The 72,089-nt window shown below is 36.0% G+C and overlaps 1 non-coding gene across 1 annotated transcript; it reads right to left on the bottom strand.

Annotated features, from left to right (window-relative positions):
* Positions 1-28,120: 28,120 nt before the first annotated feature.
* LOC149265257 (U6 spliceosomal RNA) lies at positions 28,121-28,222 on the bottom strand. The gene has a single exon (XR_016261243.1). It is a non-coding gene; the product is annotated as a U6 spliceosomal RNA (small nuclear RNA).
* Positions 28,223-72,089: the final 43,867 nt, after the last annotated feature.

The following is a 72,089-nucleotide window of genomic DNA, read 5'->3' on the forward strand; positions in this document are numbered from 1 at the left end:
AGGATGTAGCTAAGGCCAGAGTCGTTACTGAGGAGAAAGTAATTGCTCAAGCACAATACCTTGGCTTGGTTTATACTTAGTCAGGTATGTTACATGAGAAAATCCCTGATCTTCCTAAGCAAAATCAAATCGCTGCAGCTCCTTCAGGGTCTCATGCCGCTGATGGTATGATTGGTACAGTTAACACTAAAAGTAAGAAGAAGTATTCCAAGAATTATTCTCCTATCATAACCTTTCCAGACTCCTCGACAGGAGATTCTTCCGTAGAGATTTCCGCTGATATTCACGTTGTAGAGTCATCTACAGCCAAATCAAAACCCGGTGGTAAGAAGAAAAGAAAGAAGAAGAATAAAACGAACAAAAATTCAAAGGAGAAACCTGAAAAATCAGAATCCAATGATGAAAAATGTAAACCTCGTTATCCTTGTCTCATTTGTGACGAAGAACATTTTACAAGAGACTGCCCTCATCGTGCAGAGGTTGCGAAGATTGTCAAAGGTTCCCAAACGCCTACTGTTTTGAAGGATCCTTTTCCAAGTCAAGACAGTAAGATGATAGGCTCTTCCTCGAGTGCCAATGAAGAACCCATATTGATGATGTCCCATGTTAGGATTGCGACTCGATCGCATGATTATGGTAGTAAAAATCCTGTTGATGGTAAAGAAGCAGAATCTTCTCATTCTAACCCATCAACCTCAGCTCCTGGTTCTGATCCACTATAGATCGAGAAACCTAATCCAGACTTGGTAATCAAACCGCCCGCCAAGGGTATACTTCGAAAGTTAGCTTTCAATCCACATGCGAGAGTGGCTCAAAAATATAACATTGTTGAGGATTTAACTGTTTCACCCTCAGCAATGTCAGCTTTGGAAGTGCTGCAATCATGTCCAGAACATTGTAAATTACTTTTGTAGGCTATAGGAACTGTTGACGTTCAAGACTCGAACCTAATAATTTTCAATCTAGAAAATAGTACACCATGCTTACCTCATCAAATGGCCTTCCAAATTCTAGTGATAGTCAAAAACAGGTCTATTCATAGGACTGTGATTGATGAGGGAGCCTCAACATGTATTATGTCGATACAGTGTTGGAGATCACTTGGTTCTCCTTCACTAAATCAATCCCCGACGATTCTAAAGGCCTTTGATGGCCGTAGGTTTCATCCTTTTGGCATTCTATAGGATTTACCTATAGGGGTTGAAGGAAAAACCGTTAATCTAGATGTGGAGGTGGTTGATTCCCCTCTAGATTACAACCTTCTCTTGGGTTGTAGTTGGTCTTACACTATGACAGCTGTCGTTTCATCGGTCTTTCGGGTTATAAAGTTTCCTCATAATGGAAAGATCGTAACAATAGACCAGCTGGTTTACTTTTCATCTGACCCAGCCTCTTCTGAAAGCATTCAGCATGTCGGTAAAATGACTATCCCGTATAAGGATGTTGGAGTAAGACTAGTTAAAGATGCCGGTTTACTGGGAACTTTTCCTTTTCCTCCGATCAACGCATCATCTTCATTTGCAACCATTCATATGGTTTCGTCAGACACAATTGTTTATGATGATCCTTGGATCGTTCCTTCTGAATCTGAGATAGACTCATTTGGTGATGTTATGCCTTTGAGTCCATATGAAATTGCGTATGAGGTCGTGCAATTGTTTACCGACCCATCTTCAACCAAAATTGACTTAATGAATGTGGTCCCTGAGGAATCACTTTTCACATCAAGCTCGGATTCAATCACGTTTTCTGAACTTGTTCACTCTGATGAGAAAATTCGTGAAATCCTATGTGTAGATGATTTACCATGTGAAGATATCCACCACAGATCTTCATTCTTACCCGAGAATGAACGTTTTGAAAATGATTTTTCATCAATTTTTACGCCTGAATATGTCAAGGAACCTCAAAATCCAATGAAAAATCCTGATTCAGAGCTAAATTTGGGAAACATCTCTCGAACTATTCCTATTGACATTTCGGTTAAGACCCAATCCTTTCGGCCAGAATTTTCAAGGTCAGAACGTCGGAAAATATGATTCTAGTCCCAACAATTCAGGATTATTGGAGATACTCTTTATCGCCGTGGGGCGGACACTATTTTTTGACGTTGTTTAACTCACGAGGAAGCTGAAAGGGTTCTAAATGATTGTCACTCTGGAGCGTGTGGCGGTCATATGTCTGGGTATGCCATAGCCCAAAAGATATTGCGCGCTGGCTACTTCTGGCCGTCTTTGTTTAAAGATTGTATTAACACGGTCTGAAAATGCCACAACTGCCAAATTTTTTATCGAAAGATGCGCGCTCCACCTGTTCCTCTCCACCCCATAATTGTCAGTGGTCCTTTTGCCAAATGGGGTATCGATTTTATTACGTGTAACCCTCACTCGGCCGGGGGGCATGCGTATATCATTCTTGCGGTAGATTATTTTACCAAGTGGGCCGAGGCGATGCCTACATTTGAGGCAGATGGAAAAACAGCTACAATTTTCGTGTTCAATCATATAATTGCTAAGTTTGGTGTTCCACAAGCGATTATCACTGATCATGGGCGTCATTTTCGAAACGTTATGATGACCGAACTTACAGGCCAGCTTGGCTTGCGTCACGATAGTTCAACTCCTTATTATCCACAAGCTAATGGTCTGCTTGAATCCATCAACAAAGTTTTAGTCATCATGATCCAAGGAATCATTGGGATTCATCAGTCAAATTGGCATAACATGCTATTTTCAGCACTTTGGGCGTATCGAACCTCAGTAAAAACATCAACAGGGTTCACTCCTTTCCAACTATTTTATGGTCTGGAAGTTGTGTTACCCATTGAATGTGAAATCCCATCATTGCAAATGGCCATCGATTTACTTCCAGCCACTTCCAAAGAGGAAAAATGTTTGTTATACTTGGCTCAATTAAATGAGAATCAACGTGATGCTGCATTCGAAATCGAAACTCACGCAAAACGTATGAAAGCTCAGTATGATCGAAATGTGACCCCTCGAAATTTTTCGAAAGGAGATCTAGTCTTAGTGTATGATCAAGCTAATGATAAATTAGGCGCTGGAAAATTCGTTCCTATGTGGCATGGTCCCTATGTTGTCAGGCGAAAGCTAGCAAAAGGGGCCTATGAATTGGTAGACTTTGACGGGGACTCTTTAGGTAAACCCAGAAATGGTCTTTACCTGAAGAGATATTATGCTTAAAGGATGGGTATGGAGATTTTTAGTTAGGATAGTTTTTCTTTCTAGCTGGTGTGTTTTAGTTTAAAAAGTGTGCTTAGCTTAGAGAGTGTTTTTCGTCATTATTCCTGCTTATCTTGGTTTTACTCTTGATATTGCAGATGTCGATGCCTCTCCAAACATACATTGGTTTCGCTGATGGTGCTTGTCGTAATACACGAAACATTTCTTCTGCAGCTTGGGTTATCTATTCGCCCTCTGATGAGTTGGTATCTATGCATGGGGTAAGCCTCGGTCAAACAACAAACAACATTGTCGAGTATAGTGCAGTGATTGAGTTATTATTTGAATCTATTTCATTTGGGATTCAGAGTTTGATAGTGAGGTTAGATTCTGAACTCGTTGTATTACAGCTTAATAGAGTATATTCCATTAGAAATCCAGTGTTATTGAGATTATTTTTGAGAGTGCGTCTCTTGGAACGTGAATTTGATTATATTGAATATCAGCATACTCCAATATCTTTAAATACATTAGCAGATGCAATTGATTCTCGAATGTTAAGTAGACATTTGCAATAAATCATACATGTAAATTTAAAACCATTCCATAACATGATTTACAAGATAAGCTGGTAATTGTGATATATATAGGAGTGTGTCAAAAATACATCGTCCTCGATCATAGGTTGAAAAACACCTTATGATCGGCAAAAATGATAAGTACAAAAAGAAAAATGTCATATGTGCCTACAATAGGCGATCATCCTATCACTGGTGATGATCTCGATAAGAAACCACTGCACGGGCCACCTTGCAAAGGAACCTCCTAAAAGGTCCTAGGACCCCAATCACATAGCGCTGAAGTCGACGAGGAATGTCATCTATGTTGGTCTCCGGAATGTCTCCCGTCAAGCGCTCTAGATGACTCTCCAACTCGGCCAAGGTCTCTACTGATTCGTCCTGTGGGGCTGGTGCCACTGCAGCTGGTTGTTTCCTCTCGTAAGGCTGGAGAGCGGCTGGTCGTTGTGGACCCACATCTGCATTTGAAACTTTTACTATCAGTTTTGGGACGATATAAAAATAATAATAATAAAAAATTAAAATAGGAAAATGTTGAGAATGATTTTACCTGAGTCATCCCATTGCTCTCCTAGTGGAAGAGCCATGTCTGGGTCACCACGAAAATCTACCCCAGCGTAAAGGAAGTCCTGAATAGAAAAAACCTGGTTTTCCAACCATTGGAAATACTCAGGTTTGAATCGAACAACCTCTGTCCCCTCGTCCGGATGACGGGCCATAACTACAACCCATCGCATCAGTTTGGGCTCTTGAGGAAGCCCAGCTCCAACAGTAAGGTGCTGCGGATCAACATTGGAACCCTCTCCAGACCAAAGCTCACAACCAAAGCCCCATAACCAAAGGTCTTCAGTTGTCCGTTCTTGGCTCTGGTCAGTTGGCCTTTTACATTGGCCGACACAGCATCGCACCAGTTGAAGATGGTGCCTCGAAAGCAGTCAACTGCCATCTGCATCTGGGATTTGGTGGCAATATGTAATGCGACACTCCCGCAAAGTCTGGTGACTAAAACGCGATCACCATGAGTTCAGGACCGGATATGGTTTTAATGTCTATCCCTTTGTCTCTAGCCTGGCTGTTGTAGAACTCTAGCCGGAGGCTATCGACAGACTGGCCACCTGGCCTAGTCTCGAATAGAGTCAAGTCTTCGCCTCTCTTAGGCAAACCAATCAAGAAGTATATGTTTGATGGCTCGATTTCGAGCTGGTGGCCACCAATGAAGAAGCACTGGTCCTGTATGTTCCATCTGTCAACCAGCCACTATAAGAAATCCACCTGGGCCCTCATGCCAGGTATGGCCTAGAATTTGTACAAGCCGCATGCCTTCAATGCATCAATCAAAGGTTGGTGATTCAACGTGGAAAGATCCACGTCCTCATGCTCCCGTTCACGCCAATCTAGCATGATGTACACTCTACATCCAATAAAAATACAAATTAGAATGTTAGAAATTAAATTGTTTGGGTCAAATTTGAGAATTTTTGGGTTAAAAACCCTTGCTGTGGGGACCGCACCCTCTATGTTAGAGACAGTGCGTGGATCCGCACCTTGCCTACATGGAAGGTGCGGACCCCTAACTTTTTCCCCACTGAGAAAAAGTCGGGGTCCGCGGGTTGCCAGTGTTACGCCTGCAGGCCCCCGCGCGCGGGTTTTTAGCCTAGAAACCCTCCAAAAAATGAAATAAAAACCTAAAACAAAAAATGGAACGGTTAAAAATGAAGAGTTTGGATTACCTGGAGAAGACGGTGTTCGATTCCAACGGTTGGATTTTCCGTAATCTTCACGGGAAATTTCTGAACAAAAGCACTATTTTCTCACCCAAATCTCAAACGGTAAAAATGAATTGACGAAAGCCCTTTTTATAAGTTTTTTGAGTAAATAAATTGCAAATTTGTTTATGTTTCACTTTAGAAAGGTAATTTTTGCAGCATTTTTATCCATTTCAAACAGGTATGAGTAATGTTTGCATTTTTGTTCAGGATAACGGATTATTCAGGTGAAATCTATCATTTTCAACGAAAAAACGTTTAGAGTCACCTTTAAGCTCTTTTCTGACTCCTAAAACGTGAAAAGATTGCCGAGTTTTTCTTTTCAAACTCGTTAAAATGGAACTAAGAAGACGGTCCACTTACAGCTCTTTTCTGACCGTAAAAACATGAAAAGATTTCCGAATTTTTGTTGTTTCAAATTCGATATTGGTTATAAAACGACGTGTCGTTGATCGCTTTTTACTTTTTCGGATCAGGGGCACTAATTACGAAAAGTACTCCTTGGTCGTAAAGATCAAGCGGTTCTCTCAAGTATTATTTTATACTTTTTCAGGTTTGGGAGACACAAATTTACGAAAAAGGTCAACCCTAGAGTCTTCTTAAGTTTTTTCAGACTCTCTAAAATTGAAAAGCGCCGAGTTTCTCCTATACTGGGCTCGTTAAAATTTCACAGTAAAGGACCTGTTCAATTACAAACATGAACGAACCACTCCTTCTTAGGGTTCGAATTTAAAGTAAGTTGGACTCATCCGAAGGATGAGCTTATAATCAAGCTAATGTTATCCTCCTCAAGCTTGTAAAAAATAAAGAGGTACTTGCCAGAAATGGTGGGAGAAAAAGGGAGAAAAATGAGCCTGTTTTTCATACTTTGTAACCACTCTTGAACACGACACTTTTATTCACCTGGGTTGAGAAATCCTTTGCCTAACAATTGATCAAACCAAATTGAAAGTCTTCAGCTGGTTTCTGGGTATTAACTTTGGGTCAATTTTCACCAAACCATCTGTTGTGTCGTTATGTGTTCAAGAGGTCTCTGCCAATAAGCCATTAATCTACGAAATATTTGTCATCCATCTTGACCATCCTTGAGTCAGTCCTTGCAACTAAATTTCTTCAACTTGATCTATGATTTCGTGTTGTGGGCTTGCCTACGACGGATCGCTTTCTATCGACTTCAGCTCATTATCTAGAAAGATGATCTAGAAATCGTCAGTACCTTGGGATCTGCATGCCTCAATGGCAGGTTTCTCGCCTTTGACGATAGGTTGCATCATTGACCTTCGATCAAAGGATTCTGTGACATGTTCGACATCAACACATTTATTCACATCTTATGGATTGTACTGAGTACTTTGAGAGCCATTGACATCACTGGTGGTTTCTCTCACACTTGTTAACAGTTTACATCATTGACTGTTAATCAAGTGGTTTCTACCATGTTCGACTTCAACACATTCATTTGCATGGATAGAATCGTACTGTTTCAGGAAGTAGAAATGAAGACCCTGGATCTAGTTTCCGCAATCCAGGCTGTGAGGAATTTTGTATTCATTATATGATGGACTATTCATAAACAGATGGTTGCATCCATACTGTGTCCACATGAGTCTATACTTGTGATGTATTACAAGATCATTCCTGTATCAGAGCAGTAGTTAGTTTTCTAAGTCAGTTTTGATCTGAGTATGGGAATGCCTACCTCAGCGATGATATGATCTCATATATATATCTTGCATTGAATGTTTTTACAGGTTCCGACCGGGCTCTCCACAAGATGATCCTCGAAATGATAAAGTACTTCACTCTTCCAAAATGATAAATGAAATCCTCATCTACTACAGAATTTGCACTTTAGGGGGCAATCTGTTACACAAAAATATCATCACCATGATTATTTGTAGTTAGTATGGGTCTATCATCACTTGTACTGTCCTCCTAAGCAAGTCTCAGACCTCAGCTCTTCAAGTCAAGCTTTGAAAATGAGAGAAAGATATTAAAAATCAACAAAGCTCTGGTTCCGCACTTTCTCTCACTGTTGCCTGTGGTCCCGCACCTCCTGTTTACAAAAACTGCGGACTTTCCCACTCTGTCCCTAAAGGAGTGGGTGCGGACCCCTGTGAAAGTAAAAAAGGCGCAAGTTTATTCTAAAAAACTCACTTTGGGTTAATTCTAGATGATTCTATAAGGAATTTTGACATGGATTGGTCGCTCTTAGGTGGTTCATGCATCCCAAAAGAGAAGGAGCTAATCCATTGATGAGAGGAGCTATCCCTTTGAAGGAGGGCTTTATCCCTTTGAAGGAGGACCTAGTAACTTCCCTCCATTGCACTATAAATTAAGGCATTGGCTGGTTGCTAGGAAAGTTAGAAGCTGAACATTTTTGAGGGTAAATGCTGGTGGAATTGAGACTTCCTAGTTAAGCTTAAGAGGACAGATCACATACCTTTTTGGCTTCATTGGGAAGAGAAAGAAACCTGTCAAAGTAGAGGAGACTTCTTGTTGGACCCTGGGAGGAGCTTGTACAGCATCAAGGCACAGGTTGTAAATTTCTTCTTTGATTTGAATTAATAAAATCAGATTCATTTTTCTCAACAAATTGTCTTATGTCATTTTTTTCATGAATTCCTTGATCTTCATGTTAAATATTTTTTATGATATTGGCTTTTCAGGTGCTATTTAATTTGTTTGCTTGTTTTTGTTTGCAGATTCGCAACAAGGGAGCTCATTTGGATCAAAGGAGCGAGGCTTCCACAAACGTGCATTGGACCCAAGGTAGGCATAAACACTTGTTTGCCTTTGTTTATAGATGCATATTTAGAGAAAGATAGTTTTTGATTGGCTTGCTTGTCATTAGATCTCTTTAGATTCTAGGAAGGTCTATCTTGTCCGCAAGATCGACTCATTCCGTGTGACACACACAATGATGTATTGTTTCTGTTTTGAAGGAGGGTTGATAGGACCCACAAAGTCCATGCCCCACTTCTCAAATGGCTCAAAAGTCACTTGAGTTTGCATGGGCATCTCATCCTTTGGAGTAGGTTTCCCCATCCTTTGGCACCGATCACATTGGCTGATATATCACATCTTGATGAAGAGTGGGCCAATAGTAACCTTCTTGTATAATTTTGAAGGCAGTCCTTTTTGCTGCAAAATGGCCTCCACAAGGCCCGTCATGACAGGTCAGGAGAATGTAAAAAAATTCCTCCTCCCTGACACATTTTCTCAAAATTTGATCTGGGCCAAGTTTGAAGAGATTACCCCCAATCTAGGCAAAAGGGGCACTTTTCCTCACGATCTTTCTCTTCTCCTTTGAGGACAAGTTAGGTGGAAACTGTGTTGAAACCAAGTAGTTTGCTATATCAGCAAACCATGGAGAGAGTACTAAGATAGCAAATAGGTGTTCATCTGGAATTTGATCATGCACCATTCCTTTCTCACCTGCAAGCAAATCTACTCTAGACAAAAAAATCAGCAACACCATTTTCTTTACCAGGCTTATCAACAATGGTTAAATCAAACTGCTGTAATAAAAGAAACCATCTATTAATGTGAGCATTTACATTTGGTTTATTCATTAAATACCTAATTGTATCATGATCAGTGTGTACAAAGGTTTGATAGACTGTGATGTAATGTTTGAATTTATTTAAGGAATGTACTACAATTAGGAGTTCCTTGTCAGTTACCGTGTAGTTCAACTCTGCCTTTGACAAATTTTTACTTACAAAGTATATGGCATAAGGTAACTTTTCATCAATTTGTCCCAAGGCTGCTCCTATTGCATTGTTCGAGGCATCGGTGTGAATGTGGAAAGGTAGGGCCTAGTTTGGGCCTCTCAAAATTGGGGCAGTTACAAGTTTTCTTTTCAAGGTATCTAGGGCTTCTTGACAGTTTTCAGTTCATATGAACTCGACATCTTTTCCTAAAAGACCAAACAATGGAGAGGCTAACTTACTGAAATCTTTAATGAATCTTCTGTAATATCCTACTAAACCTAGGAAGCTTCGGACATTTCTCACCTTTTGAGGAGGTGGGACCCTTTGGATGATGGCAATTTTGTTGGGGTCCACCAGTAATCCTTGTTGAGATATTGCATGACCTAGCACAGTCCCTTCAGTCATCAAGAATTCACATTTTTTTGGACTAAGGGACAGGTTCATTTCAATATATTTGTCCAAAACTTTTCCCAGGTTAGATAAAGCTTCCTGAAAGTTAGAACCATAAGGAGTAAAATCATCCATATATATTTCCACTGCAACATGAACCAGTTCAGAAAATATACTCAATACTGCTCTCTAGAAAGTGGCGAGAGCATTGCACAACCCAAAAGGAAGGACCTGATAGGCAAAGGTGCCCCAAGGACAAGTGAAAGTGGTCTTATCTTGGTCTTCCACGCTGATTTGGATCTGATTGTACCCGCTGAACCCATCTAGGAAGGAGAAAAACTTTTTTCCCGCCAGACCATCTAACACTTGATCTATGAAAGGCAAAGGAAAATGGTCCTTTTTAGTGGCCTTGTTCAGTTCCCGATAATCAACACAGATTCTCCACTTACCATTTTTCTTTGGCACTAGCACCAAAGGAGAGACTCGTTCACTGTCACAGATTGGGTAGATGAATCCTGCATCCAGTAACTTTTGCAATTCTTCCCTAACAATGTCTTTAAGGGCTGGATTCATCCTCCTTTGAGGCTTCCTGACTGGTTTTCAATCTTCCTTATTATAAATGTGATGAGTACAAACTGAAGGGTGCACTCCTTTCATCTCCTTATAGCTCCAGGCGAAGGCATCTAAATGTTTTCTCAATAAGCTACACAGTTCCTTCTCCTGGGAGGTGGATAGGGATGAGTTGATTTTCAAGGTTCTTTTTGGGTCGAACTCTATATTCTTAACATGGAGAGAGGTTGGGTCGGCCCCACAGAGATCAGTTAAGGGATTGTCTTGGGTTTCTTTTACTAGATCTTCTAATGGAAAAATATTGGGGGTGGATTCTGAATTAAATTTTCAATGATATCATCCTCATTTTGCTATTCCCCCCTCATGACAGTTTCTACTGCACACAGTAGTGCAGAATAGAGTTCATCCTCATCCTCCTCCTCCAACCATAGAGGTTGATCATGTTCTAGCAAAGGTTTGGTAGGAGGGTATAGGATTAGCTACTTGGACATATGCCCGTTCTTGATGGTCATGTTCCCAGCTTGACAGCTGATGTAGGCATATGCAGTAGCCAACCAGGGTCTTCCCAAGATGATGGGATACCCAATGAGCTTTGCCTTTGGCTGGAGAACTAAGAAATCAGCAAGGTACTCCCAATAATCAATGGAGACCATCACATATTCCACAATCCCTTTGGGGGTCATGGTGGAGCAGTTTGCTAGTTTCAGTACTGTCGCGGTCTTCCTCAAGGAGCCCTGGAGGTTAAGTTTGAGCATGGTGTCCTTTGCCATCACATTAATGACAGCTCCCAGATCAATCGAGGTATGTGAGATCATGGTGCCATTGATGTGGACATCAACTACTGGGCTTCCAGGGTCCAAATATTTTGGACAGATTACCTACCCCTGTTAGCCTCGTTGACAAAAGGCCCAAAATTGGATCCATATATGCTCTTAAAATCTCCAAATTTGCTTAAAAACCATCCCAAGGGATCCAAATATGCTCCAAAGCACTCCCTAAGTCTTCAAAATTGCTTAAGATCATCCAAATATCGAAACAACCGAGGGAGGAGAGCCCTTGGAAGGGTGGAAATACACTATCGGGGGGCAAAAACACTCCAAAACAATGAAAAACTATTATCGCAAGCTTAAAACTAAGAAGGCACAGCAGCCGTTAGATCTGGCCGATCAACGACCCAGATCTAAGCGGCAAATCGCATCGACGGATCTAATCGGCATAGGTGGGCAGTGGCAATCAGCACAAGACACCGTCGATCAGCGATCTCCAATGATCAGATCAGTGGGTCACATCGGCGGTGGCCATCAAAGGCAGTCGGAGTAGAGTCGTGATGAGATCGGGCCGAGTGATATGCCGATCACCGATATCGGCAATATTGCTATCAGCAGGGAGCATATGCCATGTTATATGAAGGACCCGGGGAGTGAGCGACGCGCGATTGCGATTTATCGCATCGGAGAAACCTTAAGGGGCGGGGCCTTTACACACATATGGGTGCGACCCGATTAACCGGACCCGACGACATTCCAGTTAATATTGCATAATATTTCAAGTCCGCGGGAAAGGCTGGTTTTAATGTAGTTGTGTGTATTTTCGTTGTTTAAATGAAATACAAAGGAGCCTTGGCTAGCGCCGATAGCGATGAAGCCTAGACCCGAAAGGGTCCAGGAAGTGAAATATATATTATTTGAAGTCTGCCAAAGGCAATTTTCCCATATTTTCAGTGTTTTTCAAGCATATTTCGAAATACAAAGGAACAAAGGGACCAGGCCACTTGCGATGGGTGACAGCGACCCAAAGGGTGGACCCGATAGAGGAATAAATCATTTTTGAGGACTTTTGAAGTCCGAAAAGGATAGAGAGGGGCAGGATTTCTCATTGTTGCTGTGTTTTCTATTTAAAACAGAAATATTCATTATTTTCAATAGAGGTCCACAATAGGGCAACATTGTTTTGTTTTAATAGAAAGCATGCATTGTTAAACCATAGAAAGGGCCACAGCACACGCAACTCCTCCCCAAACCGACAAAGAGGCCGAGAAGCAGCACAGTGCAACACATCATGCAGCTAGACATTTATATGTGTTATTATATATGCATTTTCCAGTATAGTCAGTAAGCTTCTTTGCTGCTTGTAGCTAGCCATTCATATATGTTCATGTATGCAATCTGTTGGTATTATCAGTATTCTCCATCTATCCATTAAATCTACAAACTATTGGGTATTTGTGGTCTAAAGCCTTGTGTTGTTAAGGGTGTTCATGCATGTCTTGAGAAAGAATAGGGCTGAAATGGTTATCTGACTTGATCCAAACCATCATCCATTCCAATATTTTTGAGAACAATATTGAAGATTATATGTTACCAAGCATCTCTGAGCTGCAACCTAGGAGAGTTTCCTAGAGTGATAACAGCCCCAACATCAGGTCGGATAGTTGTCCTATGACATTGATGGTTGGGGAATCTCTCTTGCACCTACCTGGATGCCTAAAGCACTTCTCTCTGATCATCTTATTGTATATAGGCACATCCTTTATGGCTTGGAGAAGTAGTATCTTTACACATAACTGTTTTAATTCTCCTAGAAGTTCAGTTTCTTCTGGGGTGGGTTGTGTTGTCCCAGATAATCTCTCAAGAAAGGGTGGAGTTGCTTTAGGTTCACTTTCTTCTATATCTTTCTCAACCTCCTTAGGGGGAGGCTGGCTATCTGGGAGAACCTTCCCAAAACGCAAGTTAATCTCCAGAATCTCCACAGCATAAGTTGGGCATGATGGTTCCCCACTATATACTTGCTGGGTCTATCTTTTGTTCGGGTTCGGGTTCAGTTGGGCGGGCATTTGGGGTTGCCTTGGTGGAGTAAGAGGCAATGGCTACGGTTGAACAGGTGGTGGAGGCAAAGGAGTAGGAGCAGAGTTGACCTGGGGCCTCCACCCCTGATGGGATGCATTCCACTGAGGTTGTGGCTGAGCATAGGAGTGAAATGGATGAGCAGCTGGTTGGGCATGATAGTGAGATGTATAGGACCAAGGAGGAGGTGTGGACCAGAAGGGATGAGCAGGAGGACCCCAAGAAGGCATAGAAGCGATTGGGTTGGGGTTGTAATATGCTTGAGATGTCCCTTGCATCCCCTGCTGATGTGGTCTTGGTCCATGCAGTCTCCTTTGGTTCATGAAATAGAGTGGTTCGGTGGCTCCTTCGGCTCCTTGGTATATAGCTTTATGTCTGGGCAAGGAAGGGCACTTGTTTGTAGAATGATTTTCTTTACAGACTAAACAAACCTCTATAGAGTTCAATGGATACTCGTTCCTAGGATGCCTTCTGGTGCATCTAGGATAAAATATGGCCAAAGCCCTCTCAGCCTCCTCTTGTTGTCTTTTGATATGCAAGGTATCCATTTGCATGGTAGGAGTCTGCATTATCTCACTCTTGAAGTCTTCTAGCATGTTTCTGAGTTCACCTTTGATGGATGAATTGGAAGAAGAGGTATTGCCCCCAACATTTTTGTTTTTAGCCATTGGCTCCAGAGGAATGTTTTCTTCTTCTTCTCCCCTATAGGTTCTTCAAATATGTCTTGTTTTTCACCTAAGGGTTCTTCTTGATCACAGCCACCGAAGAAGAGAGAAGGTTGGTTGTGTGATGTAGTGGGGGTGTTGGACAAGAATTTTCCTGAATTATCTCTATTCCTACGAGGCATGAAAGGAAATCTTTTTGGCTGGTTTTTGTTTTTTTCACTGCTTATACCTGCAAAAATGAAATTGATTGAACAAACAAATTGCAACTAACTAAAATGAAATTACTGAAATGAAATTGCAGATCTAAAATGAAAGCAAGGAAATGACTAATCTACTTTTGCTGAAATGGAAATTGCAGAATTGAAATGAAAACAAGGAAATGGCTAATCTAATTTTGCTAAAATGGAAATTGCAGAATTGAAATGAAAGCAACGAAATGGCTAATCTACTTTTGCTGAAATGGAAATTGCAGAATTGAAAGGACTAATCTACTTTTGCTAAAATGGGAATTGCAGAATTGAAATGAAAGTAAGGAAATGGCTAATCTACTTTTGCTGAAATGAACTATTTAGCAGAATGTTGCAGTAGGAAATGGAAGAAAAGCAGTAATCACAAAATACTCTGACGCTTCACCGACGACGGTGCCAAAAAGTGGTGAGCACCAGTATTGCAACAATAATGCTGCAACTCCTGGGGCTTCCTACTTTACTTTTATCAACCCGATAGTTCGTAACAAACTTGGAAGCGACGGTTCTATATGCACAAGTACTAGTTCTTATTGCAGGTTGTCACTTGGTCAGCTGGTACAAGATCACTAGGAGCTCAAGCCAACTTCTATGAATTTTAGAAGAAGCTTTAAATGTGATGAAAGAAATGAAAGCTTACTCTACAGAGGCTATTCTACTTGCAGAAAGAGAAAGAAGACTGGAGTGTGAAGCAAAACCTAGCAAACCATAATTTACCAACTAACCCTACTTTTGTAGAAAGAGAGATGAAAACCTATGAAATGAATGCCATTACCTACTAAGGAAGCAAACTACATCTATTCAAGCTATTTCTAGAAGGAAATTAGAAAAAAAAATCTTTTTGGATTTTTATGCATTTTATGTGAAATTGTTATGCATGTAATTTATATGTTTGTGGATGTGCCAGCGATTAGGTGGCAATGGAGGCCGACTTTGGGATTTTCAATGGTGTAGGAAGGTGTGGATGGGTCCTAGGAGGCCTCTGGTAACCTTCTGGAGTCTTTCTCTACAATCGGACTTCAAAAAGTCACTTACAGGAATTTCTACAGGAGGATGCCGAGGGTTGTTTTAAAGATTCTGAAGGTGGGAAAATGGTTGGAAAGGGTAGTTGAGGGCTAAAAGGATGTTTTTAAGGTGTTTGAGGTTCATCAAGGAGGATTAGGGAAGAGAATGATGGTTGGACTTGTTCAAGGGAAGAGAGGAAAGCTTATGAGAAAAGCGCAGAAATTAGGGCAGATTTATGAGGGCTGTGAATGACCTGTGGAACATGTAGCAGAAGAGATGGTGATGGTTGATTTATTGAATTATTATGAGCAGAGATGTACTGTAGGAGAGCTGCAAATAAAACATTGAAACTGAGCAAGAAAAGAAACTAGCTGCACAAAAAAACAGAACTCTACCTCTTGTTAACCTAAATTTTGATCTAAGGAAATAAAAAGTTGAACGATGCTATATGGAAAGGAAAGCATGGAAAGAGATTTATTGTAGAAAAATAAATGAACATGGAAAAATGGATCTGAAGCAACACATTAACCTCTACATCAAACTACAACACTAGAAATTGCATGGAGGAAGCAAAACTATGTTTTTGTGGCAGCAAGAGTGTCTTGACTTTAGCTCATGGTCCCAAAGGGAGGAAAGGAGTTCAAGGCTTTGTTGATGGATTTTTTGTATCTTTTCCTATAACTGTTTAACCTACTTTGGCAACCTGAAATGGAAACAGCTATGTAAATCACCAAAAGCAACCTATTCTATCCAAGGAAGAAATCTATCTAACAGCAACTAATTCATGAACTGAATTAAAAACATATAAATACAAAACAAGAGGTGATGGTAAGCTTGGGTTGGGCCCTAACCCAAGAGCTTCAGGCCTCTGGAAGAACTCAGTGCTGGATCAAAAAATATTTCATCTCCATTACCAAAATAATAGTCACATTACATAAATTGTTCACAAAAGTAAGCTCGAAATGAGCTAAGAAAAAGCTGCAACAAAAGTGCGAAAATTTGAATAACATCCAACTAAACTAATGAGGCCCTAGGCCTCCCTATTTATACAATTGGAGCTCCAACAACTCTCCTAAAATCAAGGAGGCTCAGCTGCCAAGACTTGAGATAGACAACAGTTCTTCTTCACTTGCTCAGCTACCCCTTTGATGCATTGATGTGGTTGCATGTGTTGTGAGCCTTCTGAAGGAGGATTCAAAGGAGGGAGTCATAAATGAGGGGGACACCCTCCTACAAATCCTCTCCCTTGTTTTCCTCGAATATTGGCTACCAAATGCTCATTAAACCTTTGATTTTGTCTCAAAATTGACCAAAAATATGCATAAAGCACACATTAGACTTCATGGCATAATGACTAACCCAACTCACTCTATTAGAATAAATATAATAAAAAACATGCAATAAACTAATGATAATGGTGGATTAAGCTAAGTTAGGAGGCAAAATGAGGCCATATAATTACCCATTTATGGGGCTCATCATCGTGTCAACAAGATCATCTAGGATAAAGTTATGGAATATTTGACAAATACTTATGTAGGATCATCAACATGGAAGTTTCAACAAATATAAATGACCCTTTGCCTTTGATGTCAAAGGAAGAGAGTTTTCAAAGAAATTTATATAGAGGAGAGAATGCAAGTATCAATAGATGGAGCATCTTGATAGAGGGAGACATCTTGTTGCAAGTTTGACATCAAATGAGCATCAATGGAGAAATGGATTATTCAATTGAGATTATATCCAAAGGATGCAACTTTGGTACATGATTTGATCAAATTCAAGGGCATTGACATTCAAGCATTGAAAAATAGATTAAAAATCCCCAATTTAGAGCATGTACAAACACCAAAGCTACATGCCATAAAATAAGAAAAGGATCAATTGCTTGCAATAATGATTGAAATAAAAAAAATAGATGAAAAATTATGAAAATTAATTTGAATTCATGATGAAGGAAAGAAATCAACATGTATGTTCAAGATCTTCATCGACACCAAACAATGTAAACTTTGAAACGAGAACTATAAACTCAAAACGAGAACTCTAGCCAAAAAACCCCAAAAAAACATGAAAAACAACCCAAAAATGAAAAGTGTGTATTCTGGAATGATGTTTTATTTTTTTAGGGTTAATTTTCAACATTTTTTAAAAATGGCAGTAAAACCAATTTTTTGTGCAAAATAAATGAAAAAAACACACTAATGTTGTTGGTAGAATAACATTTTCATTTTCTGGGTTAAATTTCAACATTTTTTAGTAATGGCGTTAAAGATAAAATAATGGGATCCGAAAAAAAAAAAAAAATCTAACAATTTTCATCCATGTCATGAAACATATAATAATATGACACCAAAAATCACTAAAATTCTAATTGATTTCAACCATAACATTAAAGATAAATAAAATTTGACAATTTTTCAACCATAGAATTAAAAAACTTTGAGCTTTTGAATATATTTCAACCATGACATTATGAACAAATTATATGACTAAAAATCAAAATATCAATACTTGTAGATTGGATGAAACATAAATTATTTCTCTAAGTTATTGTTGCATTATGGATATTATAAACAAATAAATTCATCATAATTAAAACATATAATCCAACAAACATAAAAATGACTCATAACTTCACGTAACGTTATATTGAAATTAAAATATTTATTTCAAGTTACCATGCAAACATCATTTATATAAACTATCTTAGAAAATTATTCAAAATCACTTAGATGTTATTGCACACCATCAGAATTCACATCTTCAGATGAATGACTGGATGCAAATGAAGATGTTCCATATTCTTGTGTTTCATCAACTAGTGCCCTATTTGAGTCAACCTACATGCCCACCATTTCATGTTTCAAAAGTCTTATAGATCTATGACTAGGTTCAACATATTGTCATCTCAACATTGTTTCTTCTGGTAGCAAATTCTTTAGAATCTCTATCGTCCTGAAGTGAAGAGTTCGTCTCTTTGTTAAATGAAGTCATAAATAAGTATATCAACATCCTCCAATTTTAAGAGGTTTGTGCAGCGACGATTTATATTTGTACCCTTTCTTTTTCTCTTTCTACCAATTTTTTTATCGACTACCATCTCTCGTTCGTACACACCATTGAATGGGTGTGTATTTGTGGCATACCAATGTACTTCAACACTTGCAGCATTTTCATTTTTTGTAATGACCTTTATAACCTTGGAGAATGGATAGCCTTATGCATCTCCATCTACTAACACTGTGATCATGCAACCTTCCTTAATACCCTGTACTGAACCCCTGTAAAGGTCGTCCATGGCTTCACGTTGTGCACAAGACCTTCTGGAACTAATATACATTTCTCTTTCCTCTACTTGTGAAGAATTAATAATACCTTGAGATTGTTGATGTTCAACATTGTTTCTTTCCTCATGTTCATTTGACACATTTTGTGGCCAAATTAACGGAGTCTTCAAAAGTATATATTCATTTGTTGATCTTGATGAATGAGAAACATCAAAGTACTCATATGTATATCTAATAGATGTTTTAACTTCTTATAGTCAATCAGAATAATTTATATCTCTCTTTTGCCTTTGTGCATTATGAACTTCAACAACTGACTTTAATAACAACATATTTGATGCAAATATTGGATGATCTGGAATGAAATTCAAAAATGCCAAACCTGATGATAATGCCCATTCTGCAGTAGTTGAATACTTCTTGCCCCACATTAGTGTTTTCCCATCAATTTTTCTGATACAAAATTAATGTTGGAAGCTAATTTTATTAAGTTATTCAATCCATTTCTCCTCACCTTGCGATTCCAGAATAAACCTTTGCATGTTAATGGTTCCTTCCAACACATGAAAAATAGGCTTTGGCATGTATTATTTCTTAATACATTCAATTAATGATGACAATCTCCCAACATCCTTCCTCCTTAATGTGCCTGAAAAATGACTGAACATTTGATCAATATGGTCATGAGTGTGCCCAACAAGAAGGAAACAAACATTTACGTTACGAAGTCCTGGTTACCGGGTGCAAGCCCCGGAAGTGATGATTGATGCTATGTGATTCGTTCTCCACATTTCACTAGTTTCAATCCCACTTCTTCACCCCTGTGAGCATCACCCGATGCAATGAGTGCTAAGTGAACTATTCAAAAATCATGAGAAATTAGTCAGTTACGACTACCTCTCATGGAAATGGTCATACGTGAATGACTTACTTAACGCAGTTGAATCCCAAAATGATATCTAATCTGATTTTTGTTTTCATGACAAGTGTTGTCCAATTGTAGATACAAAACTTTAGGAAGATTACTAGACCAATTAGAAAGAACATCATGAATTATGGTTATTATCAGATTTGCATCATTATGAATATTTGGAGTTGTGAAGTAAACCCTTTGCAACATTTTCCCATTGAAGGCCATACAACCGACCAAGTAAAACTAAATAAAATTTTCCTCCTATAAATTTTTGTGTGTGTGAACAAAATGTGGTAGAAGTGTTTTCTTTTGGTCCATACCATCAATTATCAAACCCAAATATTTATTTGGGTTGTCATAACACTTATTTAGATTCTTGTATAACTTTTTCCTTTCACCTATTTGTTGTTCGTGATGCTCTTAAAGTTCTTTGACAATGGAATCTACACATAACATAAAAGAAAGCTATTAATAAATACGTTTTCATAGTTGATGACTCTACAATTTTAAAAAATAATGTTATGAATGTTTACCTCTTTCTTCCCTCTAATATTTATCCATTTTTTATTTAAGAGAAGCACATGTACTGCAAACTCCCATCCTTTTCTTCTTAGGACACCTTTTGCATATTCTTTGTATCAGTTGTAGATTTCTCGTCTTGAGAAATTATATGGAATATGTATTGTGTCTCTATTTGTCATACACTTTCCATGCTTTGAAAATAAGTCTTTCATCCATGACATTGCAGTATTTTCTAATGGCCCAAACTCTAGTTTATGACATGCTTCTGAACAAAATGTGGGATCTTTTTCCAAATTTTCTTGGATTCTTGACAGATGAAAATTACCAATTGATTGAAACATTTTGAAACCCTTTCTATAGAGAAATAAAGACCCAATATCATAATCATAACTTGACAATGTAGATTGCATGCCCCCACTAAATATGAATTTTGCATGCTTTTATTCATTGGCAAATATCTCTTCCTTTTCTCCAATGCAAACTTGAAATCCATATGTGTCAAAAAATACTTTTGAAAACATTCACTTGAAATGAGATCACTGATAGAACTTCTTCTTGTGAGATATTCTTCTCTACCCCTTGTATACCTAGAACATATTGGATTGATACAAAAAGGTCTACTCCTACTCCTAGATACAATATTTGTTGGAAATGCCTCCATTGTTTCATCATCATCTATATAAGAATTTTCATCATCATTAGGAGGAATATTATCGTCACTATGATAATTTTGAACATAGTTATGAAATTCATCACTATCATTGTTTGAAAAATATTCATTACCATCCTCAGTTGTAGGAAATTTCTTATTGCTATCATCTGTGCTTTTCAAATACTGACTTGGAGGATATTATTCATCATGTTCATCCTGCCCTTTGTTAGTGCTACCCTCATATTCCTTAGAATTAGGATTAAGTGGAAAATTTGACTCTCCATTTACTAGATATTCTTCATCCTGTGATTTTCCAATGTTGCTATCATAGTCCTTAGGATTAGGACTACGTGGAAAATGTGACTCTTTATTTACTGGAAATTCTTCATCCTACCCTTCGTCACTACTGCTCTCATAGTCCTTAGGATTAGGACTAAGTGGAAAATGTGACTCTCTATTTACTGAAAATTATTCATCTTTCCCTTCATCAATGTCACTTTCATAGTCCTTAGGATTAGGACTAAGTGGAAAATGACTCTCTATTTACTAGAAATTATTCATCCTTCCCTTCGTCACTACTACTCTCATAGTCCTTAGGATTAGGACTAAGTGGAAAATTTGACTCTCGAATTATTGGAAATTCTTCATCCTGGCCTTCATCATTGCTACTCTCATAGTCCATAGGATTAGAACTAAGTGGAAAATATGACTCTCTATTTATTTGAAATTCTTCATCCTGCCCTTCGTCAATGCTTCTCTCATGGTCCTTAGGATTAGGACTAAGTGGAAGATTTGGCTCTCTATTCATAGTGAAATAATTTTCGTTATACTCATCAATATGAATAGAGTTATTATGCGATGAAGTTGTTGATGCTTCACAAAGAGAAACTTCACTATCAGAAGAATCCATGACTTTCAAATAGATGAGGTCGAGTGATACAAATGCATTCTCTCCTAATGATAATATATGTCTTAAAGAATGAAAATTTCCCTCCAAAGTTTCCGCCCAAAAATTTTCGCCAAAAAATTTCCCTCCAAAAAAAGCGTTTGAAGTATCTCCATCCAAAATTTTCTTGTACACTTTATTGAAAATTTTCTACTAAAATTTTCTCTTGAAAATTTTGACCCTAATTTCCATTCAAATTTTCCACACAATTTTCGTTTAATACATTCATTCTAAATTAAACTAAATATTTTACTTAAATTATATAACATTTACTAGACAATTGAACAATTTTTTTTAAATTTTTATTATATCTTTTATCCCACATGTAACATAAATTAGTGTATCATCGTCATATTAACTATCTATATATATATATATATATATATATATATATATATATATATATATATATATATATATATATTAAGTTTTTATAATTTTATTTTTAATACCACATTCAAGAAGCGATAAAAAAATTCCATAATTTCCGCTATATAATAAATTTCGTTATCACTATTCCTCACATCACATCAAGACTTCTCGAGGTTTCATTAAAAATCTTGGAGTGATTTTGTGGAGCAGTTGCATTGTCATCAACAACACATTCAATGGGAGATTGTCACATTTCAAAGGTTAGTTTCCTTTCTAATCAACCATTCAACGAGGAGTTTCAGGAAAATAGATTTTTATATGCTGACAAATCATTTATTTATTTTCTTTGTCTCGGGGAGCAACTCAATTTATTAGTTCAAAATTTAGGAAATTTTTTAAACTGGGTATACTTCAATTCAAATCCCACTGAGTGAAGGTCTTAAACCCCCATAGGTTTACTAGTAGTTACGTGTCAGTTGGGTTGTTATGTCCATGCAGGATAACAGACAAAAAACCCATTTCATTAATTTTTTTATAACTTTTAGTTAACAAAATATAGATTCATTTTCAAACTTAAAAATAAAAAAAAAAATCACATGGGCCAAGCTTTCCTGATGACCCCCTCACAGGCAAGGGGCCTCCATTTCGTCAGTGGGTGCATCCAACCATGGTCGTGCTCACCCATGGCACAACTGGCGGGCATGCCCATGACTGAACTCACCTTCCTGGGGTACAACATTCCCCTACCTACTACAAGCCCTAGTAGGCAGGCGGGTCAATTCTGAGCCTGCCCTGGGCACAACGACCTCCTGGTAGGCTCAAAATCACCCCCTACCTACCAAGGGGCTGATTCTCAGAATCGACCACCTAACAGGTAGAGGGTTGATTCTTAGAATCAACTGCCTGATAGCCTGGGGGTCGATTCTCAAAATTGGCCACCTGACAGGCATGGGGTCGATTCTCAGAATCGACCCCTTTCTTTTCAAGGAGCCATTATGCTTCGGGAAAGCGCACTTGACCATGGGCTTTCCCACCAACGACACAGTGGGCATGCCAAGCAGTCATGCCTGTTGTGCCACTGGTGGGCACGCCCTCCCAAGGCACAACAATCCCCTATTTGACATAATTTTATTAAGGGTATTTCAATTATGTTGGGAGGGAACTTATTTTATAGAGCGAGATATTATGAATGTTTTTGGCAGCTTCTACTTAGGGTCAAAATAAGATATGAAAAACAAGCAAAAAAAATACTTCATAATCCTACAAGACTACATACAAGGGATCATAAAAGAATGTCTATAGTGGATAAATCTAGTAAAGCTAGACATGTTACTTTTGAAGATGAGGAAGTTGAAGTTGAAGCTGAAGAATATGTTTCCATTACTGAGGATGAGATTAGAACTGATGTTAGAAAGGAGAAGAGCCATAAAATACCAAAAGAAAAAATGCCCAAGAATGTCTCCCTTCTAGTTGATGATGAGGAGATTGCTTATGTAGAAGAAAATATGATAACCGATAGGAGGAAGAAATTAAAAGTTGATCATTTTGAAAAAATCATGGCCAATAGTGAAGATCCTAGTGAAAACTCAAAAGGAAGCAAGGAAATCATTACACTAAGAGATGATTTAGAGGATGGCATTATTAAAACAAAACAAAATTCCATTCGACATCAGTTGACGAAGACAAACTTAATTGAGGGTGGTCATACATTTCAACTTAATGTCAGCCAAATCTATAAGCCAAATGAAGGAAAATTTAAATATCAAATTAGAAATCCACACCACCTGCATGTTCTCAACTTGAAAATATTGATGAGTACAATCCATATGCTCATGAGGTTGATTATGTGCTTCTTGTTGATCCAATTCAAGTTCTCAACGAAGAAGCATTTGATAAGTCAAGAATTTTTGAATACAAATATTATGTACTTGGGGGGAACCATCCAATAGAAGCTCAAAGGCAATTGATGGAGGAATATCCCAATAACTCGTGTTTTGAAACAATGAAATGTATCATTTATGTTGGTTTAACAGATACAGAAGCAAAGTTATTGGCATGGGATCATAATACAAATAATGAGTATAGGATGTCTATGACTTTCATCCAAAGGGTTAGATTTATTCATAATGAATTTGAAGAAAAATGTGGTGGGGATAAGACAAAGGTTAGTCTAGCCTTTCAGAAGGAATGTTGTATGGAAATAGGTTATCAAATTGAGGAAAAAATAAATTCAAAAGGTGGAAAAGTAAATTATGAAATATTCAGAGGTATGGATAACATTTTCCAGTTGGAATTTAGAACTGGAGAGATATGGGAATTGATTAATGATATTTTCAACATGTGGGAGAACATTGGCATAAAAAACCAGAAGGTCAAAAGGTATAAACCATTGATATGTAGCAACAGTAAATCAGTTCTTGAAATGAAGCTCCTTCCATAAGATATGACTATCACACCTTGGAGAGAATTGCAAGGAGTGAAATATGAAAATATTATCAAAGCAATATTATCTCATGTGAAGTCAAGGAAATTATCATTGGACGAAATGTGTGAAGAATTTCAAAAGTAAGCTTGTTTAATTATCTTTATTTATTACTAGATTATAAGTTTCTTTTAAATATAACATACTGTTGTTGGTAGTATTTGTTATACATATCATTATATTAACATTTTTTACTTTATTTATTCAGTCACAAGGTTTATATGAGAATACAAGAACAAATGGTTAAATTGTTTAATGAAGATAATTGGGATGATGTTGTATGCAACTACCTAGATTCAAGTTCTACATAAACGCTAAAATATTTTTATCTTGCATTTAAAAAGGTATGTTGATGTATACATTCATTTTTATTCATGTGTATACTATTTTTATTTTATAACTTATACATATATTTGCTTATTTCATTAAAGATGAAGAATGATGCAAATGGCGCAATAGATAGCTTCATAAGGTTTATTGAGAAAATTAAGATGGAAATACCGAGAAAGTAGCGTCTTAGTAATGTTGAACTTGATCCTAATCTTACTCATTTAATTTAGAATGGGCTCAAGACTATCTAATATCAAATAACACAAGGTGATTGTGAATACATTGCAAAACTCATACCTAAAAGGGATTATTCCCTAGTTATTGCAAATATTCCTCATGGTTTCAATATCCCAAAAATTGAATATGATAGTGAATCTTATAGTTATCAAACTCTTAGTAAATTGGTTGCGGGATTTGTAGAAGTCACAACGTCACCATTTGCAAACAAACAATTTGCAATGTTATTGACAAGCTTCAAGGGATAAACAAACTCAAGTTTGCAACTTACATGGTAAGACGTTGAAATTGCATGTTTGATTAATGTTAAAAAAAATCATTTTTGTACAAGTTAATTGAACTTTTACTATTTCATGTTATAGGAAAAAGTAAAATCTTATTAACTGCAAAGATCGACCAATTATAAGTGATTGTGAGTTCATCCATGTTGAATGTTGGACAAAAGATGATATCTATAAGCCTATACTTCTGAACCACATAGATGGAAAAAGTCATAAGCAAGTATTGGTTCATGATGATGTTGTAAAAAAACTAACATATGAAGATAAAGAAGAAAAATGAGAGATAGTTAAAATTTATAAAAAACCACAGTAAGTGATTAAATATCTTATAGATTTATGTTCAAATGAAGGAGATTGGGTTTTGGATTTATTCTCAGGTTAGGTAAGTTTTATTATATAAAATTGAATTTCAATATCTTATTTTTTTATTTTTTATGTGTTTATACTAATTTACTTCATTATTTCTTTTGTATTTGATGATTAGGTATAACACTAACTTGTTGCCTACAAAAAGGAAGAAATTGCATTGTCACTGAAAAAGACGTAATGCAGTGCAAATTTATTCAATAAAGAATTAATGCTCTTTAATTTCTTCCAGATGCAATGAAAGAAGCTGGTTTGAGGAAAGGGGATTTTAATGGAATCACTTGTGGCAAAAACGACAAAGGAACCTCAACCACCATTAGATGGAATGATTGGAAAGGCATACATTGGGAGATTCACATACATCAAAGATCCTTTACAAGAGGAAAATGATCAAACTGAAGCAGAACATATTGTGGAAAAAGTCAATGATGAAACTCTAAAAGATGAAGAGCATGTATTACGTGATATTATTGATTAAATTCAGGTTATGCTTGGAAATCAAGCTCATTTTTTGTAACTATAAATTAGTTATACTTGTAATGTTTTGACTTTGAGATTTTATGAAAAGAATAAGTATTCAGTTATTGTTGTTATATGTTTAATATTTGTATTGTGTGATTTTCACTTTAATTTTTATGTGAATCATTATTTTTTGAAAAAAAATATGATTATTATTACTATTTGACATGAAATTCATAAAAAAATTCTAATTTTTAACCATTTTTTGTTAATTTTTTCCTATAAAATTGTTTATTTGACATGTCATTTTTAGCAAAAAAGTCTCAAAATGTATAATTTTTTTGTTATATCTATATTCAAATGTGTACTTTTATGTAAACCATTAAAATTTATTATTCTTTTAGTGACAATTATTTGATGTGCATTGAAATATTAATTAACGACATATAAATATATAGAAGATTACAACTTTAAAATATCGACCTATTTTTTGAACTATGCAAAAACAATTATTTCACTACAAAAAAAGAAAATGAAAAGAAAAAAAATATGAAGAAGACGACTACTTCAAAAAATTTTAATTTAGAAAATAGTTATCCACACTTAATACATTAGAAAAATTAAAGTGAAAAAATAAGTCTTCTAAAAAAAAGGGTTGACGCTGCATTAACACTTTTCAAAATCAGCATGAAAATCACTAACAATTTAAAAATAATGTACATAAGAAAATTTAAAGTGTCAAAAATATGCTAAAAAAATATGCGTTCTGAATCAACACTTTTCAAAATCAGTTGATTTTTTTTCTACCTCAAAAAAACGGGTAATCGGTACAGTTCTTGTTTCAAAGTTTACATTGTTACCAATAACCTTTGTAGATGCATCTAAAAAACTAGCTAAGGCTATGTCTAATCTAAACTTGAAAGAGGTTGAGGCCGAGAATCTAAAAAAACAATTATAATTAAAAATGATGAAATTCATATTTTGAAAAAAAAGATATCAAAACAAAAAATGCAACTATCCAAATTAATTTAAAAACAAAATTTCTAACAAGAGAAAGAACAAATGAAGGATCGATTAATGGGTGTGAGTTCCTTAACTGAGGAAAGAAATCATTACTTAAATTACACATATGTGGAATTATTTGAGATTGATAGGTGATGAATCTAATCTAGTGTATCACAGACAACTGGCTATTCAATAAATAAAAAATGAATTGGTTTATAAACCTCATATGGTCAACAAATTTGTTAAATTTCTTAATTCCAGGACATAGGACGAGTTACATGCATTGGGAATTCAAGACAAGACCTCATTCATAATAGAAACCAACAAGCTCTTAACCAAAATATCTCTAGTTCATCGGGAATGAGACAAATGCATATTGGTTAAAAGAAATGTTGAAACATTTATGAATAATTTGAAATAAATGGGCTTTCCATTCTACTAGGACTAGAATGAAATTTTGATATCATTGGATGCTTGTAAATAATAATTACTAAAGGAGAGAAACATGGTTGAAAAGTTTTCAAATAGGATTGGAGTTTTGAAAGGAAAAATGATAGTTGATAAATTAATTAGTGAATTTTATCTCCTTTGGCAGGTAAAAAAATCTCTTTTCAACTATTCCAATCTATAAAAAAAAAAATATACAAAGTTGGACATTGCCTATAGAAAAATGGCATCCTACACTTATTCAGTTGGGGAGAATTGGAATGAATTAGGTAAATGCATACTATGAATCATCCAAAATCTCGTCAACAAAATAAATCTGATCAAAGCACATCTGGAAAACATACGATTATATTTTTCTACCTAATTTCCTTATTTCATAATTTGGTTCCTAAAAAGTTTCTTTTGCAATTAATATCAATGGCAACTATTTTCTATAAAATATAAAAGGGGACCGAAGATAGGTTTTTTTATTATTATAGAAATTGTATGAATCACGTGGGCAATATCTTTGTTAGGATCATTCCAAGCATATCCTATTTCAAACTAATTGCATTTTGTTCAATTGTTTTTTTCCACAGAAAGAAGATCATCCTTTTATTAAAAAAAAAGGGATTACATATGAAATGTAAGCATAACGCAAAGACTGTATCCACCAGCAAGCGGGGAAAGTCTCAGCTGACTGCCAAGCCTGCTCGCTGATAAACAAAGCAAGCCACCGCAAGAAGGAAACCTCCTCCAGAACCACGCTTCGCAGGAAACATGTTCACGCGGGAAACAACCGCAACGCGATCAGAGAGAAAGGCCACTGGAATCCACAGTAAACACTTTAAGGATTCGTGCGCTACAGAGAAAAAGTGAAAAAATTTGGACCATTTCTCGATTTGTTCGTGTCATCCTTGCGCAGGGGCCATGCTAATCTTCTCTGTATCATTCCAATTGTATCATTCCAATTTTATCGGATATCTCCGAAGAGACATTTTTTGTTCAGTTGTTATGCATAATATGTTTTTTTATTAATCCATATTTTTCCTCCATATGTCGGTATTAGTTATATGGATTTATTTAAAAAAACAAAGATTTTCACTTCTTCCTTTACATATAGTCTAAAACAACATCATAATCAAATAAGACTTATTCGAGATTAAATTTGTGTCGACTATATTTTCTTTCTTGATGTATGAGCATCACATGTTGAATTCATTAAATTTTAGACGAGGTAACTTATTTTTTTAGAAGTCATAAACATAGAAGGAAAATATCATATTTTCAAGCATGTAATCAAAATTATTCTATTAGTTTGGCATATAGTTAGGATAAAATCTCTACATTTGAGGGAGTTTATGAAATTCCCCAAGATTGAAGGGAAGGAATCTATCTGTTGAGGATTCAAGGATTTCCATGCTCATGTTTAAGTTTGTAAAATGCATCTTGGAAAAAGTAATCAAGATTAATCAAAACAATATATGTATTAACACGTGAATCCAATGCTCATGTTTTGATTGAGTGTGTAGATTTTTGTTGTGGGACAATGCATTATTTCTTGTGAAATGTTATGCAATGCAATTCAAATATGCATAGTAAAAAATATTATCTAATTGTTGAAATCTCTTGTTCAACATGTCTTCCTCATAGAGGTACTGCAACACTAATTTAATGTTTTGAGCCTCCTATATTTATATTCTTTATCTTCATCCATCTCCATCAATATATGTTTGTTTTGATTGGAAATTTTCATAGTGATTGATATTTGAAATCATATTGTCCTACAATACTGAAAATAAAATACAAATCCCATGCATTATTTTAAAAATAATTGGGTTCCTTGGCATAGTTCCTAGGTAGGAACGTCTCAAGGAAAAATGGGATCTAGGTGAGAAAATAATAATAATACTTCTCTTTATCTAAACATCCATTCACCCTAAAAAAATGGATTGTCTAATCAAAATTTATGTAAATTGTAAGTCACGTACTTTTAAAACTTTAATTTAGAGATGATCTTGATGGTTAATCTTTGTATTCAGATATCTTTGAGTTTTTAATACTTCTAAATCTAAAATTTCAGTTTGTAATACTCCTATATGTATTTTATGGGGTTGTATAGTTCTAACCAAATTTTGATGTGTCAAGAGAAGTTACGGTAATTTTCTCAAAACTTGTTGATTTTTGAATTCTTCCCAAAAGTGAACTTCTGAGGCATACCATGTGTCCACTTCAAATATTGTCTTGAAATTCTACCTAAGTAATCTCAGGTTGTCTCCTCAGATATTTGCAAATTTCATAGTTTAAAGTTCCATAGAAATAATTATAGCAAAAATGTCAATATCAATTGTTTGAAATTGATTTCAGGATCATTCACAAACCCTAACTTCCATACTTAGGTATATCTTTGAAATTATAGCAAATTAGAATCTAAAATTTTGACTATATGTACTTGATATGGTTTATCAATATTCTCAAATTTTCATGGTCTAAATTGTACAAAAGAAGTTATACCAAAAAATTTGAAATCATTTGTTTGAAGACGATTTAAGCACAATCCACAAACCCTAACTTCCATAGAGTATATATTTGAAAGCATATCAAACAATAATATAAAATTGTTACTAGATGTACATTATGATGTCTTTTACATCTACTCAAACTTGTGACAATTTGAAACAAACCCAAAAAAATATTTTAGTGAAAATGCTGAGATGAGTCATTTGAAATTTATTTAACGAGAAATCACAATGTATATTTCTAAAAGTATAGGGAACTTGATTCATGAATTTGAACCAGATGTCCCCTAAGGTCTCTTTACAATATGATCAAAATTTCACCAAATGAAACTCTCCGAAAAAGAAGTTATAGAAAAAATGTCAATATGGCGTATTTAAAGAAGAAAAATTTAGGTTCATATGCTCTAATACCAAATGTTATGAATCATGCGTCTTAAAAAATATAAGAAAAAAAAATAATTATATTCCACTTCGAGGGGGGAACCTCATTTTAAAATTAATACAGATGCCAAGATTTTATGATCCTAAGACTATCTCTCATTGGTATATATATAGGAGACAAAGGATACAATTATGATAAAGCGATAGGATGAAAGGTTAATTTGACATAACAATACAACAATAAAAATACAATCACTCAATATCTAGAGATTAATAATGGGTTTTAAAGTTAACATAGTGCATATATAAGGCTTAATAGTATTTACGTATTTGGAGGGGTTTATCCTATGATTATCTATATTGGAGTTGTTATCCATGTTCAAATTAGTGTATGTGGTGTGTACTAGTTTTTAAGATGTTATGAATCACATGCCTTAAAAAATATATGAAAACAATAATTATATTCCACTTCAAGGGGGAACCTCCTTTTAAAATGATACAATGTATATGACAAGATTTGATGATCCTAAGACTAGATATCCTTTGTGTGTGTGTGTGTGTAGGAGACAAAGGGTACAATTATAATAAAATGGTACAATGAAATGTTCTAACTAACATAACAGTATAACAAAAAAAATGTAATCACTCAATATCTAGGGATTAATAATGGGTGTTAGGGTTAACATGGGGTTTATATAGGGCTTAATAGTATTTAGGTATTTGGAGGAATTTCTCCTATTATTATTATCTATATTGGAGTTGTTTTATATGTTGATATTGGTGCGTGTGGTGTGTCCTTATGGTTTTTATGTTTTTGGATCATAACAAAACATGAGTCTTGTAATTTCTTGTTCTCATTCTATTTACTAGTAGTGACTTGCATATTTGATATTATAAATCACAACTTGAATACACTCAAATCATGCCCAAGTCAACGTATAGATGATCTTTCCTAGTAGGCATTATCACTTAAGTTAGTAAACTTCAGTTTGTGTCACTAAAAGATCATCCAAGTATCAAATCAAGATAATGTTGGCATGAAGGATGCGGGAAGAGAATGACTAAGAAGTTTAGTGTTGTTTCCTTTCCTCTTTAACATGTAGTTAGGTTAAGTTAAGACTCATGCACTAGGACTCCCATCATTGTCCCACATTTTATATCAAATATATTTCTTCCATCACTACATGTGATTAGACTTATTGTAGCATGTCATGTGTTACCGCCATGATGTAATTCAATCTCTTGAGTATCATAGTGATTTGGTTCGACTATGTCTTGTCTTTAGCTCTTGGAATCTATTGGTTGTATAAATTTTAGTTTTAATGTAGTGGTTGGTTAGCTTTGATGCAAAAACTTTGATCTCTTATTCAATTAAGGTGAATATTATTTTGATTTCTTTTGTTTTCATTCAGTATTATAATTGTCATTCAGTAGGATTCATTGTCTAGATATTGTTGCATAGAGTCATTAGTGTAAATCCATGTGATATTGAATTAGCATTTTTGCCAAGGATTTCACCAAATATTTGGTTATGTATTGCTGTGGTGAGTTTTCATCATTTGATATTTTTATTTATCTCACCTATAAACTCCAGGAGGAATAAACACAAATTCCCAATTATTTTGTGCAGTCACTTTGTAGTTATTAGTTATGAGATCTTGCCTAGAGACTAATTTTGAGGGATATGGTTACCCAAAATTAATGATATATTTTTGAAGGATATGTCCTCCATTTCACTTTTATTAGATACATAGATATCCTAATCCACTCACTAGTGGAAATTCATGGTGTGAGGATATTTTATAGTGTTTGTGGTTATACAGTTTTTTTTTTTTTTTTTAGGTAAGAAACACCTCATATATTTTGATAATTTGATTGATGATTTTGATGTTCTCCCAAAATATGTGTTGATAAATATTTTTTTCTTCTTTTTGATGGATGATGCACATGTTTGGTAAAGGGCATTACCTAAAGATAGTGTTGATTCATTACACACTTTTCAAGTAAAATTTATGGATTAGTAGTTTTTTTTTGGGGGGGGGGGGGGGCTGGGGGGGGGGGGGGTATGATGATTATGGCATGCTTTCTTTATTCCTTTCCCTTCTAAACCTAATGAAGGATTTTTTAAAGAAATCAAGAAGGTTAATAAGAGTCTTAAGCCAAATCCTTTATGGAATATGCTCCTCATACTATTTATACCATTGAGGAAGTGGATCATGAAGAAGATATTTCTTATGAAATCCATAGAGAAGCTCTAGTAATAACTCTCCAAAATTTAAGAAGGCATGATCTTATTTTACAATGATAACCAATGAGAAGAAATAGTTGAAAGATCCAATCCATTTGATAGTGTAGGGTATGAGGCTCATACCAATTATGTTGGAAGTGCATAGAGATATGATCCAATTCATGATTGGATGAATCAATTCTTGAAGAAGGCACAAGTTCACAAAGTGGTTAGCTTAGAAAATTTCTATTCAAAGTAAAATTAGAGATTTCACTCTCACTATCTAAATAAAGAGCAATGGAAGTATCATCTTATTACTTGGGCTAGCTCATAATATCGCTATTTTGGATTCATTGTTAAGCTCATAGGAAGTGTTATCCTTGACATGATGATTAATTGGTTACACTAGATATGTGTTTGTACTTTATTCTTTGATTGTTTTCTATGAAAGTTATGGTAGGGTTGTGTTATAGAAGTTATAACAAGCCCCCTCAGTTCCTCCCAGTATCTTGTTTCCTAGGCGAAAATGAGGGTCCCACCTAATAAAAAGGGTCATAATTCATCTTGCAAAACCTTATTCGACATCCCAATATGATATCAATGTTTTTAGAACCCTAATACCCCTTAAGAGGGATTTTAAGCATGATGTAGCATTGTTCTTTAGCCCAATGATACAAAGGAGCATTATTGCTCGGTATAGTGATATAGCCACCCAATAGTTCCTTATCCCAGTGAAATGACACTCAGGGAAAAGGCTTCAACCTCAGGGTTCTTCTTTTAAATTTGTCCTTTGAAGCATTGTATTGACAAAATGACTATCAATTTAGTCAAAAACTTTGGTAGTGACTTCACTTCAGTTTTCTCACTTGTAAACTTTCCTCCTCTAGTGATTGTATCACACCATTAAGCCTTAATATAGTTATACATCACCGCATTGACCCTCATATCAGTAAATTTACCTCATTTCTTGACTTGAAACTCAATTTGAAGCATATTTTCCTCAATGTATTTCCCTATTTCTCATCAATCCAATGGTATATCACTCTCAAGTTTGGACTTCAATCTCACCTGCATCTCTTTTAGCTCTTCATATCGCTTCATTGAGCCTTTACTAGTGCTACATTGCTTCACTCTGTCATAAACTAGCAATACACTTTCATCTTTTGGTCTTAAAATCATCTTTCAACCTTTTTATCTCAATGTATAGCTCCTTTGTCAGAAAGTGTAGCAAGACATTGCCCCACTAATCATTAATATAGTGCTATATCACTCCATCTTGATGTTTAAGACAACAATATGGCATCTTTATTTAGCCTTTCTTTCATGCATGACGCTTCAATGTTGGGTTTTATTGTTTATCATTGAATTAACTGCTAATGTAGGTCAAGTTTTAAAAAGGCATTTATTGAGGGAATTAATGCACCTAAGCTCATGCCAAAACTATTTAAAAGGACACATAATGTCATCTTTTATCACATCACTTGGATATAATGAATAAAATACTTCATATATGGAGTAATATACTTCATTTCTCCTCTTCAGCGCTAGAATAATCCAACTCAGCACTAGGTATGGTCATATTTATCGCACTCAGTAAATGAATTCTATTATTTTATTAATGAGTTAATAAAACCACTCACTTCTAGTGTTGTCTCTTTTGTTTCTCTCTTTATTTTATTTTATCAGTTGTTTTTTCATTTTTTACATCAACTAGAAAAATTTAAGGCATTCCTTTCAAAATATATGGATGTGGTGGATTTGTCCTCGTTGACCCTAGCTTTCTTAATCTCACCAAGCACTAAAACACCTGAACTAGCACTCAGAAAATCATACAACGCTTTGACCTAGACTGGGAGAGCACCCTCAATGTAAGGGAAAATATCTCACAATCATTCTTGGCTAATACCACTTTGTTCCATCTTGCCTTAACCCTAGAAGTGCACCCCAATTGCTACGGGTTATTTTTTTGCTTCTGAAGTGATCCATCATGACAATAAAGCCATTTAATCTCTCTAGCTTTGGCCTATAAATTCTAAGCTCTCATTTTCCCTTTCTTTGTTGGGTTCCCCTCATAAACACACTTGAGGTTTCATGCCCGAGGCCACATAACTACACTCAACTCAATATTTTTAGTTTAAATTTGTTCACCATTTCCATTTCTAGTGTTGAGTGTATGAATACATGTCTCTCTTGCTTAGAAACCCTAGTCTTATTCTCTTTAGCATAAATATGTTAATTTTAAGCTCACTAATAAATTACAATAATGGGACTAAATTCCTCTTTCTGAGAGGACCAATTTTGACCTTTGAAGCACTTGATTTGGACAAGGGAACATGTATTTTTGAAGTGAAACCCACAATTACACATTTGATCAAGTTAACCAAAAGGATAATTAGCCCTCCTCCAATGCCTATAAATTAAGGACACCTCAAGCTCATTTGGACATCATCATAACTCAAAATCTCTTCTTCTCTCTCTAAAATTGATTGGTTTGTAAAGGTGAAAGGAAACTTCTCTTTCACACGTGTGAGGATCCAAGGAGACTATTTATGGATTTACTTTTCAGTTGGACAGTCTAAATTTAGTTTGAATGAGTTTTAATTCATCACATGAATTACTTTGAGTGGGAAAATCCTGATTTTTAGAGGTCGAGTTGACTAGCACAAGAACCAAACTTTTTTTGGATTGTTTGACCTGTGTTGACTGTAGACTTTGACCACATGAAATATCTCTCCTTTGAACAAGTTTGACTGAGTATTCTTGCACATTTTTGCGCTGAATTTTACCAACACATGAGGTCAAATTTATTGTTGATTTGACCGAGATTATTGAAATGTTTGACCATTGACTTTGTTGACTATTTAGGGCATACTTTGACTGTTGTTGACTTGGACAGAATTGATATTTATGATAGTTGACCAAATTTGACTTTTCATCATTACTATGTTGGACTTATGGTTGGTTGACTTAGTTGATAGTCAAATTACTTTGAATTTGACTCTTGTTGATGGATATTACTCATTGTACTATGATCTGGAATTTATCGAGGATGAAGAATTAAAGGTATTACAGATTCATGTGCTTGGATGTGCCTATGTTACTTTATGCAATGGATCGATAAGGTTGCTAGAATACATAGACATTGAGGCAATTAGAGAAAGCATAACAGTCAAACATGAAAACACAACAAGTTTAATAAGGAGTTCACCCAATGCTCCTGGGCTACGTCTCTTGGTCTAACCTTCAGTGGTGGCCTCTCTATTATGTTTTCAAGCATAGTTTTACAACAGTGAACTCGAATTGAGTCTCACTTAAATAGAGGTAAGTCAGTAGGACTGGAGTACACAGACTCTCCTTACTAAACTCGACCTCTAAGGGTCACAATAGTATGACAGGCCTCTGCCGAGGAGTTTTCTTGAATCTCTCAAGCCTTTTGGAGTACACAGACTCTCTAACTCTACTCTGGCTCTGTTTGGCTCGATGCTGCCTTCAGGTGAGCAAGGCTTCTACTCTGTTCTCTATTCTTAGCTAGCTTCATCTAACTAACTCTTGTCACTGCCTTTCTATTTTTCTGCCTGCTCCGCTTCAGCGAGTTCATGGCTTTAAAGACAATCTTCTCTTTTGACTATTCGTTTCCGCTTCACGGTCTTCTGGTTTCCCTAACTCTGTCTGTTCGATTTCCTCTGCTTTGCGTCATCATCATTGGGTAACGCTTCGCAGGGAGGTGACCACCTGTTTCCTCATGAACCGAGTGACAGTTCTCTTTGAACGGTCGTTATTTCCGTTACTCTAAGATTGCCCACGAAACTGATTCCTCTACCAACTCATCAGTCATGTCGGATCGCAAATCTTATGTGACTCAGCCTATTTCCTTGTCAAATCTGGTCATCCATCGGATCATTTCTCCGTCGTTGATCTGGAGCCTCCAAATCCTACGGTCTCCATCCATATCGGGCGAGTAATTAGCATGACTTTTACCCATCCGATGTGAGTGGTTTTCTCTCTCATCCGCCGGACACATGTCACCTAGTGTATGGTATCGGGCGGGACTTGGTCGAGCCCGCTTACCACTTGAAGCCCTTCCGATATCTTGTCGCTTTTAGTGTGGGACCCACCTTCTGATGGAATCGACAATTTCTATACAGTTTTATGCTTTTCTTGGGACCAAGCGCTTAGGGGCTTTCCTTCGCTAAGGGGGACACCCTACGATACGAAATTAGCGCTTTAGTTCTAATCGTGTATCAGAAACTACCCTCGTTTCTGGATTTGACCTCCCGTTTGTCAATTTGTGCCAGCACATAATTACCATGGGCCAACGGTCTGCGCGCTTTGACCGAGGGTCCTTGTTGCTCCGTGTTGATCACAAATTTCCATTGTTTAGAGGTTATTTCTAATAAGCTTGACATCCATAAGACTTTGAAACTTCGGCATGAGTTTTACAGAGTTCAAGAAACTTTAAGAGTGTTTAAGGATCTGATTCAAATCATGTCCTTCCCACTAAAAAAGCTTTTGGACCACCAAAAGTTGGCTTTTCTTTAAGCATCAGTCAAGTGAGGGTATAGCTTCCTCGCTTGCTCAATTTCTATCCATTTCACACTGCTTGGCTTTGAACCTTTGAGTCCAACCTTGAGGTACTCAATATCTCCTATGCGTGTGGTTTTGACCTTCCTGTCCAGAACTGTATCTTCCTGCAACTCATTAAGATATTCAGGTAACAGATCATCAATAGAAGGCAATTAACTCTGCTCTTCAAGATCTTCAATCAATGAAGGTTTGAATAGTCTCAAGCTGTCTACATTAACAACTGAGTAGATGTGCATGTAAGCTGGTAAATCAAGGTGAAAAGCATTCTCACCAAATTTCTCAAGTATCTTGAAAGGTCCATACCTTTTGGCTTCAGCTTTTTACCTTCACCTTGCATTCTGTCTTTGCTGATATACAACCAGACTTGATCACCAACCTGGATATGCTCCATCTGATGCTTATCATGCCTTGCCTTGTACTTGGCTTGGCTCTTTTCCAGTTGTTCCTGTACTACCTGGTGAATCTCTTGGATTTGTTCAATGAACTTGGTTTCCTTATCCACATCATTGTGTCCATCAACTGCTATGTCTTTTCCAAAGACAAAATCCAAGGGAGACCTTGGTGTGAAACCAAAACAGGTCTCAAAAGGAGATCTGTGTACAAGAATGTTTAGCTCGGTTGTAAGCATGTTGCACATAACATAAGTGTTCATCCCAAAGCTTGGGATGCTTGTTGCAATAGCCTCTGAGCAACTGGATCATTGTCCTATTAACCACTTCTGTTTGGCCATCTGTTTGAGGATGAAAAGTTGTACTCTTCTTCAGTCTGGTGTTCATCAATTCCCAAAAACTCAACCAAAATTTCCCAACAAATCAGGTATCTCGCTAAGATATAATGGAAGTGGGTAATCCAAAATGAACCTATACATGCTGAAAGAACAATTTTGCAGTTTGTTTAGCTGTAATCTGTTTGTTACAAGGTATTAAAATACACATTTTGCTGAACCTATCCACAACAACATATAAATAGTCACGATCTTTCTGAGATTTAGGCAGTCCTCCAACAAAATCCATGGAAACACTTTCCTAAGGATGAGAAATAATTGATAGTGGAGTGTGCAAGCCTAGTTTTCTATTGTTGGGCTTGCTTTTAGCACACATGGTACACCCTCTTACATATCTAGAAACTGTCTCTTTCATTTTTGGCCAATAACAAAATCTTTGCAACTGTGCAATTGTTTTACTTACACCAAAGTGACCTGAAATTAGAGAAGTATGTGCTTCTTGAATCATCTTCACTCTTTTAGTTTGTGGAATGCATAGCTTCCAAAAATGATACAAGAGCTGGTCCTTAACATGATAGTCCAATTCTCCTACTTGTTTGCCTTGAATTAAAGTTGCATATACATCCTTAAAATCTATATCTTGAGCATATTGTTCAATGTAGCTTTCATGCAACACTGAATTATGCTTAAGTATAGTAGATGCATTTATAATTGGTCTGGACAACATGTCTGCAACTTTATTGTGTATGCCCTTTTTATATCTAATGACAAGATGAAACTATTGTAGGAAACCCATCCACCTATAGTGTCTTGATTTCTGCAACTTAGTTTGGGAGTGTAACTATTGAAGTGGCTGATGATCAGTGTGCATAACTGTCTCTTTACCCAATAAGTAATGTTTCCACTTTTTCACACTCTGTACTAATGCATACAATTCCTTATCATATGTGGGATAGTTAACTACTGCAGAATTAAATGTCTCAGAATGATAGCATATGGGTTTACCATGCTGCATCAACACTGCTCCCATGGCATAGTCACTGGCATCGGTTTCAATCTCAAATGGTCTTTGAAGATCGGGTAGTGCTAGTACTGGTGCTGTGCTAATCTTTTCTTTCAAGGTGTTGAAGGCTTTCTGCTGTTTACCTCGCCACTGAAACACCTTGTTCAATCCTGTTAAAGCATGTAGGGGAGCTGCAATCAAGGAAAAGTTAGAAATAAACTTTCTCCAATATTGTGTTGCTCCTATGAAGCTTCTAACTTATGTCGCAGATTTGGGCTTAGGCTAGTTCACAATGACTGCAACCTTAGAGGGATCTATCTTCAATTCACCACCCCCTACTATGTGACCCAAAAAATTCAAAGATGTTTTGCCAAATTCACATTTTGAAAGTTTAACATAAATGTTTTCATTTTTCAAAACATCTAGAGTCTGCTTAACATGCTTTAAATGTTCTTCCCATGTCTTGCTAAATATAAGAATGTTGTCCAAATATACAATAAAAAAATCATCAAGAAAAGGTCTGAGTACATCATTCATTACTCTCATGAAAGTAGCAGGAGCAGTAGTTAAGCCAAAAGGCATAACCAGCCACTCATACAATCCTTGCTTTGTTTTGAAAGCAATCTTCCATGCATCTTGCTCTGCAACTCTGACCTGATGATATCCACTATGCAAGTCTAACTTAGAAAAATAAACAACTTCTTTAGTTTATCTAATAGATCATCTAATACGAGGAAGAGGATAATGATTTTTTATAGTTATTTTATTCAATGCTCGGTAATCAATGCACATTCTCCATGAGCCATCTTTCTTTCTCACCAAGACGATTGGAGACCCACATGGTGATGTGCTACGTCTTATGAATCCTTTCGCGAGCAACTCCTATACATGCTTCTTGATTTCTGCATTCTCTAGAGCGGACAACCTATACATTCTGATGTTAGGCAATGGAGCATCTTGCTACAAATTAATATCATGTACTATTTCCTTTTTGGGTGGCAGACCTTTAGGTTCTTGAAATAATATATCATATTCTGAAACAATTTTTTCTAAATCATCTTGTTGTTTAGCATCACAACCCTCAAATACATTGGTTTTATCAGGTTTCTTTTCCTTTACAACCATTAGTAAAAATTGTTTGCATGAATTTACAATCCTCTTCATCTACCCTGAGTTTATGAGAGTGTAATTATTCTTGAGCTTATGAGCCCTTACAATATATTCGATTCCATATTTAACGAGTAGATACTTGTTCTCAGCTCTATAGAAAATAGCTTTTCTATCATACAAGTAAGGAATTCCTAAAACAATTCCACATATATCCAAAGGAACTATATCTAACTCAACCTCATCTACAAATGCTGACCCAAAAGAAAACTTAAGTTTACATTGTCTAGTCACTTGTAGCTTTGTTTTATCACATAACCAACCTAATGGATATGGTTTCTTGTGAGGTGTGGTTAGTAATCCCAACTTCTTTACAATTGCTTCAGAAATTAAATTTACTTGTGAGCCACTATCAAACAAAGTATCAATCTTTTAATGATTGGAAATAACTCGAATATGAAAAATCTCATGTCTTTTCTTCTCATTTTCTTCATTATCAGTAGCAGAATTACTAGTAGATGCTTCAGAAATTTTACCTTTTGTACATGTGGTTGCGATCGTTGCTTCATCTCCTGAGTCTGACCCCAAATCCTTTTGAATAGTTGCAGCAGTTCTCTTCTTTTTGCCCTCGTTTTTCTTGGGTTTCAGCTCCAGATGCAAAATCCAACAGTGTTCATCATCATGCCCATCCTTCTTACAGTGAGTGCATGAAGACTTGCTCTTCTGTATAGTATTTGTCTTCCTTTCTTTCCATTTCTGTTTTCTTTTCTCCTTATTCTTGCTTGCAGTGGGTTTGGATGATCCCCCAACTTCTGGGTTCCCATTCTTACCTCTGGCTTCTAGATGTGTAGCCTGAATGGATACCTCATCTATACTAGTGGGATTAAACATGAGGATAGTGTGCCTCATGTAGCTGTGTAGACCACCTATATACTTCAATAGAGTCTCAGGTGAGTCTAGAGAAATTCATAGAATCAAAGCTATTTTCCTAAATTCTTACGTGTAACCTTGTACACTTTGCCCTTTCAATTGGTGAAGAGTTTGCCAGCTCATCATGGCTTGCTGCATATAGGCTAGTGGATAGAATTTCTTTTTAATTGCAGAAACAAATTCACTCTAGATAGAAAGAATCTTACCATGTTTCTTCATGTCAACTTGTGTCTTGCCTTCCCACCATACCAAGGTAGTGCCCCCAAGGCGTAGGCTAGCCAGCTGAATCTTACTCTTGTCTGAGTCAATGCTCTATACTCTGCAATAAACACCAATCTGTCTGATCCAGTTATCCAACTTCTATGCATTCAACTCTCCATCATATATTGGCAAATCTAATTTAACATCTAATTTAATCAAATATGCTTTCTTTTTATTATTAGGGATATTAGGATGGGTAAGAAATTTTTCTTCTTTCCCTTTTCCTTTAGAGTGGTCATGGAGGAGAGATTCTTCTACTCCTTTGTCTTGTTTGGAGTTGGATGAATCTTCATCCTTACTTTTCCTGAATTCTCTATACATTTCCTCCACCATGGATTTCATGGTCATAAAACTATCCATGAACTGGGGGTCTGATTCCAAGGGATTTTCTTCTAACATTTTCCTCTTAGAATAGACTCTTCCAATTTCTGGGTTAGCTTCAACCAACTCTCCTTCTCCTAATTTAAGCTTTGATCTAGTTAGCATTCAACAACAAAATCCAGCACAAGCTTGTCTAACCTTAACAACCTAGAGCTCTGATACCACTTGATCTGGAATTTATCCAGGATGAAGAATTTAAAGGTATTACAGACTCATGTGCTTGGATGTGCCTATGTTACTTTATGCAATGGACCGATAAGATTGCTAAAATACATAGACACTAAGGCAGTTAAAGAAAACATAACAGTCAAACATGCAAACACAACAAGTTTAATAAGGAGTTCACCCAATGCTCCTGGGCTAAGTTTCCTGGTCCAGCATTCAGTGGTGGCCTCTCTATTATGTTTTCAAGCAGAGTTTTACAACAGTGTACTTGAATTGAGTCTCACATAAACAGAGGTAATTCAGTAGGATTGGAGTACATAGACTCTCCTTACTGAACTCGACCTCTAAGGGTCACAGTAGTATGACAGGCCTCTGCCGAGGAGTTTGCTTGAATCTCTCAAGCCTTCTGGAGTACACAAACTCTCTGACTCTACTCTGGCTCTGTCTAGCTCGATGTTGCCTTCAGGTCAGCTCGACTTCTACTCTATTCTCTATTCTTAGCTAGCTTCGTCTAACTAACTCTTGTCACTGCCTTTCTATTTTTCTGCCTGCTTTGCTTCAGCTAGTTCATGGCTTTAAAGCTAGTCTGCTCTTTTGACTGTTCGTTTCCGCTTCTCGGCCTTCTGGTTTCCCTGCCTCTGTCTGTTCGATTTCCTCTACTTTGCGTCATCATCACTGGATAACGCTTCATAGGGAGGTGACCACCTATTTCCTCATGAACCAAGTGTCAGTTCTCTTTGAACGGTTGTTATTTCCGTTGCTCCAAGATTGCCCACGAAATTGTTTCCTCTGCCAACTCATCGGTCATGTCGGACCGCAAATCTTATGCGACTCAGCCTATTTCCCCGTCGAATCCAGTCATCCATTAGATCATTTCTCTGCCATTGATATAGAGCCTCCAGATCCTGCGGTCTCCATCCATATCGGGTGGGTAAGTAGCATGACTTTTACCCGTCCGATGTGAGTGGTTTTCTCTCTCATCCGCCGAACACGTGTCACCCAATGTATGGTATCGGGCGGGACTCAGTCGAACCTGCTTACCACTTGAAGCTCTTCCAATATCTTTCTGGTTTTAGTGTGGGACACGCCTTCTAATGGAATCGGTGATTTCCGTACAGTTTTATGCTTTTCTTGGGACCGAGTGCTTAGGGGCTTTCCTTCACTGAGGGGGACGCCCTGTGATACGCAATTAGCGCTAATCGCATATTAGAAACTACTCCCGTTTCTGGATTTGACCTCCCGTTTGTCATTTTGTGCCGTCGCACGGTTACCATGGGCCAACGGTCTGCGCACTTTGATCGAGGGTCCTCGTTGCTTCGTGCTGATCACAAATTTCCATTGTTTAGAGGTTATTTCTGATAAGCTTGACCTCCATAATACTTTGAAACTTTGGCATGAGTTTTACAGAGTTCAGGAAACTTTAAGAGTGTTTAAGGATCCGATTCAGATCATACTATTTTCTAAACATTTTATGACAATTAATAGAAGAAAATTTTCAAAGGGTTTTCTTCCTTGTGGGTTTTCTTCCTTGTGGGGTTTTCTTCCTTGTGGGGCTTTTTGATGTATTGATTGTCTCATACTGTCATTGCATTTACTGTTCTATCTTCAATTATTGTTGGTGATTGGAAGAATTAATTATTGTTGAATAGATTGTTAATTGAAGAATTGGATTGGGCTAAAGTAATTGATATAACATACAACAGTGAAAAATTAACATGGGATCAGAGCTAAGGTCAAGGACAAGCCCAAAGGAGATCAGATTTGAAGAAATCATATTTGGAAAATTTTAAGGAGCCTATCTAGTCAAGTCAATATGTCCACCTCTTACTTCAAGAAAAATGAGAAGTTGGGTGACTCATATAATTTTGTTGCTTGGAAGATCAGGTTGGAAATCATGGCTGATGAAAATGATGTTTGGGAATAGATACAACAAAAAGTTTCCAAGCCTCTAGAAAATGTTCCCACTACTTCCAAGAACAAGTACAAGAAAGGTGATTTAAAAGAAAGAAGATTAAAGTTGATGGTTTACAAGACCATTTACTTGCATATGTAAATTTGAAAAGTATAATGACATGTATGATAAGCTAGTTGGCACGTATGAAGTCAATAATTTGAATGAAATAATATCCTTTAAATATAAACTTAAATATATGAATATGAATAAAGGAGATTCGATGCAATCCTTCATTATGAGGATCTCATATTCAAGATCAATTGCAAAGAGTTGGGGAAACTACGCATGACAGGGAGTTGGTGGTGGTAACCCTTAGAGGTATTCCTCCTATTTGGGAAATATTCATTACCACTATAAGAAATAACAATTTTTTCCCATCATTTGATGAGCTTGTTGGAAAACTAACTCACGAAGAATCAACGATGATCTCAAGAGGAAGGACACATAAGCATGAAGAAGGAGAGCCCATTGCTTTCGTCACTCATAACAAGAAAAACAAAGGAAAAGGAGGTTCATCAAGTTCATGGAAGCTTCCTCCTCGAAATTATAATAGGAAATACAAGGAATCACCGCACATTGAAGGCTACAATTTTCACTAGAAAGGCCACTATTCTCGATATTTCCCTGAGAAGAACAATACTCCAAAATACAACACTAGAAACAACAATAACAAGTCTAATAATCTAAGAAAAGGAGATGATTGAAGGGATTATCGTAATGGTAGAGATGGAAGAAGGAGAAGAGATTCTCTTAATGATCATTAAGAAGACCACCATCCTCAAAATAAGTCAAGAAATTCCAGGAATGGAAGTATTACTTCTAATTAATCGGAATATATCCTTATTTCTGCACTTTCTAGTTCCTCTCCTCTAGATACTTGGGATAGTTGATCGGTTGATAATGGGGTCTCTCATCATTTCTTTAGGTATAACAAGGTTCTCTCTAATTTGGTAGAGAGGGAGTCAAATTTGAATATTATTCTTGGAGATAAACAAACTCATCCCATTAAGGGCTTTGGTTTTGTTAAATTTCACTTGGAATCTAAGGAATCCATTTTTCTTCATGATGTGATGTATTTTCCATGATTGAAGAATAATTTGGTATCTATATCTGCTTTGGAGGACAAAGGAATGAGAGTGCCCTTCATCAAATGAAAAGTACTTACTTGGCCAGTGGGATCCTCTATGAGAGATGTTTTCACATTGGGATCTAGATTCGAAGGGCTCTATAGAGTCACTGGAAGACCCCTTCTAGAAATGGTCCATGATACTAATCATCAGAGTGAGTTGTGGCACCAAATATTTTCCCATATTCATTATGAATCTCTTCTAGAATTGAAGAAGTGGGTCTTTGGGATTCCTAATGTTCAAGTCCAACATTTGGAGTATGCCCAAGATGTGCGAGTGGAAAGAAGACAAGGGGACCATTCCCCTCTAGCAAGAAAAAGACAAATGACATCCTCCAACTCATTTATTCTAACATATGTGGTCCAATGATGTACATTCTCTTGGTGGTCACCTCTACTACATTACCTCCATTAATGATTTCTTGAAGACATGGATATATTACTTGAAACACAAGGATGATGCCTTTGATTTGTTCAAGGACTTCAAGGCTTTGGTTGAAAATCAAGCAGGGAAGAAAAATAAGATCTTCAGATATGGCAACAGTGGAGAATACATTTCAAATGAGTTCATAGATTTTTTCAAGAAGGTATTAAGAAGGAGACTATTGTGCCATATAATCTTGAACAAAATGGAGTGGCTGAGAGAAAGAATAGGTCTATTATGGAAGTTTCTTGGGCCATGCTCCATGATAAAGAATTGTCAACGTTTCTTTGGGGGAAGCAAATAATGTAGTTGTATATGTTCAAAATAGGGTTCCTAGTCAAGAATTGGAAAACAAGACTCCCGAAGAAGTATTCACAGGTGTCAAACTTGACATTGGTCACCTTCATATATTTGGTTGCCCTATTTATTTCCATGTGCCAAAAAGCAAAGAAACAATATGGAAGCAACTAGAAGAAAAGGTATGTTTGTTAGGTATTGTGAAGATTTTAGAATATATATTCCTAGTAAAAGGAATGTTGAAATCAATAGGGATGTAATGATTAATGAAGATGATTCCCTTGGAAAAGCAAGGGACCTTCCCGTGCCTCCTCCTCCTTAGAAGGAAAGTGATGATATGGATATTCTAGAAGGTCCTTCTATGCCTAAATCCAAGATATACATTGTTCAAGATCCCGTGGATCCTATGGAGCCCTTGGATCCTCCTCCATGTGATACCCCTATTAGGAATAGGCCACTTTGGCATCCTGACACATTATAGGATGTCGAAAGACACATTCCTGCCAAAGGGACTTTTAGAGGAAGCAAGAAGCCATGCAGGTATCATGGATATGTTGTAGCAATGAGTAATATGATTCAATTTAAGCCTCACATATTTGAAGAAGCCATGAAAGAACAAGTTTGGAAGGATGTTATGGCTAAAGAATATGAATCAGTTATGAAGAAAGACATATGGGATATTGTGCCAATACCAAAGGGGAAATCTATGGTGACTTCAAAATAGCTATTTAAGATCAAACATGTAGCTATGGAAGCATTGGAAAATATAAGACAAGGTTCATAGATAGAGGATTATCCAAGAAAGGGGGAGAATATTATGATGATATATTTACTCCTATGGCCCGATACACCACCATTTGTTCGATAGTTTCCCTTGACACAAGTCAAGGATAAACCCTTCATTAGATGGACGTGAAGATAACATTCCTCCATGACATGTTACAAGAAGAAGTCTACATTGAGAAGCCATAGGGATTTTAAGTAGAGGAATAAAGGACACATGTTTGGAGGTTGGATAAGGAATTGCATGGTTTGAAGCAAGCCCCTAGCAGGGAAAATTTTAAGAACCACCCTAAATTTATATGTATAATAAATGGGTGAATCTCCATGGTATATAGGAAAAATGGAAGGCAATTTTATCAATAATATAATATGTATATATAATTTTTTTGCGAATCTCTCACCAGGCATGGCGAATATTTTACTCAATTATAAAATCTTGTAAGATCTTGGCGAGTCTTTCACTAAATAATAAAACTTTGTAAGGTCCTAGTGAATCTTAGCATTGTGAACTCTTAGAGAATTTTTTGAAAAAGTATAAAACCATATATGACAAGAGCCACATGGTGGAAATATCACTGTTTTTTTTCAAATTTCCACGAAATGGAACTTGTTTATAAAATTATAAAAAAGCCAACCAAGTCCCTTATAATATGCAGGTAAGCTTATAACAGAGTCTGATACATCTACTATGCTTGTCTTCATTCAAGTGTCATAGCTGCTATACTTAACACTGTGAATCACAACTCTCTCAGAACTCAACTCTATAGTGTAATTAAAACCTTTGGAAATTGAATCTGACAACTCTATAAAAAGGATTAGTGAAATAGAAACTTTTGTGAATGAGCCTACTAATTATCACTGCTAAACAATCAATCCAGACTATGAAGTCTTCCATCTTGATCACAATCGTGCTCACGATCAAGGGAGTGTGACCACCTAGCTTGACATAATGGCCATCATAGCTTCCAATAATCAACAACCACCTTGCAAGGACATCCTAGCTCATGTCTCATGAATTTTATTCATCAATCTTAACTAATATAAATCTTATAAAGATAATATTAGAATCCTCTCCGGATTCACTGTTAATACAAAGGTAAAGGAAATTTTCTAGCTCAAGGCACTATCCAATACCAACTTTGGTATTTGTGACCCCTTTGTGGGGATGCACCTACCCTGACCCGTTTGGTTTTTGCCTTGTAACATAGTTCAAGGATCACAAGACTTTCCAATCTTCCTACTCCATTAGACACACTTTATATGCTATACATAGTGAATGGAAAAGAGGCATTATAGAACACACAATTTCACAGAAGGAAGAAAAAAGTTCAATATCAAAATCTTAACCACTGATTAATAAAGAATAACAAGTAGTGTAATGAATTGTTCCGAGTTATTTATTCGCAAGCTGTAAAGAATGTAGTGGAATGGAAAATATTACTTAGGCAACCCTTCAATATTTTCTACTAATATGTCTGTGCATGTACATATGAAATTAAGAGCATTGTTGAATACAAAGTTTCCTTTTCTCTTGCCTCCATTTTGACAAATCAGTGTGAAATCAGTGTCACTTTAAATCTCCTTTCCTGTGTGGATGTTTTGACAAATAAATGTGAAATCAAAGTCAATTTGAATATCCTTTCCTGTGAGGGATCACATCCACAGTTGATTAGTAAAATATAATCTACTATATATTATGTTCAAGAAACTGACTGCAATCTACAGTGGAAACGAGACCTCAATTCTTATTTTGAATTTGAATATCTCAGGACAACATAAGATATAAAAATGCATATGGACTTAGTAGCTAGAAAACAATCACTCCATCATTACAAGACCACCTAGATTTCGGCACTTAATCTAAATAATGGCACTAGTTGTAGTGCTTATTTGCATTAACACCATGGAAAAACAACAACAATGTTTCAAAGCACACTTACTAGAAAAGTTGTAAAGTTCTGAGAATATTTAATGATAGCATCTAAACCTCATAGCTATGGTGGGGAAACTAGGGAACCCAAATATTGGAAGATATCTCATACCAAATCTGAGAAAAAAATAAAAAAGGGAAAAAATCAAAATCTATAAAATCAAGCAATGAATTGTTTACAAATCAAATACAATTCCTTTAACTAACAGTTAAATTGTGGTGATATATTTAAATATTTAGTAAGAGGGTAACTTCAAACCATGGAATATTACCTTTGTCATTACTGTCATCCCTTAGTGACTGAGATTACAAATCAATACTTATGGAAAGATTGTAATAAATTCTGTGAAATAGTAAAGCGTAACGTCTATTTTCAAGCAACAAAATCAAGACATTGTTACATCAAAAGCCATAATTGATACATAATCAATGAATCAAGTCATTGTATGGCACAAGCTTGTTTCACAACCTCTATTTTCTCAATAACAAAATCAAGACATTGTATGTGGTTATTGCTAAAAGGAAACTGCGTTCTAATTTGGAAGAGGATCTTATCAAAAGACATGGATTTATTCAAAGCTACAAAGCCTAATGGGTTAGTGAAAAATAAGTTGGAATATGGGATCATGATACTTAAATTGAAAAAATATGCTTTCCTTTTAGAAACATTACAGTCATACAATGTTTTTTGAAAGCATTAGAATTTGAAATTGGGCCTTTCTATCAAGACAAATTTTCATTAATAGAATGTACTTTCCTACCTGAAACGTTGTAGATATCCAAGAAAAACTTGAAAAGCATAAGAGAACTTAGCATAATGTACTTTCTTTCCTTCCTTAACATTCTTAAAGAGTTGAGGTTCCCCAAGTCATCAGGTAACTTTCGAAGGAAATGACAGTTAGTAATAGTCCAATTCACAACTGAAGATGTGTCACAAATACGAGGGGGTATCTCCTCCAAATCACAAAAGTGCTCCAGGTTAAAATCTAGCATTATTGGAAGCTTAATGCTCGACTGGTTGTTATTGAACCCAAACATTTTTCCATTCTTCACTAAAAGCTTAAAGATAGCTTCTCTAAGTTCTACATGACTTTACTATGATCTTGAAGTGGGGGACAATGCAGGCTCTCCAAGTGAATAGTCTTAAACTAAGTGATGATAAGGCCGATAGATCATTCAGTGTGGATCTCTTTAACCCATAATTGAATACTATGTCTCTCCCATAATTGAATACTATTAGGACTTTCAAATTTTTCATGGAACTCAAAAATGTTGGAAGAAAGTATTTGCTTCCAAAAAGAGTAAAACTAAAGCCTCTACTTGAGGACAATTGATGTCACACCACTAACACTTCTCCATGGAATCTATATAGGTAACCCACAAATGCAGAATTCCATTAGAATATTGTGTTTATTGAATACACAAATGAAATCATTGCATTTCTTTAAAATATCTTTTGAAATCAAAATTACTGAAATTACATATCGATAACCTAGTGGGTGTAGGATAAAATTCACCCGTGTCATTCACAGAAAGCATGAGAAAAAACCTAATACTATATATGAAACCAATAAAAATTCAAATTCATCACTTCTAGGGACCTCGTAACCACCCTGCCAATACAAAAGTATGTTCATGTTTACAGTTAGAAAAATTACCCAAATTACAATCTGTTTACTCGAGCATATGTTGGAAAGTTATAGAAGGATGACTAGTGAAATCAATCCATTCCTTTTAGCCCTGGATTTGTTTCAGTTTAAAACAGAAGTATACAAATATACTTGTCCAATGTCTATGCTTTAACCATTCACCTTAAGATGTTTTTACAATATAATTTCCTAAGTCTATTTAATATCTTCATTATCATAAAAACCAACCTATATCCATCTTAACTCCACATCTACCACTGTTAGGGGGATGAAATCTATTTATCCCTCTGAGCACTTGCTAGACCCAAAATTAAGATGGATCTAAGATGATAGGATTTCCCCTTTAAATAGTCTATGCTCACATGAATACCATGGTATTACCATGGGTCAATACCATGGGTTATCATAAAGCTGGAGCTTAAAAATTACTATTAGTAATTTATAAAAATTAATAAAATTAATAGTTGAATTTTATTTTATTTTTTATTTTAACCAAGCTAAAATGTTTAACATACATTAAATTACAACATCCATTTTTACTCTTGATCCATGGACCACCAAGCCCTGAGAGGGATCAAATATGTTTTCACTCTATGCTAGTTTGCATATCACGATATTTGATACCTCTCAGGGGTTAGTAGATCCAGAGTAAAGATGGATCTATGCTGGTTTAATTCCCCCATTTAAATAGGCTACATTCCAGGTGAATACCATGGGTCAATACCATGCGCCATTTTGGTGAATACCATGGGTCAATACCATGTGCCATTTTTATTTTTATTACTACTAATATTAGGGTTAATAATGTTTTTTTTCATGGTATTAATAATAATCTAGTCCAAGTATTTGTCCCATAGTATTTTGCCCATAGGTTTCACCTAAACATAACACATTTTTTGAGTGTTCGTAAATATAAGGTGACTTATGGAGTAAATATAAAAAAATGTTTTATTTGTTTACCATACCTCTAGTTTATTTATATTTTTATTAATTTACTATACCTCTTTTACAAATATGGTATTTGGCTCATAGGATTCACTTAAATAAAACCTCTTTCTTGAGCCTTCATAAATAGAACGAGGGTTATGGACTAAATATAAAAAGAGGTTTTATTTATTTACCATGCGTCTAGTTTATTTATATTTTTATTTATTTACCATACCTTTTGAGTAAGTATAAAAAGATGTTTTATTTATTTACCATACCTCCACTTTACTTATATTTTTATTTGTTTACACCCTTGCATGTATATAAGGTGACTTATGGAGTAAATATAAAAAATGTTTTATTTATTTACCATACCTCTCATTTATTTATATTTTTATTAATTTAGCATACCTCTTTTATAAATATGGTATTTGGCCCATAGAATTCACTTAAATAAAACCTCTTCTTGAAAATGGGCGAATGGATTCACTTAAATAAAACCTATTCTTGAAAATGGGCGAATGGAAGGTTGTAACTCCTAGTTTCAAGGGCTAAATTTACCTTTTTTACCCTCTCCCTTAAAATAAGGTGGGCTATTTGAGGTGATTTGTAAAAATGTGCTATGATACAAAATATTCGCCCACTAAAAATTTAAAACCCCTAAATTTCGCCAAAGGGCGAGCATTTGCCCCTAAAATTTTCTATGGCCCCTAGAGCATGGTACACCCACATAGATAGTTACTTGGTGAATATTGGATTCAAAGGAAGCAGTGAAAATCCCAACCTCTACTTAAAGGTGGTACAAGGAATTCCATTGATTTTATTTTTATATGTTGGCGATCTATTCTTGACAGGTAGTGCGCCCCTCATGGTCAAGTGTAAGAGGGAGATAGCCTCTAAATTCGAGATGAAAGACCTTGGACTCATGCACTACTTCCTAGTCCTTGAAGTGTGGAAAAGGGTGGGTGATATTTTCCTTTCATAGGGAAAGTATGTTGTGAAGTTGTTGGAGAGATTTGGAATGACATAATGCAATTCCCTTCCCACAACAACGGAAATTAATTTTCAAGAAGATATTTGGAGAAGTTGCAGGGGCTCTGATGTTCTTTGTGAACACTCATCTAGACATATGCTATGCATTGAACATGTTGGGTCAATTCATGACCGAGCTTCTCCATGCACACTAGGTTGCTACCAGACATATTTTGAGATACTTGCATGGGATAGTCACCCTTGGTCTTAGATATTCTATCGAAGACGTGAGGCTTCATGGATGTATTGATGTTGACTACGAAGGAAATGTTGTTGATAGCAAGAGCTTCTAGATGTTGTTTTAGACTTGGATCTACCATGATATCTTGGATGAGAAGAAAACAAAAGTCCATAGCTTTGAGTACTCCCGAGGAAGAGTATATTGTTGCTAGCATTTCTAGCTGCGAAGAAGTTTGGTTGAGGAAGCTCTTTGGAGATATATTTGAGTAGGTTTTGGACACTACATTGATATACTATGACAACAAGAGTGGGATTCAATTGGCATAGAATCTCATATTTCATGAAAATTCCAAGCACATAGAGATCGTATATCATTATATTCAAGACATGGTGTAGAGAGGAATCGTTAGACTCCACATATCGACAGATGAGCAAATAACATATATTCTCACCAAGGATTTGTCGAAAGGGAAGTTCTTGGTCTTTAGAGAGTAGCCTGGACTAACATATGTAACCACTCCAAATGAGGGGCATCGTTGATTGAGAGAATTGAGCATAGCTCTTCCCCCCTTGCTTGAGCTCCCAAGGTGGAAATGGGGAATTTATGGATCCTAGGGTTGAGGGATCTCTCGAAAATAGGGTATCTCCCCTATTTGTCACCCCTAGGGTGTGTGTGATTCTTATCTATTTTGAAAATTTGGGTATCTCCCCCTATATTCCTGTAGAAAAGTATACCCCAGTTGGCATCATACCCACAAGTAAGGACTGTTTGGATTGTACCTCCCTGTTTGGCCAATGGGTTGAGGAAGCTTAGGGGTGTGTGATTCTTACCATGTGTAATTTGGGTATCTTACCCAAGCTTGGATTATGATGCAAGAATTCTACCACGTGACTCTTGAGGGTCATTGTTGGGAATATCGGTAGGAAATATGATGGATGTGATCCTTACCTCTTATATAGCAAGTGGTATCTAGCACAATGATTGCATAGTAGGATGGTTGTGATCCTTGCTTGGTAAGTTGTATCTTGCCTATTTCTTGATATAGGGTGGAATTCGTATGCTCCCCTATGAGATTACTTGGGGTGAGAGTGTCCCATAGAACCTTCATCATTATGCCAATAGGGTAGTTATTATATCTCACTAATTATTCTTCTTATTTATATTCGAGAATGTTTTAGAAGATAGAGTTGAGCAAAGATGGGACATGATTTGATGACAAAATACCTGTGACGATTACATGATGCAGTTGGAATTTCTCCCTATATGAGAGGGAGTGTTAATTTGGTAGCTCAATTACAAATTCTAATCATGGGACTAAATTTCGCTTTTTGAGAGGACCAATTTTGACCTCTGAAGCACTTGATATGGACAAGGGAAAGTGTATTTTTGAAGTGAAGACCACAATGACACATTTGATCAAGTCGACCTAGAGGCTAATTACCCATCCTCCAACTCCCATAGTTAAGGACACCTCAAGCTCATTTAGACATCATCACAAGTCAACATCTCTTCTTCTCTCTTTGAAATTGATTGGTTCATATAGGTCAAGGGCAGATTATCTTTCACATGTTTGAGAGTCCAAGGTAGCTATTTTTGTGTTGAATTTTCAGCTGGACATTTTGACCAAGTTTGAATTAATCATTTGACTTGTTTTGAGTGGGAAAATTCTAATTTGCAAAGGCCAAGCTGACTAGCAAAAGAACTGAGATTTTTCTAGGCTATTTGACTTGTGTTGACTACATAAAATATCTCTCCTTTGACCGAGTTTGAATGGGTATTCTTGGACTATTTTGGGATGAATTTGACTAGCACATGAGTTTGTATTTATTTTTGATTTGACTAAGTTATTTAGAAGGGTTAACCACTGAATTTGTTGGCTGGTTAGGGCAAACTTTAATTATTTTTAACTTGGACTAAATTGTAGATTTAGTGCAATTGACTAGATTTGACTTTTCACCATTGGTATTTTGGACTTATGGTTGGTTGACTTGGTTGTGTTGACGGTGCTACTATAAATCCTTCAACCAAGGGGGTCTCCCTGATGTGAAGTCCCAATTAGACCCAAAACCATAAATTAAAATTTTTCCTCACTGCAATGAATAACATAAGAGAGTGTGCACATAACCTTTGAGATCAACAAGTAAGTTGACACTGTGAAACACCAATTGTAATATGTAAACAGAGACTTTCACGAGAGGGAAATAATAGTGAGCCTCTAGAAGGAAAGTAATAGTACTATCCTAAAAGAGACACACGAGAGCAAGGAAAGGTTCATTAGCTATCTAGTGAAATAGTTCACATAGACACAATGAACATTAAAGAAAATACAACACACCTTCAACAAGATAAGCACCAAAGCCACCAAAATAGTTCAATTTATTTAGTACATATTAGAACAACATATATTACAAACATTCAAAGAACAATCTTAAAACATTTACGACATACACATGAAAGTGTGTTGGCTCAAACGATCTTATGACTGTTAGGTGAAATATCCATGTACACAGTTACAATGGTGAGCCAATAGCTCCAATAGCAGAACATTAACTCACTTCTTTCTTCTCCAAAGAATGATATTATCTCCTATTCTAATCTAGAGAATCCAAGGCTAAGCCTCCAAAAGTCCATTTGCTTGAGTTATAAGGGTGTATTTATAACAAGAGGAATGACCTTTCACAACCCCATGACTCTTGAGCTTCCCTCGTGACCCTTAGACTTCTAATGTGACCTTTGGACTTCTATATGACTTTTGGAATTTTCCTAAAGACTCTTTTGTTCATATATGACTATGTGACTTATCATATTCCACATGTGACTCTTGAACTTCCACACATTATGTTTTTTCATTTGTTTTTGATAATTACATCATTACATCCATAAGTTATATGGCAAGACACGAGGAAACACATGACATTTTGATGGCACTAGTACCAATCACAACTTGACAATGATGATATGAACTTCATGATGAAGTTTCAATGCCAAGTTGTTTCTCTTACTGCTTTGTCTTAAATCTTCATGAGAGGTTTGTTCAATACTTCATCTTCACCCTCCAAGGGACTGAATGGTATGGAGTCTTCATGAGGTCCTGATCTTTGGTCTTCTATCTTGTTTGATGACCTCTTCATGGTTTCAGCTTCACAAGTGTCTTTTAGCATAGTCTCCTTCTCCTCCTCTCTTGGAATCAACCTCTCATGTCAAGATATAGTACCTGAAAGTGAAGTCAACTCATGACAAGATGACATCATTCTAGAAATCTCCTAGTTTAACTTGCTTCATGAAAATTTTGTTTGAGCTGGAACTGGGTGTTGGATCAAGAGGTGGGCTTAGGGATTCCACAATGCACAGTTCCAGGGTTCAGGAATGATGGACTGAAGCTTAAGGCTATGAAATGTGCACTTATGCAGGCCCGGGGAAGATGACTTCATAGTTGAGGAGCTCAGTCAAGCAGTCTCGAGCCTTGAAGTTTCCCGATACACAGTACAGGAGAGAGAGGATCCTAGGGATTACACAATTGCATAGCTCATGGAGGTAGGTAGATAGCTTGAGGCTTGCCATTGCACAATTCACAGAAGTAGACTAAGTGGAATGGTGAACTACGCAGTTGTGGAGGTTGAGGGGATAGGGTTGAGCACTGAGGCTACATAATGCACAATTCTAGAGGAAGATTGGTCAGTGGATTATGCAGTTATGCAATTCAAGGACTGAGGGAGGAAACTTGATGACTGAGACTACACAAAGCACAACAAGAGACTGGATGGGAGGCAGGATTGTGCAGTTTCTGAGGGTAGGGAGGCAATCCTTGAGCAATGTGATGACACAATACATAGTCCTTGGAGGATGGAATTATTCATTACATAGTTCCGGGAGGTAAGGGATCAACTTGAGACTTGTTATTGTGCAATGCGTAGCTCAAGGAGGTTAAGTGAGGTCAAGTTGGTCGGGAAAGGGATTTTCATGAATTTGGCTAAGTGTGGGATCATTGAGGTAAAGATAGGACTAACATAGGACTTGAATATGATCACGCACTCAAAGTAATCGATGAAACAACATTGAATTCTCAGTACCTTGAGACAACATGATCCCCTTAATGTGACGATGAAACAATACTCTCCTCCAAGTGCAGCACTTAGGATACACTTTGCACTAATAGTGACAACACTTGTATAATAGTGCTCAGGAATTGGGGAATATGTCTGATGTATTTCCTTATGATGAATAGGATACAATAGTGTAGGAGAATGCATCAGAACTACCTTTTAAGAATGTACAATTGACTCCCTTCAACTAGGTGCAACACTTAAGATACACTTTGTGACGACAATGATGACACTAGTATGAAAATGCATAAAACTTTGGGAATGGGTCTAGTACATGTCTACATGGTAAATAGGACCCATTGGTACCAAATTTTCCTCTCACAATGAACAAAAACTCTACTTTTACTGTGTGCGACATTTCCCATGTCAAAAAATGACACTTGGGACAATAAGAGAAAAATGAAAATGCACTTGAAAATGCGTACGACATTGAAAGAAACACATGCAAGAGAGAAGATAACATGAAAATGACACCTATTAAAGCAAAAAAAGCAAAAGTGACAGTTGGAAAAACTCACCAAAATAGAAGTACAATCACAACCAAAAGCGAGAGACTATCAACAAAAGTGTGCATTGACTATCGACATGTGTTGTGCAGTACACTGTGCTTATGGATTGTGCACTAACTATCACTGGTGATTGCAAAATCCTTAAGTTCAAGACTTGTGCAATGCTTATCTAAGCTTGCATAGAACGATGTGTGTTTGTGAATTTTTCAAAACCTAAGAATGCATAAGCAAGTGAATTTGACATTTACAAGAGAAATAAATACTTTACAAAACATTAGATGACCATGAAGCAACCGTAGAACGAAATATCACAAGATCCTCACTACGCTCCAAAATTCAAGTGTAAGTGAAATTTTGGAGGGTGTTTTTCACAGAAACAACATTTGGCAAGACAATGGTAGAAATCTATCTTTGCTTAGGTTTCATCTTTAAGTGCAAGGTCTCAATCCTTCATAAAGTATTGATTCACCATGTGGATTGCCCTGACTTTACCATTTATACTAGTTAAAGATATAGTATCCTCTATTCCTTGGTCAAATTCAAACACATCAACATAAAACTAGTCATACCTCAACTGTTTTGATCAGGGAAAATTTTAAGGATGGATATCTATTTGAAAGTTTAGAAACCTTTGCAAATCTTAGTAATCTATAATAGAAAAATTGTAAAATTTTAGATGATATTTTTGTAAAAATATCTAAAATTTTGATTATAATATATTAGTTTATATAATATCTTGGCGATTTTTGAGGTAAAATAATTTGAAACTACAAAACTTGGGCGAATTAGTTTTAAAAAAAATGGAAATTGGTGAATATTTTTTTTGGAAAAAGTATAGAAAATTAGCCCACCTACGAATATTAACCCCTAAAATTTTCCTTGGTTTCGATAGGTGAGAAGGATAGTAAGTATACTAAGATTTTTAAGCACATTCCTTGGTGTTTCTCTGTTGCCAGTGAGCCTAGACAATACCCTGGAAAATTCACCTAAAAAAAAAATAGAAGAAAAATAGAGACCATATGGAGAGAAAATGCAGGACGAGTGTGACAAAGGGAAAATAAAATAATGCTAGACCAGCTCCTAACCTAACCAACTAGAAGGTCATGGTCAAGAGTAATGATATTTCTAATGTAATCACCGTAATTTCTCTCAACCTGCAAACACAAAGATACCAATGATCAAAACCAATATATAATAATGTGGAAAGAAAAAGAAGAGAGATTGAATAACTTACACAAAAAATTGAAGGTCTCTCATGTCAACAGAAAAATGTGTTACAACAACTGCCTCTAACCAACTTGCAATCTTGTCTTTTCGATGAAAGAAACAACAATACAAACCTCAAAGGATTCTTGTTAATGCACATTTATTTGTGTTGTATTTCTTGGCAAGAATCAAGAAATGGCTTGCTATGTATGATGCTTCCAATTGATCATAGATTGGATCATGAAATTCAAAACAATCCTCTTGAAAACCATGAAATATTTGAAAATATTACTTTTCAATTAAAAGAACGGGATTAGGATGAGAATCTTGCAAGGGAAAATGAATCGGATCATATTCAGGAGGCTTGTCAAGATAGTGAGGACCTAACAAAAACATCAGCGAAGATTGAAGTGTCTCAATTGATTGATAAGTATTTGAATAGTGAGATAAACCATAAATATTAATCAATGTAAAACAATTGTCATCAGATATGATGGTGGGAAAATGATAATTTGAATGATAGTTACTAAAAAAATCATTATGATCAGATGGTCCATTTATGGTATGAGATTCTCGATTAGTAGGAAAAAAGGATAGATCAGTTTGAACAACTTTACAAATGCTTTGAACAATAGAATCATCTCCCTGACATGATAAATATGAAAATTCATTTTCATGTACTTGTTTACACACTATAATAGCCTCATAATCATTGAAAGAAGTGAAAAGGAAGGCGAATATAGAAAACACATGAAACCAGTCAGGATACAATGAGTGAAGAAGAATTGGATTCAGCAAATAAATCAAGCATTAAGTAGCACTCAAGAGGATTTCAGGTGCGATGAAGACAAAGATTAGTAGTATAACATTCACAAGAAAAACCACGAACTGATTATTCTGAAATGTATCTGATGGGAATGATTCCTTTGGCCACAGATAATATTTGAAATGATCAGCTTCATTGTTCCATGATTATATGACAGATACACACTCCAAACCTGAGTTAAGTACAAGATACTTGCATGGATATGAATCAAATGAAATAGAATCTTGAATCCGATCAGAAACCAAATCTTGAAAGTTAGAAATACTATATATGAAATACCAAACATCTTTCAAGAAGGAATTTACATCTAGTGAAACCATGCAAAGAAAATAATTTTGTGAGAAAAACCATATATGAATTAGTTTGGGGATCTTACCAAAGTCATGAGATCCTAACATATTCATCAACGGAAGTTAAAGTGCATCAAATTTGTGAAAAGTCCCATAACTTTCAAGGAATGTAAAATCACATTTTGAAGATTGAATCAGATCATGCATGGTGTAAGGATAGATACTACCATTGATTTAAATAAGACCACTACTAAACAGATGGCAGCCATCTCTATCACTAATTTGAACCGATTTTACAACTCCGACAACTAGATTACTCAAGTCAAAACATTCCTCTAAATGCACATGCAAGGATTAATAAACTAGACAAATTTCATGGGTAACCCAAAAAAATAATTTTCTTCTTGCAAAACTAGAAATGATACAAGATAGAATGGATACTCAATTATTTTATTCTTTCCTTTTTCATCATGGATAACCTCACTACCTTGTCTCAATTGAGAATTTATATCATCAGATGAAGAACTTGAAGAGCATAGAGTATCTTCATTGCGGATTGATGCTTTACCAATTGTAGAGCACAAGGGATAGTGATATGAAGAGGATGTTTACATAAGAACATATTCTTTGATTGAATCAGATTCTAGATCTAATTCTTTCAAATAAAAATCTTATTGATAAATCGAAATACCAGCTGGTGAACTTGGGCATTCATCATCATACATATCAATAGAGTCATCATCATTAGAATTATTTTTGCTCAAGACTATAGATTGATTAAGAAAATTAACTTCATTCGATTGACTATCGATATTATCATATTTAAAATCATCCAAGGATGAAGGAACAATATCTTGACATAAAGGGAAATGAAAGAGGGAAGAGAGATCAAAAGTATCTTCACCTTTCTGCTCCTCTACCTGTGTAATATAACCACCTTGTACTTGATCGCAATTTGAACCAACAACTTCAAAATCCAAAGAGTGTGAAGAACTAGTTGGTGGAGCAGATTGATCAAGTGGATCAAGGTAAAAAGTGTCATTGCATGTAGATGATAGAGGAAGGCAAATGTCCCTTAAATAAATAATACTTTCAGTGGAACCAGATTCAAGATTGACACTAAGGATGCTAATGTCATATTGAGAAATGGAAGGATTAGTCTTCACCCAGGCTCCATGAAACATTCCAAAGTTTCCTCCATTGGATTTGAATCATGAGAGGTGAATAAAGGTTGAATAGATGGATCAACGCCTTAGAAATCATCCTATTCAAGGGGGAAACCTCCTCTACATTACACAAATGAAAAATTGTTGGATGATACAAATGACAAGACCTCCTTTCTGCATATAGGAGTCTAAGGGGTCACAATATGACCAAAGCCAACCTAACAATAATAATATAAGGGCACAAAAATAACAATAGTGAGCTTCTATGGGGCACAATAATAACAATATGGGGACAATAGGGGCACAACAATAACAATAAGGGCTACAATGATAATAGTAATGGGGGAATCACTAGTACTATAGGGACGTAACATGCCCTTCTCCTTCAAAAAAGTGTTGTCTTCAACACTTGAGTAGTTCTGGATGCTTATGTATAACATTCTCATCCTCGCATGTGGAATCTTCAATGGGTAAGTTCTTCCACTTAATGAGATACTCTGAAATTGATTGATTTCAGAGTTGTCGAGTTCTTGTTCACTTATAACCTTCTTTAAGCATGAAACATTGAAAATTGGGCGCACTCGGGAAGCTGCAGGAAGCTCCAATTTGTATGCCATAGTACTTATCTTTTGCAACACCTTATACAGACCATAATGCTTTGATGATAATTTATTATCCTTCTTAGCTTGCTTGAGGGACATTTGTTTATATGGTTGTAGCCGTAGGAATACCCAATCACCTACATCGAAACTTCTTTCATTGTGATGTTGATCTACCTGTTGTTTCATTCTATTCTGCACCAAAGTGAGGTTATCCTTTAAGAGTTGGACAACTTGTTGTTGATGCTCGATGTTATTTTCCACTGCTTGAACCTTAGAATTTTCTCTTAAATATGACATGATGGATGGTGGATGATATCCATAAAGTGCCATAAATGGGGTCATTTTTGTTGTAGTATGGAAGGAAGTGTTATAACACCATTCAGCCAAAGGAAACCATTTGACCCATTGTGTCTGTTTATTAGATACAAAGAAATGAAGATATCTTTCCATACATTTTGTTTACTATCTCAGTTTTCCCATCAGATTGAGGATGATAAGATGAGCTATGAGTTAACTGAGTACCAGGACAAGAAACTAATTTTGTCCAAAAATTTCCAGTGAAAATGGGATCTCTGTCGCTTACAATAATCTTTGGGTTTCCATGTAGCTTTTGAATTGTTTCCATAAATGTAGTAGAAACTGACTCGCTTTAAATGGATGAGATAATGCACAAAAGTGTACATACTTGGTAAGTATGTCAACTACCACGATGATAACACTCTTTCCTTCGAACTTGGGTAAACCTGTGATAAAATATATTGAAACCTCCTCCTAACGTTGGCTTGGAATCGATAAAGGTTGTAATAGACCTGGGGTCTTAATTGTTTCAACTTTATTTTGTTGGAGAACCAAACATTCCACCACAAACTTTTGAATATCTGATTTAAGTCCATCCCAAAAAAATTCCTTCTTAACCTTGTGGTAAGTTTTTAGAAATCCTGAGTGCCCTCCTAATGGAGATGTGTGCAATTCCATAAGAATCTTTTGTTTGAGTTGGGAATTCTTACATAGGTATAACCGATCTTTGTACCATAACGAATCATTTTTCTAGCTAAAGGTATCAGATGTACTAGGATCTTGTTGTAAGTTTTGAATGAGTGCCCAAACTTCTTCTTCATTCTTCCATTCAACCTTGCTTCGTTTATCCAATCTCATTGGATAATAGAAATGGAGCAAAGAAATGCTTCCACATCCTCATCCTTTCTTAAGAGTGCATCTGCCACAACATTTTGCTTCCCTTTTTTGTAGATGATTTCAAAGTCATAACCCAACATCTTTGTTACCCATTTTTGCTGCTCTTCTGAAGATAATCTTTGTTTTAAAAAGTATTTAATACTATGATGAACTTATTTTACTATGAAGTGTCTTCCCATTAGGTAGGGTTGCCATTTCTTAAGTGCATGTAGTATTTCCAACATTTCCTTATCATAAATAGCTTTGTGTAAATACTTTCCTTTGATTGGACGACTTTTGAAAGCAATGGGTCTTTCTTCTTTCATTAAAACAACACTAATTCCATTTTCTGAGGCATTGCATTCCACAATAAAGGTTTTTGTGAAGTCCGGTGTAGCTAATACCAGTGCTTGGCACATTGCCTCTTTAAGATGTTCAAAGGCCTTTGTTGCTTCTGGAGTCCATGAAAATGAATCTTTCTTCAATAATGTTGTTAGAGGTACTACTATTCTCCCATAATTCTTAACAAACTTGCGATAATACCCTATCAACCCAAGAAATCCCTGCAGATGCTTTATGGATGTGGGGATTTTCCATTCCTTAATGGTTTTAATTTTGCTAGCATCTACCTTAACACCTTCATGAGATACAATATGACCCAGATATTCCACCTCTTGTACTCCAAAGGAACATTTGGAGCATTTTGCATATAATTGTTTCTCCTCCAATAGTTTGAGCACCCTGTCAACATGTTGAACATGCTCCTTCCAAGACTTGTTATAGATTAGTATATCATCAAAAAATACTAACACAATTTTCCAAGGAAGGGTTTGAAAATGGAATTCATCAAACCTTCAAATGTAGAAGGTGCATTGGTAAGGCCAAAAGGCATGACCAAAAATTCATAATGACCCTCATGAGTTCTAAATGTTGTTTTCGGAATGTATTCAGTCTTCATTCTGATTTGATGATATCCTGAATGAAGATACAACTTGGTGAAGTAAATTGATCTATGCAATTCATCCAATAATTCATCAATGACAGGAATAGGAAATTTACCTTTAATAGTGAGAGTGTTGAGATCCCTATAATTTGGACACAGGTGCCATGATCCATCCTTCTTGTGAACCAATACTACTGGAGCAAAGAAAGAACTTTGACTAGGTTGAATTATACTAGCCTCTAACATTTCTGCAACCATACGTTCAATTTCACTATTTTGGGCATAAGGATATCTGTAAGGCCTGATGTTTGAAGGAACACTTCCTGGAATCAAATGAATAGCATGATCATGATCACGAATAGGTGATAGGTGGGAGGCCTTTGGGGGTCTCAAATACCTTGAAATGATTTTCCAAGAATTCTTGGAGATCTAGAGAAATAGATGATTTTGATGTGGGAACCTCTAGTGAACATAATTGTGAAATTATGGCTCATGGTTCTTTCTTCAGAAGCTTTTTCATCCCATTAGAGCTAATTAACTTTCATAGTTTCCCTACGATACCCCTTAATTCTGCTTCCTTTCCTTCTGAAGAAAATTTCATGAAAAGTTCTTGAAAATTAAAAGCTATTGTACCCAAGGATTGTAGCCATTAGACTCCTAGTACAACATCAGCACCACCCATTGGAATGGAAAGCATTGGGCTATTCAATACATATTCTCCCATGGATAGCTTGATATTATGGAACTTTCCAGAGAAATTTATGGTTCCTCCACTTTCAACCATCACTTGACACTCTGGTGCTGGATATAGGAAGAAATTCAATTCCTTGGCTATCTTACAATGAATAAAATTATGGGTACAACCTGAATCAATCAACACAATTACCTTTTTCTTCTTGATATTCCCTTCTATCTTGATAGTTTGAGGAGTGGTAATTCTAGCCAATGCATTAGAAGATATGGCCAGATTCATTTCTTCTTTATCTAAGGTTTTTTCATGGTGTATATCCTCTTCTTTTGACATTTCTTGTTCGTTTCATTCCTCCTCTTCACAATCTATGTAAAATAATTTCTTCTTAACAGACTTATGACCTTTACTGTATTTGATATCATAACTGTAACAAAGCCCTTTTTCTCTTTTTTCTTCCAATTTTTGTGGTGTAAACCTTGTAGGTTATGGAAGGCTAGGAGCAACAACACTTCCATCTTTATAATTGTGAGTGATACGCTTCCTTGTTGCCATAATTTTTCTTTCCATTTTTCTTACTAACCTGAATGCCTTCTCCAATGAATCATGTTCCCAACGGAAAACCTCATGTTGGATGTTATCCTTTAAAGTCCCTATGAACACATCAATCATATGCTCCTTAGAATATCTTTTACCCTTATATTCAATTTTTAGAAGTCCTCAATGTGCTTCATCATTGAACCCTTTTGTTTGATATTTATCAATTCGTTAAAAGAAGGTGTTTCTTTTTGTATCCTCATAATGTGCTATCATTTCATCTGTAAAAATTTCCCAAGTGACAAGTTGTTTACGAGAGCAAAGCCATTGATACCACAAAAAATGATTTGGTTTTGTGTATTTTTCACATTATGGAGATTGAAATATTGCTTAATCTATAGTATCCATGTTACGGGATCCTTGCCATCAAACTTCATCATATAAATCTTTGGAACATGGCAGGTATTCGATCCAATGTTAGAGTCTATGAAATCATGATTAACATTTATTTTGTTCTCATCATCAGTTTCCTTTACTACCCTTCCGCCATTAGTAAGCATTTCTTGTAGAAACTTCAAATTTGTCTTCAAATCATCCATCTTAGCTTTCACGCCTTTCTTTAAACCATCCATATTAGCTTCCACGCCATCCCTCCTAGCTTCCACATCATTCATCTTATCTTCCACGTCATTCATCTTAACTTCTACGCCTTTCTTTAAACCATCCATCTTAGCTTCCATGTCATACATATTAGCTTTACGTATTTTTTTAAACCATCCATCTTAGCTTCTATTAATTTTTGTGAGAGTGAATTTTGTTGCACTTGGTCTCGTACTTTTGATATATCATGTTGCATTTCTTCCTATTCTTCATGAGTCATGCTAGAGCTCTCAGGTTTCTTACTAGGTGTTTCCATTTTATTTCTTCAGGGCATCAATTAATGATAATAATGCTTCACTATACCCTTTGAATTCCTTCAAACTAATTTTTCAAACCAAACTTATGCAAAAATAAAAAAAAACTACACACCTTTTTTCACTTTGTAGGAGATCGATATTGAATCTGTTGTATCTACGTACTTTAGATCTCCAAGGTCTGAAATTGCTTCCTACGATAGCCCTCTAAGTCCTCTTTCTAACCCCACAAGTCTTATCAAGATTGGATTCTCCAAGGAAGCATTATGCCGAATCTCCCATGATGGTCTGATTATAGACTAGTTCAGTAGATCGAATTTGTACGAATTTCCACGTGTCATTGTTTCGACCTTAGAACCTGAAACCGATACATAGAAAACTACAGGTCGTCCTATTTCTGTAAATTCTTACGAAATTTCAATCTAATGATCAGAAAAAAAAAAAAAAAAAAAAAAAAAAAAAAAAAAAAGTTATGACGATTTTCTCAAGGTCACTTGTTTGAGAGATAATTCAAGATCCTGCAAACACCCTAACTTCCTTGGATCATATGTCCAAAAATATAGTGCCAAAAGGTTTGAAATTTGGATCCGAGGTTTAGAGAGATTTCCATTCAAATGGGTTTTTTTTAGCTTCTGAAACCTCGCAGAAAAACAATTATAGCGAAAATGCCACGATGACCTGTTTGGAGTAGCGAAACCCTAGAATCCAAAGCTCTGATACCAAATGATATGAACCAGCTCACAAAAACATAGAAACGAAAGATCAACGCCTTAGAAATAAGCCTCTTCGAGGGTTTACATTACACAAATGAACAATTCTTTGATGATACAAATGACAAGACCTCCTTTCTATATATAGAAGTATAAGGGGTCACAATATGACCAAATCTGACCTAACAATAATAATATAAAGGGCACAAAAATAACAAAAGTGGGCTTCTATGGGGCACAATAATAAAAATATGGGGACAATAGGGGCACAACAATAAAAATAAGGGCTACAATGACAATAGTAATGGGGGAATCACTAGTATTATAGGGACCTAACAATCAACAATCTGATTTGAATAGGGTCAACACAAAGCACAGAAAAAGGAGGAAGATAAGGAATGAAAGGAATAGTAGTTTCCTCCTCTAAAGTTGGTGGTGTGTCATGTATTTAAAACATTGGGAGAACCAAATCATCAGATATGAACCAAATGCTCAAACGTTTTCTTAAATAAATACCAATCAGTATCTTCTCTAGCAAAATTCATAACAAAGGTGAAGGAATCAGCTATCAAAATCCTCAATTGATTCATTAGGATTCATTCTTATTTATTCACTATTTTAAGGATATCCTGGTAATCATACCCATCAAATGATAAACGAATCTCCTTGATGAGGTGTTCAAAAGAATGAATGGAAGTGAGTGGTAGGGTATGACACCATCAGTTAATTCGACCTTCAAGGGTGAGGAATAAAATCACATAAGCCACGTCCTTACACTCAATCTCATAATATTAACAAAACTTAAGAAAGAGAAATTCATGCTCGGCTACAGATGTATCACCCTCACCATCAAACTTGAATTGAGGCAAGTCATAAATAATTTCATCGGGGATGAAATTTTTACCATTGGATCTATTGGAAAAATACCCCTAAAGTATGATTTGGGAATAAGCCATTCAAGGTAAGAGGTTCTAAACAGACTAAATGGGCATATCTTGTCATCTGACCCTCCTTTTGGCGCTAACTATTGACTGTGTTGGAAATTCATCAACTAAGGGGGTCTCTGAGATGTGAAGTCCCAATTAGACCTCACACTATTTAGAGGAGCCCCACCTGAAGTATCGGCCCAACCATAACTTAAATGTTTTCTTAAGCTGTAATGAATAACAAAAGAGATTATGCATATAACCTTTGAGATAAGCAAGTAAGTTGACATTGTGAAACACCAATTGCAATACGTAAACAGAGACTTTCACGAGAGGGAAATAATAGTGAGCCTCTAGAAAGAAAGTAATAGTACTATCCTAAAAGAGACACCCAAGAGAAAACAAAGGTTCATTAGTTATCTAGAGAAATAGTTCACATATACACACCATAAATTAAAGAAAATACAACACACCTTTAACAAGAAAAGCACCAAATCCATCGAAATAGTTCAATTTCTTTATTATATATTAGAACAACATATATCGTAAACATTCAAAGAACATTATTATAAAATTTATGAAATACACATGAAAATGTGTTGTCTCAAACGAGCTTCTAATTATTAGGTGAAATATCCAAGTACACAATTACAATGGTAAGCCACTAGCTCCAGTAGTGGAACATTAAGTCACTTCTTGCTTCTCCAAAGAATGATCTTCTCTCCTATGTTAAGCTATAGAATCCAAGAATATCTCTCTGTAAGCTAAGCCTCCAAAAATCCATTTTCTTGATTTATGAGGGTGTATTTATAACAAGATGAATGACCTTTCATATCCCCGTGATTTTTGAGCTTCCCTCCTAACTCTTAGACTTCTAATGTGACTGTTGGGTCCCTATAATACTAGTGATTACCCCATTACTATTGTAGTTATACCCCTTATTTATATTTTTGTGCCCCTATTACCCCCATGTTGTTATTTCTGTGCCCCATAGAATACCTCTATTGTTATTTTTGTGGCTTTATATTATTATTGTTAGGTCAGCTGGATTATATTGTGACTCCTTAGACTCCTATATATAGAAAGGAGGTTTTGTCATTTGAATCATCCAAGAATTATTCATTTATGTAATGTAAAGGAGGTTTCCCCCTCGAAGAGGCTGAATTCTAAGGCATGGATTTATCTTTTCTATCTTTTCTTGAGTTGGTTTCATAACATTTGGTATCGGAGCTTTGGATTCTAGGGTTTCGCTGCTCCAAACAGGTCATCGTGGCATTTTCACTATAGCTTTTTCTCTGTGATGTTCCAGAAGTCACAAAAAAACCCCTTTGAGAAGAAATCACGCTGAACCTTGGGTCCGAATTTCAGATCTTTTCGCGCAATATTTGCGGAGATATGATCTGAGGAAGTTGGTCTTTTTGCAGATTCCTGAATTACATTCAAAACAGGTGACCTGGGGAAAATCGTCATAACTTTCTCTCTGGGGATCGGATTGAAATTTCGTAAGAAGGTACAGAAAGAGGACAGACTGTAGTTTCTTGTATGCATGTTTCAGATCCAAAGGTTGAAACAGAGACTCCTGGAATGTCGTACAAGTTCGCTCTAATGAACTAGTCTAGAAGCAAGTCACTGTGGGAGATTTCACATAACTCTTCCTTGGAGAATCCAATTTGGGTCAGACTTGTGGCATTGGAAAGAGGACGCAGAAGGATACTACAGGTCGCAATTTCAGAACTAGATGATCCGAAATTACAGAGATACATCAGATTCAATATCAGGCTTCTACAAAGTGAAAAAAGGTGTGTAGTTTTTTTTTAATTTGTGTGTAAGCTTGGTTTAACGGAATTCAAAGGGCATAGTAAAGCATTATTATCGGTAACTGATACCCTGAGGAAAGAAAATGCAAACACCTAGTAAGGAACCTGAAAGCTCTAGCATGACTCATGAAGAAGAGGAAGAAATGCTACATGATATATCAAAATTACAAGAACAAGTGCAACAAATGTCACGCTCACAAAAGCTAACAGAAGCTAAGATAAATGGCATGGAATCGAAGATAAATGGCGTAGAATCTAAGATAAAGGGCATGGAAGCTAAGATGGATGATTCGATGGCAGATTTGAAGACAGACATGGCAGATTTGAAGACAGATTTGACAAATTTTCTACAAGAAATACTTACTAATGGTGAAAAGGTTGTAAAGGAAACTCATGATGTGAACAAAAGTAATGTTAATCATGATTCCATAGACTCTAGTGTTGGATCTAAGACCCACCATATTCCAAAAATCGATATGAGGAAGTTTGATGGCAAGGATCCCGCCACATGGAAATTACAGATGGAGCAGTTCTTCGATCTCAATAATGTACAAAACACACAGAAGGTACGTATGGAAACTGTATATTTGGAACCAAATCAGTTTGTATGGTATCAATGGCTTTGCTCTCGTAAAAAATTTATCACTTGGACAATTTTTACGGAAGAATTGATAGCACATTATGAAGATACAAAAAGCAACACTTTTTTTAGCCAATTGATAAGTCTCAAACAAAGGGTTCAGTAATGGAGCACATTGAGGAGTTCCAAAAATTGAACATAAGGGTAAAAGATATTCCAGAGGAGCATAGGATTGATGTGTTCATAGGGTATTTAAAGGATAATATCTAACATGATGTTCGCCTTTGGGAACCTGATTCATTAGAGAAGGCATTCAGGTTAGCAAGAAAAATGGAAAGAAAAATTATGGAAACGAGGAAGCATACCACTCACAACTATAAAGACGGAAGTGTTGTTGCCCCTAGTCTTCCACAACCTATAAGGTTGACACCACAACAATTGGAAGAAAAAATAGCAAAAGGGCTTTGTTACAGTTGTGATAGCAAATACACTAAAGGTCATAAGTGTGCTGAGAAGAAATTATTCTACATAGATTGTGAAGAGGAAGAAGAAAATGAGCAAGAAAGGTCAAAAGAAGAAGATATACTCCAGGAACAAAGCCTAGATGAAGAACAAATAAATCTGACCATATCTTGTAATGCATTGGCGGGAATTACCACTCCTCAAACCATCAAGATAGAAGGACAAATTAAGAAGAAAAAGGTAATAATGTTGATTGATTCAGGAAGCACCCATAATTTTATTCATTGTAGGGTAGCAAAAGAATTGAATTGCTTCCTATATCCAGCACCAGAGTGTCAAGTGATGATTGCAAATGGAGGAACAATAAATTTCTCTGGAAGGTGCCATAATATCAAGCTATCCATGGGAGAATATGTATTGACTAGCCCAATGCTTTCCATTCCAATGGGAGGTGCTAATGTCACTACAACAAAACCAACGATTAGCGTCCCTTTTTACTTCTTTTTTTGCATCTAGAGCCCATTTTTGGTGCTATTTGCATCCATTTATCAAATATGGTGCAAAACTTGACACAAAATTTGCATCAAGTTTTGCACCAAATCTTACACCAAGTTTAGCACCAGGTATTGCAATAGGTTTTGCACCACGTTTTGCACCAAATTTTATGCCAAGTTTTGTGTCATCCTTTGCACCAGGTTTTGTTCCAGGTTTTGCATCAATTTTGGCATCTATTTTTGTTTGACATACTTTTGCATCCTCATTTGCATCCACTTTTTGCACCTACACTTGCATCAACTTTTGCATCGACTTTTGCATCCTTTTTTAAATCATTTTTTGCATCCATATTTTCATCCATTTGTGCATCACTTTTGCGCCACGTCTTACATCGAGTTTTGTGTCTAGTTTTGCATATAATTTTGCATCTACTTTTGTTGCATCCACTTTTCCATCTTGTTTGGCATCCATATTTACATCCTCTTTTGCATCTATTATTGTACCCACTATTGCATCTAATATTTTTGTGCCACAATTGGCGGCTAGTTTGGCACCTCCTTTTGCACCCACTTTTAATTATAATTTTGCATCCACGTTTGCATCCTCATTTGCATCTAGGTTTTCATCAACTACTACATCTATTTTTGCATCCCTTTTTGTATCCAATTTTGGACCCAGATTTGCATCGGGTTTTGTGTCTCGTTTTGCATCTACTTTTGCATCGACTTCTATTGCATCCACTTTTGCATACAATTTTGCATCCACTGTTACACCCATTTTAAATTTCACTTTTTGCATCCCTTTTTACATCTTCATTTGCATCATACTTTGATTCTTTTTTTTCATCTATCATTACATCCACTTTTGTTATGCCATAATTTGCACCATGTTTTGCACTCACTATTGTATCCATGTTTGCTTCCAATTTTGCATCCATGTTCACATCCTCTTTTGCATCAAATATTGCATCTATTTTTGCATCCACTTTTGTGTCAGGTTTATGCATTGGGTTTTGCATCTCGTTTTGTATCTACTTTTGCATCTACTTCCATTGTATCCATTTTTTTCATCCAATTTTGTTTTTCCTGTTGCATCAGTGTTTGCTTCCACTTTTACATCCATTTTTGCATCTTATTTTGCATATTTTTTGTCTATTGTTACATCCACTTTTGTTGCACCATGTCTTGCGACTACCATTGCAACCACATTTGCTTCCACGTTTGCATCCACATTTGCATCCTCTTTTGTGTTCAATTTTGCATCAGATATTGTGTATCCCCTATTGTATCCACTTTTGTTTCATCCATTTTTGCATCTACTTTTTGGTCTGTTGTTTCATCCACATTTGTTTCACCACAGTTTGTGCCAAGTTTTACACCTACCATTGGACCCATGTTTGCTTCCACTTTTGCCTTCATGTTTGCATCCAAGTTTGATTTGACAACTGCATCTACTTTTGCATCCACTTTTGTGTTAGGTTTTTCATGTTGTTGTGCATCTACTTATGTTGTATCCACTTTTCATCCAATTTTACTTCTATTGTTGCCCCCATTTCTATGTTCGCTTTTGCATCCCTTTTCCAACACTCATCATATTTTCTGCATTGATGATATTCCTTATGGCATTGACAATTATGAACAATTGATGACAATGTCAATAATATTGACAATGATGAAAATGAAGATGATGGTGATGACATGAATTTTGATTATGATGATAAAGACGATAGTGGTTACAATGACATTAATGATGATGATGGCAATGATTATGATGATGACGACGCTAATGACCTTGGCGAATCTTCCCAATTTTAGATGTTGTCATTGTCATAATCATAAGCATTATCTTTGGTGTCATCATCATCATTTTCATCTAGGGCATCATCAAAAACAATAATGGCATGAATGATGATGATGATTACAACAATGTTGATAGAAATTACATTAATGATGATGATGGGGATGATAAAAATGACAATGACGATGATAATGGTGGTGATGATGATGATCATCGATCATCTCTCAAAAATAGAGTTGTTATTTCTCTTACGTATATCAATGTGTCCTAAACAACCCTTTTCTAGCACTAATCACATTTTTTGGGTTGATGATATTTCTTACAACGTCTATAATTATAAACAATTGCAAACAATGTCCATAATGATGATGATGATGGAGCTGATGATGATGGCATGAATGGTGATTATGATGATAATGTAATGATGGCAATAACGATGACAAGGATGATGGTGATGATGATGACAATGATTATGATAATGAGAATGAACAATTACTAGTTTCACTACCATCTTCTGGA

This window comes from Pinus tabuliformis, chromosome 6 (genome assembly GCF_031772625.1).
Source record: "Pinus tabuliformis cultivar Carrire ecotype Pingquan chromosome 6, CPIR1, whole genome shotgun sequence".
Classification (NCBI taxonomy): domain Eukaryota; kingdom Viridiplantae; phylum Streptophyta; class Pinopsida; order Pinales; family Pinaceae; genus Pinus; species Pinus tabuliformis.